This window comes from Cryptomeria japonica, chromosome 11 (assembly GCF_030272615.1).
Source record: "Cryptomeria japonica chromosome 11, Sugi_1.0, whole genome shotgun sequence".
Lineage (NCBI taxonomy): Eukaryota > Viridiplantae > Streptophyta > Pinopsida > Cupressales > Cupressaceae > Cryptomeria > Cryptomeria japonica.
The window spans coordinates 192289339-192361427 of record NC_081415.1 but is presented as its reverse complement, the minus strand read 5'-3'; the positions used below and the strand labels follow the sequence as shown (position 1 = coordinate 192361427).

At 34.2% G+C, this 72089-nt stretch overlaps 4 protein-coding genes and 1 long non-coding RNA gene across 5 annotated transcripts; 2 read left to right on the top strand and 3 right to left on the bottom strand.

Moving 5' to 3' along the window:
* Positions 1-7678: 7678 nt before the first annotated feature.
* On the bottom strand, positions 7679-8428 carry LOC131859890 (uncharacterized). The gene is made up of 2 exons (XR_009359471.1): positions 8143-8428; positions 7679-7961 (listed from the first exon to the last, which is right to left on the bottom strand). It is a non-coding gene; the product is annotated as an uncharacterized LOC131859890 (long non-coding RNA).
* A 5749-nt stretch (positions 8429-14177) lies between these two features.
* Positions 14178-14718, bottom strand: LOC131859735 (aspartyl protease family protein 2-like). The gene has a single exon (XM_059213745.1). It carries the CDS (start codon positions 14560-14562, stop codon positions 14242-14244), a length of 321 nt encoding a protein of 106 aa, XP_059069728.1. The 5' UTR covers positions 14563-14718; the 3' UTR covers positions 14178-14241.
* Positions 14719-20396: 5678 nt separating this feature from the next.
* On the top strand, positions 20397-21720 carry LOC131071107 (wall-associated receptor kinase 2-like). The gene is made up of 2 exons (XM_058006815.2): positions 20397-21204; positions 21315-21720. The coding sequence occupies exons 1-2, from the start codon at positions 20517-20519 to the stop codon at positions 21536-21538; spliced, it is 912 nt and encodes a 303-aa protein (XP_057862798.2). The 5' UTR covers positions 20397-20516; the 3' UTR covers positions 21539-21720.
* A 34323-nt stretch (positions 21721-56043) lies between these two features.
* LOC131071077 (wall-associated receptor kinase-like 1) lies at positions 56044-59311 on the top strand. Its single transcript, XM_058006777.2, has 2 exons — positions 56044-56248; positions 58176-59311. Exons 1-2 carry the CDS (start codon positions 56044-56046, stop codon positions 59303-59305), a joined length of 1335 nt encoding a protein of 444 aa, XP_057862760.2. The 3' UTR covers positions 59306-59311.
* A 7585-nt stretch (positions 59312-66896) lies between these two features.
* LOC131071106 (putative pentatricopeptide repeat-containing protein At3g23330) lies at positions 66897-70132 on the bottom strand. The gene has a single exon (XM_058006814.2). It carries the CDS (start codon positions 69712-69714, stop codon positions 67075-67077), a length of 2640 nt encoding a protein of 879 aa, XP_057862797.2. The 5' UTR covers positions 69715-70132; the 3' UTR covers positions 66897-67074.
* Between the last annotated feature and the right edge of the window lie 1957 nt (positions 70133-72089).

The following is a 72089-nucleotide window of genomic DNA, read 5'->3' as shown; positions in this document are numbered from 1 at the left end:
AGTGAGTTCGCTTTAACAAAAGACTAGTGACTATCTTAATGGCTCAAAAGCATGTAATAATGATCATTTTGTAACTACAGTCATATAGACATAACATAAGAAAACAAGTAGTTTGAAATCCAATATACCTTTGCTTCGACTTCAAATAGCACATCTAATAGGTCCATTTAGAATGTTGATGTTCAGTAATAGAAGAGACAGAACTTCTGACACTAATTGAGCCTTTTTTCATTTATGTGTTAATAACTCTGTCAAAATAAGAAGGTAATGTTTTGAAGAGTTAAGACAATCCAAAACTTTGGACAAGCTGAAGTTAGCTTTACTGCTAAAATCCATTTGGGACTTGCAGATGGCCTTTGAATGTAGGGCAATTTTCTTAATGGCTCTAAACTAGCAAGTTTCATTAAGGTTGCATTGTACCCTAGTACTGATTTACCTCGTTCCTTAAGCAGGCTACTTTCTTCTGTTGAATTTTTTCTTATATTTCTTGTTTCTGTCAAATGGTCTAATACATTTTTTAGATTTAGCATTGGTTTTCAGATCAGTCCTCTTTGTTTAAGTTTCACAAACTGATTGATTATGAGACCTTTCAAAGGCTTCAACAACAGTTGTCAACAATTTCCACTTCCAAGCAACATTAAATTTATACAACTTCATAATGCAACAATGCTAGAAATGTTAATTGCAAAATCATACTTAATAGGACAGAGAATGACTGGAAATGAATAGTTTGTTGATAATAAATCTAATAATGTTTTTTATTGGATAGGTAATATTAAGTAAAATGCTTTCTTGATACAATGGGAAAATGTTACAAATTAGTGCCTTACCCCAACAACAAAAAAGATATTTGGAAGACCAATAGTTGTTGTTTAAGACACAACCATTCATATAACTGTTTGTAACTATCATTTGAGTTAAACTACATAACCCAAAAATTAAGCAACAACATAACAAAACCAGCTAAAAATATTTAGTTATCATACTCTTACAGCGACACTTGACATGATTAGTCATAGCTTCTATCACTCACAATATTCAGAATAGTAAATCAATAATTAAAGGAATGTTGTTGTTGGCGATGGCCTTTGACTAAGATGAAATGTCTGATAATTCAATAAATGAGCTACAAAAAGTTGTGCTCCCTACCTTAAAAAAGATTCCTAAGCTGATACACCTGAAAAGATATTAATTTTATCCTTATGATGTTCCAATACATATGAAGTGACAATGAAAGCAACATTATCACACTCAAATCTCAGCTTGACTTTGACAAGACTGGTAAACCTAGACAATTATGACTCACCGAAACATGGCAACGTCTTTGCTACTCTAAATTAGGGGTTTTTCTTGCATATGAAGGATTTTCTCTGTATTTCCTATTCTCATGCTTGAACTATCCAATTCTGGTCATGACACATCACTTAAAAACTGGGAGATGGACCAAAAATTTGAGACTCAATCCATTACTCTAGAGGGAAATCAGTCCATTGTTCAGGAAAAGGCTTAGAAAGGTAGTAAATGCACCCTCAGAAACCCTTACAAGACTGGCCAACAAAGTGGAGACTAAAACATAAGGTAGAGATTGGAAACTATGTAATTTTTTACCTCAACAGCTAAATTTAAAATCTCAAGAACGTATACATCATGTTATAAAAGTATGAGACAAAACCCACAGAGTCCATTTGTAAGGCCAAATTCCACCCTCTATGCATCTGTGAAATATGAAAGCATTGACAGTGCACATAAAATATGTGATAGAATGTCTTAAAGAAACTATTGTTTCTTGGAATGGATAAGGCACTGTTCATGTGATCACATTTTAAATCTTGAAAATCTTTGTTTGTTTGATAAGCTATTATTGGATAAGTTATTCTCGATTGTTTCTAATTGTTTCTAGGAGATTCTAATTATATACATCTTAAGAGAAATTCACTCCAGATTCTTATCGATGGTCAAACCTTGTTAAACTTGGTCTCTAATATATTGTTTTTGAGATCCTAATCTGTAGTCTTTCTAAGCTAGATGGAAAGATAGCTTGATACAAATCTTTGTGTTGTCTTCACACAAAACGTTATAGCTTATCTTGCAGCCTTTGTTTCTCTTTAATTTTCCTACACAATTTCGGGGAAACCCTCTTGGACTTGAAGAGATTAAAGTGCAGAAGTGAAACCTACTCCTAATGGTCATGCCAAGCTTACTTGTGATTGATCATAAGTTTTACTATAGTGTCTAATTTGACATTCTCTAAGGTCAATCAAATCACATAGTGCAGTTTGGAGCACTCACGAATACATACTATGATGAAACTGATACTAATATTTAAATTCTGAGGATGAACTATGAGCATCACGTAAAAGGACACTAAAAATTGAAACAGTCCCTAATGCACTGGAGGGATTTCTTCCTTTTTCCAGCAGGAATAGCCATCCAAAGCATAAGGATTGTTCGTTCAACCAGGCACAGTTGACAAGGAAGATTTATATATGGAATTTCTTTTATCTAACCCTTCTGCTATTCTCAACAAGAGTTGCAATGCAGCTGGAGTCCCCGCCATTTGCAGATATTTGTAGCAGGTGTAGGAGTACAAAAGCAAATACATAGCATGGTGTTGATTAAGTGTATTGCATCGCTGTTGTAAATAGAGTCATTATTTACTAGGATGCTAAAGTTTATAATGTTGTAATGACTTCATTATTGATTATAATTTATGTCTAATATCATAATCAAGTAACTTATACAATGTAAGTCACAACTGATGTAACTTGCTCACTCATTAATAGAGAAATATGCACCAACATTCCAGTGTGTGCCCGTTTCTCTCGTTACCTTTTATAACAAATTGTATTAGAGTCAATCTTATGCTTGGTTCATAAATGCACAGTTTGTTGATAATTGAAATACATATAAATATAATTTCAAATTTGTAACTCAAAGCAATTTTGGGAAGGGACAGAGAGAGATGTTGCATGAAATGAGTCAATCATTGAAGGCATAGTAGGTTGGCTTATGTGGACGGGGTCAACTATGAGAATCAGGGTACAACAAAAGGGGACAAAAATGCCAAAATTCATGACTTAGAAATCTGCATCCAGGAGCAGTGGCTAGGGAAAAAAAAAGTACAATAGGTGCAGCAACAGAGACTAGGGTAGAGAATAAAGATTTCGAACAGTTGGCTGTGGAGCTTGTGGAGAAGGTTGCTATTTTTTTTCCAAACCTAATTTTCTCATAATTATTGTATTCATTTTTTGCTAATCCTTGTGCTTACTGCTACATTGGGAAAATATCAATGCAAAAGTTTTGGTATGCAAATTCTTGTAGTCTCTAACATCAGTATCCTTATATAATTTCTAGATACAAATTCTTAATACTACCTTATTGCTAAAAACTAAGAAGAAGTAGACTTCAAGTGGGGGAAAAATAAATAAAAGAACAATAGGTGCAGCAACAGAGACTAGGGTAGAGAATAAAAAGTTCGAACAGTTAGCTGTGGTGCTTGGGGACAAGGTTGCTATTTTTTTTCCAAACCTAATTTTTCTAATAGTTATTGTATTCAATATTTGCTAATTCTTATGCTTACTGCTACATTGGGAAAATATCAATGCAAATTCTTGTATTCTCTAACATCGGTATCATTGTACAATTTCTAGAGACAAATTCTTAATACTACCTTATTGCTAAAAACTAAGAAGAAGTAGATTTCAAGTTGGGGAGAAATAAATAAAGAAATAAAAGAATTGTGAAGTAAATTCTATAATCTTATCTTGTTGAACCGATTCACTTTCTTGTCCTGAGGATTCGTTGTTGTAGGATCTGATTGCAGTTGATTGCAGACCTATCATAGGCCCTAGAAAACTGAGTTAATTAGATGTACTACCATTTTCTTAAAAAACTCCTTAACTGTAGTGTTTCAAGTCAAATTACATGAGGAGAAAATTATATATTTCATACTCTAATCCATAGAACAATGTTGGAAAATGATTGCATAAAACAACTTGCAACCAAAACAAAAACATTCCTTACATTTTACCCATGAAACCTCCCATCCTGGCCTCCATTTAGTCAACAACGCTAATGTGAGAAAATGTACAGTTTGCAAAGAAAATATCATACCCATATCTATCCATAGGTATATTTCATTGTGCTCACAATAAACGAAAGGAAAGTTTTCCAACTACTAGATTTGATGTGTAGTGTCAAGGCCCACCTGTATTTGTAGATGCATTAAACTATATTTTCAAGCAATGCAATAGGATGCGGTAAGAAACCATGGGGAGAAAATAGCAATAGATATGTGAAATTTAAATTTATTACAGATATTTGTAATGACCATAGGGTAAATGAAACCTGTGTGATTCCAAAAGAGTTGGATTAATTTCTACAAACGCAATGGAAATATTAAACTCTACCTATAAATATGCATGGACTAATAATAGACAAATCTTATTTCACGTAAAGATGATTCACCAAGTTTTAGCTAGATTCCTTGCAAATTATTTTATTTTTCTTGCCCTTGGCAAATTTTTTTGGACAGACCTTCAATACCCTGTTATACAACTTCTATTTAGGCGTAGGTCATGAGGGTAATGGGAAACATGGTCGAATCCATTTTACACCTACTAATTGTATTTACTTGGCAAATTATTTTATTTTTCTTGCCCTTGGCAAATTTTTTTGGACAGACCTTCAATACCCTGCTATACAACTTCTATTTAGGCGTAGGTCATGAGGGTAATGGGAAACATAGTCAAATCCATTTTACACCTACCAATTGTATTTACTTGGCAACACAAAAGCTTTTCTTCAAATATGATAAATAATATTTTTGTATCTTCTTTCTGTTATCATGAACAAGAACATAAGGCCAATACAAGAAAAAGCTTTCAAGCAAATGCAACTAGGAGGTGTAAAGCCGAATTCCACAACTTTGCCAATGTCTTGTCTTTCGTGCCATAATGAGAGCTTTGGAACACGGTATGGACTTCCATCAGCAAAGGAAACAACTTAGGCAGAAATTTCAATTACAAGCATTCCTCTAGTTCCTCGTGGTTGTGAAAACAACTAGATAATAAAGTGCAGAGGCAAATGACAGTCAAATACTATTAGTTATATTTTTATATGTACAATCAAATTCTGATTCAGAACTTTATGGACTTTCATCAACGGGGCAAAACACTTGGGTAGAAATCTCATTTGCAACCTTTCCTCCATTCCTTGTGGTTGTGACAGTAACAAGATAAAGTGCAGAGGCAAATGACAGTCAAATACTAGTAGTTATATATTTATATCTACAATCACTTCTGATTCAGAACTGTGCAATAGAAATCAATGCCAGAACACAATTACAATCTGTTGTGGTAAACAACAGGATTAGTATGAAACCCTAACATCAATATTAATTAATCCAAAATGGTGTTAGATTGATGATAATAAACGACGAGACATTCAATCTTTCCTCTTATCGGGTTTTGGAAACAACTTCGGAATATGATAACCCATTGTACAAGTTAATAGACGAACCCTAACCCCAAATTGACTTCTTCAATATGTTGCTATAGCAACAAACTTACAGCCCATTAATGAAATATTATTATTTAATGAACCCTATCTCTACATTGCAAATCATAAATCTAAAAACAGCAAATGCATGAGATCTGGCACTTCTCTAGCTTCATGTACAAAGAAACCACCAAGCCCAGAAGTTTACTTTGTTAGGATAAAACTATTCTTGCTCATGTAATTCCATGACTCCAAGAAATGTAGGAAAATCTTTCAAAAAAATGCAACTGGGAGAAGTAAATCTAAACTCCACAAATTTTGCCAATGTTCTACCTTACCACTGTTGATTATAGGCAATCAGATGTTAATCTGGTTACTTAAATTATAAACAGATTGAAAATAAGCAGAAATAATAATAAAAGCACACAACACAAGACACAAGTACCCTGGGAAAACCTCCCTCTTGGAGGAAAAACCCAACATCAAAGATTCAGATCAGTTCCTTTATTCATAAGCAGATTACATGAATCAGATTACTTATCTGATTGAGTCCCAATCTAGGGCAGACTGAACCTAGTATATGCAATTGTAGTATGTCTTCAGATAGAGCAGAATATCGACACCACTTGAAGAAGGAGATCACTGAAGTACAGAGCACCACCTTGCCCAACAAGTTGTCCAATGGATTCACTCAAGGATCAGATAGACTTGCAACAGCATGAAGATATGGATCGTTCTCTACCTCCAAGTTCGCTGACTGAATTTGCATAAGGCTAACGACACTTGATAAAGATGTTTGTTGTGTAGAATGAATCTTGTTTATATACAAGATTCATGTTCAAGTTTTCAAGTCAGCTTTGACCAAATTCCCTTTATTTTACATATTATAATTTGCACTTTTGGTGCCCAAATTTGGGGCCTACATAACTTGCAAGTTGTGACACGTTTACTTTTGGGCCCAGCCCTATTTAGACATGAAATGCTTAACCACACGTTACATTTGGGCCTAGCCCTATTAGACATAAATCGCTTAACCTTATTACAATAAGATAATATTTTAATTGCCACAAGGCAACATTAAAAATACGATCCAAACTAGCTAACCATTTCAACAACCACGCCATAATGAGAGCTTTCAAACAACGTTTGGACTTTCCTCGGCGTGGGGAAACACCTACTTTTCAATCAAATAAAAATACAGAAACCCTAAAGACAAAATGCCCAATATCAGATGAGAAAATGTCTTGGAATGATGGTGAGTGACTCACCTCAATATCCTACACCCATTGTATCGTGTACTCAACAATGCCAATGTCAGATAGATGTACAATCAATTCTTATTCAAAACTGTGCAATAGAAACCAATTCCAAAATATAATGGGGAAAATTGAGTGCATATATTCAGAAAGCAAAATATACAAACTGAATTAACCAAAAACATTGCATAAATCCAAGAAATCTAGCAAAATATTTCAGGAAAATGGAACTGGAATTCAACCAATTGGCATGACTACAAAATGATCGAGTAGAATAGGATTAGAATAGGATTGTTGTATTTTATTCCCTGCAAAAAATTTACTTCCATATGCTATTAGGCATATTATTTTAGAGATAACCATCGGTTATTCCTGCTTATAGCGTGATTTAAACCAGATCATTAACTTTAGGCTAAAGTATCCTTCAAACCACATAATTTAACCAAGTTCTAGGTATCTAGACATTTCTCAGAAGTTGAATGGAATAAAAATTAAAACGAAGACTAGGCAACCATATGATAGGATTTGGCAGTAAAATAGACACGTCTCAAGCCTTAGACACTAACGAATCAGTTTTCTTCTAAGCTGAAAAGTAGGGCAAATACTTTCATGTGGTTTGGATGCTTACACAATACAATCAAAATAAGCTTTCTAAGGTCCTCTTTAAAATGCATCTTTGTATAAACAATTTTTGCATGGTTTTTCAACATCATCATTACAATCCAAAAATTGACGATTAGCCACATTTCCTTCAACATCATCATTACAATCCAAAAATTGACGATTAGCCACATTTCCTAAGCCCTATTATTGTATCATAAATTGGTTCGGTGATTTCACGAAAATCTTCCATCTGCGTGTGTAAATATGAGCGATGGAGCTAATTCGATATGGGCCCAACCTTCGCCCTTCCGGCTAGCCTATTTCATCATTTCGATACCCAGCAACAGAGCTGGGAACATATTCAATTCGAGATCGAGCAGTAGATCCTTCAGTTGGAGTTCGAGCAGTTAAAGATTGAAACCCAGAAGCAGAGTCATAGATGGGAATAGAAACAAGGGTAGGTGGAGCAGGGAAGGAAGCATAAACTCACACACTTGAAAAAGCTGCAACTAGCAAAGCCCCGCAATTAACCTAACCCCCCAGCCGATGTGTGCTCACCCCCACCCACAGAAAAGTAGGGGGGGGCAGCAACTTCCAAGAGTCCTGTGTTCAATACATTACAAACAAATCAAACGAAATCCTGTGTTCCATCTAGAATGCCCACTTCAAATTAGGGCAGATAATTCTTTCAATTTCACAAATTCAAATAATAGAGCAAGGGATACCCAGTACATTGCAAACAAAATGAAGGAGATCTACAGGCTCAAAAAGAAAAATTTATTACCCGCTTGCAGCATAACCTAGAGTTTTAAACTTGGACAGTTTGCAGCTCACTCTTAGAATGTTGAATCGACACAGTGCATGACACGGGTTGAAGAAGATACCCAGGCCATAGAAAACTTCCCGCCATACCATAAAAACTCTTCTCGCCGCTGTTAACAGCTGCATCCCGGTGATGTTGCCGCCCCTGCTGCCAGTTTCTAATGAATGGAGCTGTTGTTGCTACTATAGACAGTGAGTTGGGCTTGCTGTTGCAACCAAATGAAGCAGGAGACGCTGTGTTGAGCGCGAACTAATATCAAGTCCATATAATAGTTTATTATTAATTAGAAAAAGTGGTTTGTTATTTAAGACAATTAAAATATAAAAAAGTAATTTAAATATAAAACAAAAACATGTATTACTTTTGTCTTAAATTAATGTCTTAAATCCAATGTAGTAGTGACCTACCTAATTTGTGGGCTGTTGTCTATCCAAAAGTCAAGTCAAGTTTTAAAACACGAAATACTCTGTAGCCATTCCTTGGGGGCTGGCTTAAACAGCACATGCTCCCTCAAATTTCCTCTCTCGTCATGCGTGTTGCAGAAAACCTGTCAGATGTGGGCCATATTTAACGCATCCCGTTCGCCGTTACCAAGCTTATTCCCGTTTGCTTTAATCCCGCGCAAACTATATTTTCAAACTGTTTTCTCCCGCCGGTAGGATTTCCAACCACAACAAATACTTTTCCCACCAAGCAGTTCTCATTTGCACACAACTTGGGCTGAAAATTTTTCCTTTAAATTTTCTATCTCAAATCTAAATATTGAATTAAGAAGCAATGCCCAAAACAAAATATTTGTAAGATTTGTAAACTAGCTTACATATATTTGATTTTAATCAAATATATATATAATACGCCGAGGTGTCTATTAGAGTTCGCGTAAATGATAAAAATAGGTGCCTCGATAAGGATATCTCTCGGTGTATTATATATATATTTGATTAAAATCAAATATATGTAAGCTAGTAGCAGTCGCGGGCAACATGGGAAACAATAAAAAATTCAAAATAGAACTATATAATATTATATTATTATTGTTTGTTGCAATAATATGTAATATTATTATTACAATTATTATTATTATTTTCTATTTGTTTGTGTAACATTATTATAATATATTATTATTATTAATTTATATTGTTTTGATTATTATGATATTATTTTATAATTTATTGAAAATAATATTCATAATATAAATTTAAAATATTTTAAATGTATTATATTATTATTTTAAATTATTTTTAGTTATAATATTATTAAATGCATTATTAAATAACTAATTAGATATAAAGTTAGGTTTTGGGTCATTATCAAGTTAGGGTTAGGGTCTAGATTAGAGGGAGTTATAGTATTATAGATAAAATAATAGTTATATTTGGTTTTAGTTAACGATTAGAGAAATTATTGTAGGATAATACTTGGGGTAAGGGTTGAGGTTCAATTAGAATCAGTATTAGGGTTAGGGATAAGGTTTAATTAGGATTAGGGTTAGCATTACAACTAAATTAAGGTTAGAGTTAGTGTTATGACTCCGAAAGGGTTAGGATTTAAGGATAAAGCATGTTGTTAGGTTTTTGACTATATAATAGAGCTTTGTTTGAAGGTTAGGGTTAGAATTTAATTAGGGTTATGGGTTATGTTAACATATAGATTGGGTATAACATCAAGCATAGGTTGGATTTACAATCAAGGTCACTTTGGGGTTATGGTTGTGGTAAAAAAAATAGGGTTTAAATAGTAATTGCAGTTAAGGTTAATTTTAAGGTTACGTTATTATAAGGGTTCAGTTACAGTTAATCCTAGAGTTTAATTATGGTTAGAATTAGGGTTGTTATTCAACTACATTATGGTTAGGGTTATATTAGTATTACACTTCAATTAGGATTAGGGTTTGCGTTGGATCGGGGTTAGGATTAGAGTTCAATTAGGGTTAGGGTTAAGTTTAGGGCTAGGATTCAATTATGGTTACAATTGAGGAAAATGGTTAAGTTTAAGAATAGGGTTCAATTAAATGCTTAGATTAGGGATCAAGTTGTATTTAGGGTTCAAATATATGGCTAGAGTTGAGTTTAGGGTTATCATTCAGTTAGAGGGATTAGGGTTAAGGATTAAGGGTTAGGTTTTGGGTTAGATATATAGTTAGTTTTAGGCTTAGAATCCGTGAAAAATAGGTCGTGTTAGTTATAATCGTCGTTTCACGGGTTAACAGATTGGGCTTAATATGCGAAGTAGCGAAATGATGAAAGTCACAATCGGCTATGTATGTTCATGTGAAACTATGGAAGCGCTTAAAACTCTGTGTTAGTCACAATCATCATCCAGTGGGTGAATAGATGGTTTGACCTATGAAGTCGGGAAATTGCGAAAGTGCATAACAACCCATGTTAGTCGCAATCGTTGTTTCGTGATGGTAGAGAATGCATTTATTAGGTCTGGTGCAAAAATCTGAAAGCACCTAACATGTTGTGTTAGTCGATATTGTCATCTCGCGGGTCAACAGATGGTATAGACCCATGAAGTCTCAAAATTGCGAAAGCTCCTGACACATTGTGTTAGTTGCAATCATCGTTTGTGAAGGTTTCGTGTTATGGTTATGGTTAGGGATAGGATTATCATTAGGGTTAGGTTGTGGATAGGTTTGGATTATAGTTACATCACGATTGAGGTTAGGGTTAGTGTTATGTTTAGACTTAGGGTTTAGGTTTATTGTTATGGTTAGGATTATGGCTAGGGTTAGGGTTTACATCATGGTTAGGGTTAGGGTTGACATCATGGTTAGGGTTATGGTTCTAGTTAGTGTAAGGTTTAGGGTTAGGATTATGATTAGGGTATACATCATGGTTAGGGTGATATCTAGGGTTACAGTTGGGATTATGATTTGGATTAAGGATTAGGATTATAGTTAGGGTTAGGCTTAGGCTTAGGATAATGGTTAGGCTTAGGATTATGGTTAGGATTAGGGTTTAGGGTTAGGGTTATGGCTAGGGTTCAAATTTACATCATGGTTAGGGTTAGTGTTAGGATTATTATTAAGATTTATATAATGGGTAGGGTTAGGTTTAGGGTTAGGGCTAGGGTTAGGATTAGGATTATGGTCAAGGTTAGGGATTACAATTTTGGTTAGGGTTAGGGTAAGGGTTTGGGTTATGGTTTAGGGTTAGGATTATGATTATGGTTAGGTTTTATATCATGGTTAGGGTTAGGCTTAGGCTTAGGGTTTATGTTAAAGTTAAGTTTAGGATTAGAATTATGGTTGAGGTTTGAGTTTAGGGTAAAGTTTAGGATTAAGTTTAGTGTTAAAAGTTTTAGTGTTATGGTTATGGTTAGTGATATGATTATCATTAGGCTTAGTATTATAATTAATTTAGGCTTAATTAAGGTTAGAGTTAATGTTTCGATTCAAATAGGGTTAGGGTTTAAGGATAAAGCATGATATGAGGGTTAGGATTATATGATAAAGAATGATTTTAAGGTTAGCATTTTAATGTTTACTTAGGGTTATGATTATGTTAGCATAAAGGTTTAATTATGATTAGGGTTATGTTAGCATAAAGGTTTAATTAAGGTTATGGCAATATTTTAATTATAGTTAGGGGTAGTATTGGAGTTCAATTAGGCTTAGAATTAGGGTTTGTGATTTAATTGAATTATGGTTAGGGTTAAATTAGGGTTGAATCTCAATTAAGGTTAGGCTATGGGCTAGAATTCAATTATTATTAAGGTTTAATTAGTGTTAGGGTTCATATTAGAGTTATGGTTCAATTATAGGTTTAGATTAAGGTTCAATTTTTAGGTAGGGTTTAATTGTATGGTTAGAGTTAAGTTCAGAGTTGAAATTATCATTCAATTAGATGGATTAGGGTTTAGGGTTAAGGTTATAGTTAATTAGAGTTAGGGTTTAACTATTGAAAGGGTTTAATTATAGTTGGTGTTATGATTAGATGTCAATTAAACTCTAATCATTATTAAACTCTAATTAAACTATATTCCTAATCCTAACCCTAATTGAACCCTAATACTAATAAATATATCACTAAGATAACCCTAATACTAAACCAAAATTCCCAATCCTAACCCTAATTGAACCCTAATAATAGTAAATGTATGTCTAACATAACCCTAATACTAAACCTAAGGGTTAAAATTACTATTACTATTAAATTAGGGTTGGATTATAATTATAACCATAATCCCAACTCTCTTACTATATCTAATATCGAATATAACCCTAATCTAAGTATGATTAAACCCTAAACCTTAACCCTAATCGTATCTTAACCTTAAGTTAACACTAACACTCTTTGAAAACTTTATTCTAACCCTAACCTTACTAAAAATTAAATTGTAGCCCTAATTGGAATTAAACCAAAATATTAATTGAGAGCTTGTCAAACCCTAACTCTAATCCTATACGTCATAATAATTTTACAAAAAAAGAAATTGAGGGTTTAAGATTTATGAAATAATTTGAAACATTTAATAATTTTTTAAAAAAATATTTAAATAATAAGTAAAATATATATTAAAAATTTATTTTATATATTACCATTCTTTAAACTTTTTTTTTTTTTTTTTTAAAACTGCATAAAAATTTATAGAAAACTATTTTATAAAAAAATTTAAATTTTATTACAAATAAATTTTATGATCTATTAACATATGATAAAAGAATAAAAACTCAACTAAGAGAAAATAAAATATAAATAGAAAAATCATATTATATGATAAATTATAAATTGCATTTTAATAATAAATATTTTATCTAAAATATTAATGTGTATGTAACATTGTTTCTTTCAATTTAGAAACATCCATTAAAATTTAGAAACATAATTTTAAGTTTTGATATTTCTAAAATGAAAATTAAATATTATTTGTGAAATATTTTGCTAAACATGTAATTTAGATTTTTTGAATTTAGAAACATTATATTTTTATGTTTAATATTTAGAAACATAGAAAATCTTATGAATGCTTCTAAATTCAAAATTATGATTATTTCCTTATCTTTTCTATCACTATGACTACTCTTAATTTTTTTAAAGAAAAATAATTAACAATAATAATATTTTATTTAGGCAACAATAACTTGCCAAATATAAAAGTTATTTGTTTTATCGTTCTATGAAAATCTTAGCAAACTGATTTTTCTATTTTATTTGCTTCGAATGTTTACCATTTGCATATCCTATTTCTATTGGTACAGACTAATCTCCACACAAAACAACACTTTAAAAAATCTCAGATTTGCAAAACGTGTTTTTTCATAGAACTTTTTATGATTTAACAGCAATGGAGATATAGAGCATGAAAATTTAACTCTTGAAAATTCTTGTTGAAATCTATTGAGTTTGGAGATTTGTAAAAACTGTAAGACATACCATTTAATGTGAAGATAGTCCTTCATTGATAATCAGAAAAAGAAAGTACATCACAAAACATCATCGACAAATCTAATACATCCAACAAAAGATCTCCATAAGCCCTTCACTCAGCATATTGGCTGCTCTATTGGCTACTCAGTCAAAGATTGAGAAAATAACAAATTTCCAGCTTCCAGCTTTTTTATGTAGAACTTTAAATAAAGGTTCAATAACTTTAAATAGTGGGCACGGAACTTTTGAGCAATCTAGATAGGACTGGTGATCAGTGCATGCTGAGTGTGCCATCTTTTATTCGTGCTCTAGGAAACAAATTCAGCAAATCACTACTCAAATTGAAAACACTCAGAACAGATATAATTTGTTTTAACACAACTCAATCCCAACGAAATTGCCCTAGGGTTAAATTTTAAAAAAAACATCCATTTTGATTTATAATACCATTTGACGTCAGGTTGTAAGAAATCTAAAAATCAGAGGCCAATAACATTGAATATGTTTGGAATACTGAAAAGCACTTTCAGTATGCTTGATTTTTAATATTCATATATTAATACTGAAAAATAGAATTAAAAAAAATGGGCATGGAGAAGAGATACATAAAAAAATGTATGTAGATCCCCAAAAACACATTCTTCATTAGGTCTACTAATAAAAGATAGATAAGAGTTGAAATTGTTCAGGAGGATGAGCCGGCAGCAAACCCAACACGGTTGAATTGCATGTCAAAAGCCACTCGGAATCCCTGCTGCTGAATATTTCCAATAATGGAGAGGCTGCCCATGGTACCTGCAAATGCAAAGCAAAAAACCCCCGAACTATCAACAGGAATGAGATAGTTGTTTGCAGGCACAGACAAATGGGCCCCCCTGTCGAAATGGAAGACCAGCGTCGGCACCTTGACTGTGGTGAGGCCTGACAAATCATAGCAGGTATCAAACAGAGAAAACCCAGCGGCGCTCTTAAGGCTTTTTGTCCCTGCTCTGAAAGCATCCCGCATGCTCTCATACGCAGACTGGAGCAACCAAACGACTCTTCCATTTCCCGTATATCTTTTTTATTGAAGCGCCTCACCTTCCATTACAGATCATTCCATTTTTTATTTGTAACCGTTACAATGCATGGCCGCCATTGGGTTTCCGTTTTCTTTAGTGTATACACGGATGCCTTCACTCTCCCCCTGCTGCGACTGTAGGAACGCCTCTCGGCGTAAATATAATTTTATCTTTTGGATTGACACATATTAAATTCTATTGTTTTAAAAACCTTTGATAACACATAACTAAAACAATAAAATTCTAATATTAGATCATGATTAAAAAAAAAATCTAGAAAAAATAATATAAAAGAACAATAGTTATAAACAACAATTAGAAATAATCATATAAAATAAATTATATTATCATTATTTAACTATTACATATGTACTATGAAACCCCATTTATTAATCACACCATTGATCATCTATTAACCATTCTTATCTTCTTTTTTGGTCTACTTACTCTTCTATCTTTTAGGCAAAAATGACTCTCTTTTATCTTTCTTACAATCTCCCTTATAATCAACCATTATTATAAATTTAGAACTAAAACTAAATAAAATGTAGCAATACGACACCAAAAAGTACAAGGAAAATAGTTTTATTTTCTAGATTTTTTTCTTTGATTAATTTTGTTATTTATTTTTGCAAATAAATTTAATCAAACATAAAAAAAATTGTGGTTTAAATTGAAGGACTTTTAAATAAATGCAAATATTTTTAAAATATAAAACAAATCAATTTTTTTTATCTAATCTTTTTTGTTGGGAATTTAAAATTTAATTTTACCCATGACCATAAAATTGTTCAAAATTTCAATCGATTTAATATTTTTCTGTTTTTTTGCATAACAAAATGAATATTACATATTCCTAGTTAATCATATATTAACCATCTCTTATGAATATAATGGTAAATTATGCATTTGATTAGTTAATTACAAGGTTTTCAATTGAAATTTCATATTTCTCTATTTCTTTTTCTTTTATATGTACATACTCAATGTGGTCAAAAGTACCCACCTTTAATATTAGTTCTTTTTGATAATTAATATAGTCAAAATAAGAATATGGCCATTCCTATGGAAAAACAAGAATTTCATATAGGAATTTTAGTAGCATCTATAGACAAAAGCCAATTTAGATGTACTCCTACAATTTAGTCCAAAAATTACTTATTTGTAGATTTAGTTGTGCTCTACTAATATTAGACAACAAAACTATAGTCTATCAAATTCAACTTAATCTTTGTATTTTATTTTATTTTATTTTCATTGAAATCAATACTGCAAATATGGAACTATATCTAATGAATAAGTAATTCACACGCTTTCTTTGACTTTGAATACCATATAAACTCAAAATCTATGTAACACAAATACAATAATTTACCAATAGAGTAAATATAAATGAATAAGAAGGGATTTCTTTCAGCCCATAGGAGGTATTCCTAGTAAAGCAAGAAGGTTATAATTCAAGAGATATTGAGAAAATAAGAGAAAGAATAAGGTATAGAAGAATACCAAAAGTTATTAAAACCTCCTAAACAAATTTGACAAAGAAATATTTAATTCTCTTTAAATATTTCTCAAAGAGAAGAAAATATGTAAATACTACAAGCAAGAATTGGACCAAATGAACACATAAGGATGTTCTTATAATTCTAATAGACTCTTAATTAATTTTTTCATATTTTTATCATACTTTATTGTGATTAGGATGTGGTACTTAAACATATTTGAGATAATTAAATTGAATTTATGACTTGATTTCTTTTTTGCACCATCAATTGGCATCCAATGTTGCAAGAGTGTCTCATATTTTGGATCTTAAGAATATTTTCTAAGAAATTAAATATTCACTTTACAATTTAGAAAAGTATGTTTGGATAGTAAGTTTGACAAATTAGCATTTTAGATCATCACTTGTCATTTCGTTTATAATTAATCATTTATATTTGATTAATTATATTATTATTTGATCCTATTTATAGAATTTAATCCAACTAATCATTCTTTTTCTATAGTCTACCTTAGGTAAATTAATCTAAATTCTTATTTACATAAGTCCATCTCAACCCATCTAAAAATTGAATAAACAGTAATGTTTATTTAATTTTCCCATTTTATGCATTTTTTATTAACCATATAAGATAAATTAATCAAGTTGCCTAATCATTTACACATGCATAACAATCATTCTTCAAATATTTATGTGCTCAATTCCTCAAGTGGGTACATATGTCAAAAGGCATGAGAGAGATTTTCATAGCCCTCCAAAAAGTTGCTTCTTAGATTCTTACCATCTACTGTATCCAAGACACATGTTGCTCCCCCTTGATTCCCCTCCAATATTGGATACTCCCATAGTTCCTCCATTCCAAGCATGAAACTTGTTCTCTTCTTATACTCCTTATCTTCTATAGCCATGATAGCCTTTGATCTCTCCACTCATTTTGCACCTTTATTTTCTCATCCAAAAATCAATGTTTGATTCAAACTAAGACATTTGAACATAACTCTTGGGTGTATTATTTTGTTGTCATTGTGAGCACTAAATATTGAGGTACATATCTATTTTAAATTATTTGACATGGCTATCAAAACTTGGTGTATAAGAAGACGAGTGAAAATGTTTTGTATGCTTTCATTATATTACTTTCTTTTTGTTGTAATGAAGTTTTGTATATCCATGTGAGTTAATTTTGTTAACTATAGGAACTTTTAAATATCATCATATTTCAAAATTAAAATTGAGATATTCCATAAGTAAATTTTCAAGGATGCATATGTCCATGGTATGCTATTATTCATAATGTCATAATATTTTTGGAACTAAGAGCGTATGCATGTTTAAATTTATGAAATTCCAACATTTGTGTCAAGTACTATTGGATTTTCTAACTATTGATGCTCCAATTGAATCTATATCCATTGATGTGCCAAAGTGAATCTCCACATACATGTGTTTATGTATCAATGAGGGTTAGAAGCTAATTTTTATCAATTTTAAACTTGAGTACATACATTAGTGAAAGTCAGTAAGCTTCTTAGGTATGTGGAACTCTGAAGATAAATCCTTTAAATTATAAAGCCAACCTTTCAAATAAGTTAGGATTGATAATGTGTTTGTAACAAGGATGAAGAAACCTACCAATTAGTGTAGGCCAATTTTTTGTATTAAAATTAACCCTAAGAAAACATATGTCAAATATTAAAATTAAAAATTGTGTATGTCAAATTTGCTTGAGATTTCGTGAATGTGAGAATGTACCAATGAGATTTGGCCATGTATTCCCATACCAAATTTGATGGATCAACCCATATTAAATATTTTTTTAAGGCCCAACTCTCACATGTCACCCTATGTAAAGATAAAACAAGGAAATTTTTAGACCTAGGTCAATGCATTCCTCAAGTTAATGGTATTAACAAACATAAGAATACATTTATGCAAACCCAAGATGATTTATGGATGACTTTAAATAGGGATTTATTGATCTTATAAGAATATATTTCTTTATATATAGTGTGGGAAAAAACTCAACAAGTTAAATTAACTAAACACTACAATTTTCCAACTACATTGGGCTATCCTATATGGTATCAAAATATGGTTGAAAACTAATGACCGGACGTTCCATTAAAGATAAAAATTTTGGTTTAATATTGAGACCGATTAGGGATTGCTCATGTAATTACTATATTCATGCAATTATTATGAAATCTAATGTTTGAAAGTTAGTAGATTTTGTAGTGTATCAAAATAGGCAATACTTGTTTATCATTATGGTTTAATTGGTTTAACTTCAACTACAAGGAATAAAAAGAGAGAAGAAGGTAGAAGAAGGATAAATGCAGTTCATAGATGAGTTACTAAGCTCTAAGATGGATGGAAAATAGAAAGGATGTTGGGAGTAGAGAGAACCCAACAAAATCGAAAAAGAATACCCATGAGTCGGTATGAAATAAGAGATTGAGTATTTCCAAGGAAACTAATAAATTTTATAGTTGGATAGCTTGGGAATGAGAAAAAATGGAACCTAAAAGTGTGATGGGATCTAACAAATTTTAAGGAAGCAATAATCTAAATAAATTGTCAAGAACAACTCCATCTCTTAAAGATCATTATTCTAGATTCTTTCCAAAAATCTATTTCCTTATCTAATTTGAATAGAAAGACATATGCTTATGATAACATTCCAAATTAGAAAGATGTATGCTTATGATAATAGGCCTTGGAACCAACTGTTGGACTTTGAGGCCCCCCCCCTTTCATTCTCAAAGATGCTTCGCTACGGATCATCTTGTTTCATATTGTCTACTACCTCGACACAAAGGTGTTTCTACCCAGTGGAAAGATGCTACTATTGAATAGATGACAAATAATGCTTCAAACTCTGACTCTATGGGCTCGTCTCAAAAGGATGTTGCCCCCTCTCAGGATGATTTTGTTGCTGATGTGTTAGACCCTCTCACTTCTTTGATAGTTGCATCCTCCAGCCTTGTGACTTCTCCAAATTTGTAGTGTTGTTCTCCTCTAGTTGTTTCTACTCATGATGTTTTGCAACATCCTAATGTTGTTTCATCCCCTACTATTGTATCCAAGCAACTGTATCCAACTTTAAACTAAGATAGAATCATCTTAAGAATGCCTTGATAAACAATGCAACACTAGATTGTGGCAAGAAAATATGATATTGTAGCAATCATCATAAGAATATACTTTGATAATCATCTTAAAAAGATGTTGTTGAGGACATAAGTATTTGGTAATGATGCAACTTAACAATAACCCTTGACACAATGTTAAAATAAATAGAAAAAATTAATTTTAAATTTAAAAAGAGGTTCTTAAGTTTTTTATTAAGAAGGAAAGCATTGTAACCCAATCATAACGTTTGCCAACACTTTGAATAATAAGGCTAAAATTCCACTCTTTTAAATAGATTTCTTTGGGCCCTCCAAGAATTTCAAGGGTCTTATGAAGGAAATATTAAAATTAGTAAGTAGACACATTCTTCAGTCCCTTTTACTAATGCTTTGCCTTTTATAATGTAAATATATTTTCAAAGAAACGTGGTTTATCTTGATTCTTCTTATATGGATGGGTTTTAGTTGAAGGAGAATGATAGTAATGGAGGATCTATTGACATGGTTTATGTGACATAACAAAGTTGAAGTATAGCTTCCAACTAAAAGAGATTTTACTATCTAAGGTTTTGATTATTAGCTAAATATTTGGATTGGGTTGACTATAAAAGTGGTGAATGGGAGGCGGTAATATTATTTTAAGGCCTTGTAGTAATCTTAAAATATTTAAGGGCTTGTAGTATCGCTCATCTTGTACCGGATGTCCATACCCCATTCCAAGTTTTCCATTTTCGCACAGGCAAGGCAGGGACGATGCTGGCAAAGATTTGGAAGCTGGCTCTACACCTGCTACGTGCAAATGAAAACTTCTCGGTGGGAGACTTCTGTGTTATAGTTGGAAATCTTAAACAGTTTGAAAATATACTTTGCGCGGGATTAAGCAAACGGAAAGAAGCTTGGTAACGGCGAACGGGATGCATGAAATGGGGCCCACATCTGACAGTTTTCTACAGCACGCATGACAAAATGAGAACAGAGAGAGGAAATTTTTGGGCCCACACTAAGCGTCAACGCTTAGTGTGTGCTGTTTAAGGCTGGCCATTACTTGGTTCTCTTGTGTTGCGGTAATTTAGTCGCCATTTGATTTTTGTGTAGAGAGTACACAATGCATTGGGAGGTTACCGGTGTGCTTCTGATTTGGTGGTGTTTAGCCGCCTCTGCCACTGCAAAATGCGATCTTCAGTTGTGTGGATCGATTAATGTAAGCTACCCATTTTGGATAGACGATCCAAGTTGTGGGTACCCTGGTTTTCAGATCAAATGCATGGGGAAGGAGAATGAGAATGGGAATTCTAGCAAGGGGTTCGCTCCATTTCTTGGTGCTCTTGTGAATGGTGCGGATACGGACTTAGACATCCTGCACATCAATTACACGGGCTCTCTGATCATAAATTCCACTTCTCTAAAAGCCATGTCGTGTAATGGAACAGATGATGCCTTTGTGCAGTTCAAGTTACCTGCAGATGGGCCCTTCACCATTTCCTCCATCAATAAATTCGTGGTCGTTGGTTGCAACTCAATCGGCTCTTTCACTCTTTATGGTGGGGAGGGGAAATGTAAAGCTGCCTGTCTAAATCAATATGACCCCAAATACTGCAACAGCTATGGGTGTTGTGAAGTTGGTATTCCAGGAAATAAGAGGACCATAAATTTCACCGGTGGGGGAATTAGCTATAACGACTTTGCAGGAGTGTGCGGTTTCTCTACTCTTCTCGATCCACTTACTTGGGAGTTACAGGAACACGAATTTAATCAGTTGGGTAGGGGACATTACGGCCTCCTCCTCGATTGGGGCATCGATCATGGAAATTGCTCAATTGTCAAAGGAACAGCCAATTACTCTTGTGCCAATAAAGCCGAGTGCATCGACTCTCTAACAGGGGATGCCCACTCATGCAGATGTGTTCCAGGCTATGAAGGGACCGGTTACTCTAACGGCACCGGTTGCACATGTATGATCTCAACCCTTGTCTGGTATAATGTGTTTTCTTGTATTAGAGACTATTGTCATATGTTTTCTTGTAAATTAAAAGAGATTATCTTTACTCTTTCGAACGCACAGATGTGCCCAAGTGCAGTCGCAGAGATTTGAATCAGTGCGTTGAATCATCAGCTACTGGAGTATGTATTGATTTGCCTGGTTCTTACAATTGTTCATGTGAAATGGGTTATGGCGGAGACGGATTTCAAAACGGGACAAGATGTTATCTCCGTTATGGGTTTGCAGGCGGAAGTTTCAAACCTTCGGGTATAGGTAAGCATGACGTACGTTATAATTATAATTAAAGATGAGGCTACACGCGTACGTTTGAAAGCTTCGGCTATAGGTAAGCATGACGTACGTTATAATTATAATTAAAGATTACATGGATATTAGTTTTGGTATTTCTGATATTTGTATTTGATTATTTATTTGCATTGCTTTCCTTTGGAGTTATATTCATGGGTAGTTTGTAATTATCATTTAATTGTGGTAGGTATTGTTAAATGTATTAATGACTATTTTATGTTGTTTATAAGAATTGTTGAATTAAAAAAAAATGGAAAACGGGAGTTAAGTTTAGATTTGTATGTGCGTGTTACAAAAAGATAAATAAGATCAAGTGGAAAGCTCTAGTTGAAAGAGGAAGTTTTTAATTCACTCTTTAGTTAGCTCTTCTTAATTGGGGTGTTGGGTTTTGCATGGAGATTTGGTGCTCCTTTTAGCCCATGTTGTTCTCTCACAACTTTAGAAGCTATTGGTGATTTCCTTTCTCATCTTACTTATATATAATTTGGTGTATAGCTTAAAGATATATAATGGTATGATTTGTTAGAGTTAAGCTATTTTTTTTTTTTTTCCTCTTATGAAGGCTTGAGCTATACATGTTTCAATTTTTGGAGGTTAGGCTTTCTTGAAAGGATTTTTTCAAGGTAAACATTGTACAATGGTGGTGAATGCTTTTATGTGCGTATTTTTTGTTTTTGAAATTGTTAGATTTTGCATGCATCTCTCTTTTCATTAATTAGTGGAGAAAGGTCTTCCACTATTATCTTCCTAAAATGGATGTTTAATCCAACAAAATTTGAGCTTGAAAAATTTAAAACGGGGTATTTTTTGATTCACATATATCTGTGACTAGCAATCTCTAGAGGTAAATCATTGGGTGTGAAGGATAAAGATTTGATTGTGTGAATAAAAAGGTAGAAGCATCATTTGACACTATTTGGTAAATTTAATGATGCTTAATGTTGTAGAAGAATATGCTACCAAATACCTCTACCAAAGTTAGGAATGCTATATTGGGCCAAATTATTGGAACAATTTTTTTCAACAAAAAGATATTTTGTGAGGATAGGTGATGGGAATTAATATTCATACACCTAAATACGTTTGCCACTATTGTAAAGATAGTCACAATATGTTGGATTAAGGATGAAGGAAGAAGGATAATGCATGGTCCTATTATGTTCCTTGTTAAACTCATGGGACAATATAACTGTAATGACCATTAGAATCAATTTTTCAAATTTGTACTTGATGAGACATTGGTTTCTCTTCCCTTTAAGGAGACATGATGTAGAAATAAATTTCAAATATATTATGGAAGCAATCATTTCTCAGAAATGATCTTAAAAAAATAGAAGAAGAAGGGCAAAAGATTTATGAATTGGGAGAGATTGCCATCTAATTCTCCTAGAAAATATAAGGTATATGTTGTAGGTGTGATGAGAAAGGTGGCATCAAGAAGGAATGCAACGATTAGAAACAAAAAGAATGAGCCAATGATGATTCAAATTATAAATGTTTTCAAGATGAATCAAACATATTCATTATATCCCTTAGCATGTACACATATCAAGATGTGTTAATGATCAGTTTTTACACCTTTATCTATATGACTCCTGAGAAAAGGAGTAGATATGTAACTAGAAGTCTAATGGTAGAAAATTCTAACTTTTCAAATTAAAAAAGCTTGATGAGGATACACATGAATCACCTGGGAGTTCATGATCATGATAGGTTGTTGAAATATTTGATTTGCAAAAAATAATAATTTAACTACTTTTTCTAATATCAAAATTACACTCAACCTATCACGGAGATATAGAAAAAAGTAAAAATAATCTACAAGTAACTATCATAGATAGTTCTAAGAACATGAAAATAGAAGCTACTATTAGATGCAGTCATTTTGCCACCCATAAATTAGTAGCTAGAATAGAAAACATGGAGCTTGTCTCTAGAAAACTTGCCAACCTCAATCTAGGATGGACAACTAAAGACAATAGAAGAAGAACTGGTGCAACATGAGATAAAATAAAATTCTAATAAATTCATACAAAGCAAGATATACTTTTAATTCTTATGTTGAGTCATCTAACTAACTTAGTTATTCTACTAGTTACACATGACAAGCCTATATTATGTGAATACCGAGGGCTAAAAGAGATGAGAAGAGTAGCACCTACAATCATAAGAGAATCACTAAATAATCTCAATCACCTATAAGGGAAAATAGGGAACAAGAGAACCATATTTCCTAAGGAGCTCCTAATCCTCCATGGAAAACATGTGACAAGAGGTGGATATCCATCTAGCAATCACTTACAACTAATTATTTCTATTCTAATCCCATACATTGTGTTCATGGATTTGAAGCTTTGGAAGCTCAAACTTCTCCTTCTACAAGTGTTATGCATTTGAAAACTAAACTAGTATGAAAAATTCTTAACAACCATAACTACTTCCTTGAGTGATTTAAAATTATTATGATTCTAACTAGTATTAGATTAACAAGAACAAGTAACCAAATGTAACCATAATTGCTATTTTTTTTAGGCCTTTTGTTATAACAAAATTTATAATAATTATTTCCTTAACCAATATTTTCATGCAAATAACATTTCCTTATCATTCATGGCCATATGACTAGCCACCTCTACAAAAAATCCATGAGCTAAATATTAACATTCTTTAATGGATTTTAAGAACTTGGATAAAACCCATGGTTAAGGTTGAGGGAACCTTGTTCCCTATGTTCATGTTTATCAAAGATCTTTGTTGGTTGCCTTAGGCCTTTTCTTTTACAACCAACACTTCAATGTTCAATCTTCAATGTTTGGTTGTGGTTGGGCTATTGAATGGCTATGTTGTATCTTAATGCAGTGTTCTTTTGTGGGTTTCAGATCCATGAAAAAATATGAGGGTTTCAGGTCCCTACAAAACTTGTTGTAAGGGGTTTCAGCTCCCCTCAAAACCTGTTTATTCCTTAATCATAACATGTGCCTTAAGAGACACTAAAATATTAGATCATTCAAGCTTCATTAAAAAATAATCCAAAGATAAAAAAAATCCTTATCAAATGGCCAATTGTGATTAAGGAATTTAGCCAACTTATTTTGGTGTCCCTAATCTCTTACATTAAATAACACTTTAACTTGTTTAAGAACTCTTTAGCACTAATTATAGTTTTAGTAAATTATATATCTTTCTATTATATGAGGTTAAATCAATTTTTTCAAATTGAATGAGTGATGTAACCAAATTTGGGGTGATGTTAGAATTTTTCCTTCCAATCTTCTAATGATTTAATTGTTTCACACATATAAAGTATCAAAGACATCTAACACTCTTATAAAGCATTAAAATGATTTTATCTTTCCTTTTAGTGTCAAATCAAATCTTCTTTGGAAAGTAAAAACATCATTTAGAAGCCCAATCACTTCATGTATGCTTGATATTTCTTTGGGAGTGTGATAGGTATACCTTGTGTATCATTGAATGGGATTCATCATAACTACCCTTGTGATCTATTTACTCACTTCAAAATTTCTTCCTACTTAATTTAGTAATCGTTGGTTTTTGTTTTTCAAATTACTATAGTATGCCCAAGCATCATAAATCTTGTTATAATTTGAGAAAGTTGATGATTAAAAAAGGATACAATCCAACTCATAAATGTCTTTTATCCCTTTTACCTTTGCTTAAACTCTATATCTTGGCTCTTCTTCAGTTACTCATTTAAACCTTTATCTACAACACGAGTGTATTGCCATCACATTGAGATGTGATATTTAAGGAAGTAGGAAGTGTTCTAAGTTATGTCACAAATAGATTAGAATATGTTGCCATAGACTTAATCTTCTTGGGTGAATTCACAAAGCTGGTTCCAACTTTTGCCAACGAAGGAATTTGGTGAAAGTGGGAATTTCGGATTTGCCCGTGTTCGAGTGAAATGGAAATGTTCGCTCGGACTACCCCTGGGAGTCCGAGCGAACCAAAATTTTCACTTGGGTTCACTCGAACATCGGGCGAGTTTTGGGTTCGAGCGAACCTATTAAATATTAATATTTAATAGGTTCGCTTGAACCCCCCCATTCGCTCGAACCCTTTGTGGTTAGGGTTTTTTTTTTAAATTTATAAATATCGAAAATGACAGTTAAAAGGTCATTATCAAATTTGACTTTTTCTGTCTGGTGGGGGTTGGATCGAACCAGTCGTCAGCATCACGTCATCGAGCTTTGTTTGCAGCAGTTAGCATCTTTCCTATTTCAGTTTTCGACCTTTGTTATATCAGGTGCACAAAATAACCCTTTGTTTGGTTTAATAATGTCTTTTTTTATTAAATTTGTAAATAATTTGTTTGTTAATTAATTTTTTTAATTAAATAATTGTATATAGTTATTGTTTTTCAACATTTTAGAAAAATGTTTGATAATTTATTGTTTTTCATTATTTTAGAAAAATGTTTGATAATTTAATGTTTTGATTGAAATGTGTCAATTTGTTTTTAAAATTACATTATTGTATAGATGTATATTTTTTTCAACATTTTAAAAAATTGTTATGAAAAACATAGAAAACTAACCTGTAGTAAATCAGAACTTAGAAAAACATTAGCAAAAAAAGAAAAACGTTAGAAAAATTAATTTAAATAAACATTAGAAAATTTAGATAACAAATTTAAACAAATTAGACAAAATAAATTTCCTCTACAATGTGACCCATTTTCACATCCTATTACACGCACAACATGACCCCTTAAGACCACATATGACACTATATGTTCCCTTAGGAGGTCATAGAGGATCACATATAACATAGTAGTGTACATGTATGACATTCCCTTTAGGATCACATCTAGTGTCCTAAGGGGTCATACGTGGTTCTAAGGGGTCACACATGTGTTATAACACATGCGTGACCCCTTAGAACCGCATATGACCCCTTATAAAATTGTAGCGTAACGACATACCCCTTAGTCCATCAAATAGTGTCTTAACACATGCGTGACCCATTACAACCGCATATGACCCTTTATAAAATCCTAGTGTGAACGACATACCCCTTAGTCCATCACATAGCGTCTTAAGGGGTCGTATGTGGTCCTAAGGGGTCACGCATGCATTAACACATGCGTGACCCCTTAGTAGGTCACATAGGACCCCTTATAACATCCTACTATACATATGACATTCCCCTTAGGATCACATAGTGTCATAAGGGGTCATATGTGGTCTTGAGGGGTCATGCATGTGTTATAACATATGCATGACCCCTTAGAACCGCATATGACCCCTTATAAAATCCTAGTGTGAACGACATACCCCTTAGTCCATCACATAGTGTCTTAAGGGGTCGTATGTTGTCCTAAGGGGTCACGCATGCATTAACACATGTGTGACCCCTTAGTAGGTCACATATGACCCCTTATAACATCCTACTGTACATATGACATTCCCCTTAGGATCATATAGTGTCCTAAGGGGTCATATGTGGTTAGAACCACATATGACCCCTTATAAAATCCTAGTGTGAACGACATACCCCTTAGTTCATCACATAGTGTCTTAAGGGGTCGTATGTGGTCCTAAGGGGTCACGCATGCATTGACACGTGTGACCCCTTAGTAGGTCACATATGACCCCTTATAACATCCTACTGTACATATGACATTTCCTATGTGTCCTAAGGGGTTGAATATGTGGTCCTAAGGGGTCATGCATGCATTAACACATGCGTGACCCCTTAGTAGGTCACATATGACCCCTTATAACATCCTACTGTACATATGACATTCCCCTTAGGATCACATAGTGTCATAAGGGGTCATATGTGGTCCTGAGGGGTCATGCATGTGTTATAACATATGCATGACCCCTTAGAACCGCATATGACCCCTTATAGAATCCTAGTGTGAATGACATACCCCTTAGTCCATCACATAGTGTCTTAAGGGGTCGTATGTTGTCCTAAGGGGTCACACATGCATTAACACATGTGTGACCCCTTAGTAGGTCACATATGACCCCTTATAACATCCTACTGTACATATGACATTCCCCTTAGGATCATATAGTGTCCTAAGGGGTCATATGTGGTTAGAACCACATATGACCCTTATAAAATCCTAGTGTGAACGACATACCCCTTAGTCCATCACATAGTATCTTAAGGGGTCGTATGTTGTCCTAAGGGGTCATGCATGCATTAACACATGCGTGACCCCTTAGTAGGTCACATATGACCCCTTATAACATCCTACTGTACATATGACATTCCCCTTAGGATCATATAGTGTCCTAAGGGGTCATATGTGGTTAGAACCACATATGACCCCTTATAAAATCCTAGTGTGAACGACATAACCCTTAGTCCATCACATAGTATCTTAAGGGGTCGTATGTGGTCCTAAGGGGTCAACATGCATTAACACATGCGTGACCCCTTAGTACCTAGTCACATATGACCCCTTATAACATCCTACTGTACATATGACATTCCCCTTAGGATCATATAGTGTCCTAAGGGGTCATATGTGGTTAGACCCACATATGACCCCTTATAAAATCCTAGTGTGAACGACATACCCCTTAGTTCATCACATAGTGTCTTAAGGGGTCGTATGTGGTCCTAAGGGGTCATGCATGCATTGACACATACGTGACCTCATAGTAGGTCACATATGACCCCTTATAACATCCTACTGTACATATGACATTTCCTATGTGTCTTAAGGGGTTGAATATGTGGTCCTAAGGGCTCACGCATGCATTAACACATGCGTGACACCCTATAAAATCCTAGTGTGAACGACATACCCCTTAGTCCATCACATAGTATCTTAAGGGGTCGTATGTGGTCCTAAGGGGTCAACATGCATTAACACATGTGTGACCCCTTATAACATCTTACTGTACATATGGCATTCCCCTTAGGATCATATAGTGTCCTAAGGGGTCATATGTGGTTAGAACCACATATGACCCCTTATAAAATCCTAGTGTGAACGACATACCCCTTAGTTCATCACATAGTGTCTTAAGGGGTCGTATGTGGTCCTAAGGGGTCATGCATGCATTGACACATACGTGACCCCTTAGTAGGTCACATATGACCCCTTATAACATCCTACTGTACATATGACATTCCCCTTAGGATAATATAGTGTCCTAACATATGACGTGTTAGATCTCTCTATTCTTGAATTTTTTATGTATGTCAAAGATTTAAATATGTACATGTGTTAGATCTCTCTATCTCTCTGAAATATATGTTATCTCTAGATCTGAAATATATGTTCTCTCTCTCTCTCACTGAAATATTTGAAATTTTTACATGTATTTTTTGAAAATGAAAATGATCTCTCTCTCTCTCTCTCATGAAGATTTAAATGTATATAATCTCTCTCTCTCTCTCTCATGAAAATGATCTCTCTCTCTCTGCTTACGTATTTATTTTAATTTTATGACATGTACCTAGATAGATGGCATCCCAGGATATACCTTCGCAGGCTCCTAATCAGGATCCACCTTCACAGGCTCCTGATCAGGATCCACCTTCGCAAGCTCCTAATCAGGATCCACCTGCACAAGCTCCACATCAGGAGCATCCTCCACAACAAGATCCCCCCTTGCCCGACATTGCTACTATTTTTCATTATAGTGATCGAGAGTTGCATAGGTTGAGGGCCATACTAGATGACCCTCGTACTGATGGCGTGTACAAGAGTACGTGCACATCCATTTTTGATAGTTTGCGGACATTGAGGGACCGCTTAGTATCTCATACCTCATTCTCACCTGAGGTTATAGAGGATATATATAGACAGTTGAGGAGTGAGGTGAGGGGTCCTCATTCTTTTGCTGATGTGGTGGGGGTGGTCTCGAAGGAGACCATCAAGGAGAGATGCTTCCCACAATATCAGGAGAAGAGTAAGGTGAGGGGATATCAGGTTACCAGATGTATCGACCCACAGGTTGCATCACTGATTTACCCACGATTCTTAGCAGCCCATGGTCGTTATCCTAATAACGACCAGATTCCATTATACTTTGCACAACAGGTATTTGCTGAGGTTCATTGTCAGATGAAACCAAACTACCTTGATATTTCGGGATATTATGGACAGGGGAGGGGCAGGATTGCTGATAGAGATGCATATCATAGGCGTGATAGAGCTCCGCCTAGACACAAGGACCTTGTTGGCCAGAGATTTCCTGCGGTAGTCCCAGCCATGGCACCCATAGCAGATCACGTTGTGATTGCTTCTCAGAGAGAAGCAATTGATAGGATTGGACAGATTGCATCAGCAGCAGCCACCATATCTTTTGATAGGGTGGGCAGATATATGATGAGTCGACCACATTCGCGATCATCCATAGATCATGCATCTTCTAGTCATGGGGGGGCTTCAGATTCAGATGATCAGTATATTTCTGCTGGCATCCCCTCCCCAGATGAGGTAGCAGCTATAGTCGAAGGTAGTAGACATGTACAGATGTCGCAGTATTTAGCCGAGGACCTACTACATGCTTATAGTTTTATTTCATCTCGACTTGGGATACCATTGGGTGATGTTAGAGAGGAGATGCTCAGAGATGGTCAGGCTACAGCGGCATCGATGCATACCCCGAGGCAGTCACAACATTCTCATCACTCTACGCATGCTCCAGGCACTGACCCACCTACAAATCACTCTGTTGCTACAGAGGAGGAGCTACGAGCTGATCAGCTCCATATCACGGATGAGGGCCGGTTGGATTCATTTGAGGAGGAGATACAAGTTGATCAGGTACATATCACAGATGAGGGTTTGGACTCATTTGAGGATCAGCTGAGAGATTTGAGCCATACTGGATTTATGGACATGCTACTATAGTCAGACACTTCATCCACGATGCCCACTCATCTAGTTAGCCCCTTGCACTCCTCAGTGATACGTACAAGTGGTATTTTGTCATTTCGATGATATCTACATAGTGCATAAAATGGCCTCGAAGATTTGAATTGTGTCGCACATCCATTAGACCAAACAAAATGTTTAACTATTGTTATGCCTCTATCTTTCAAATATTCAAAAAACTTCTTAAATCAATGTTGTACAAAAAGTGTGTCATGCTCCTTATCATCACTGATATAGAAGTGGTACTCTTTCTTAATGACACGATTTTCAAATGTACTATCAACACCATCCAAATTCATCTGTGCATGTCGATAACACACATGCATGAAAATAATGATTTGCTTTGAAAAGTAATACTCTGATTGAATCTCTTTTTTATGTGCAAAAGAGTAATTCTCTGCGAAGTCAACTACAGATAAAATAGTTCCAAGTGGGAAAGTGTCTCTTAATCTTTTAAATTGTTTTGCTTGCCACTTGGCAAAAAAACCATGGCATATGTATGGTTTTATCAACTTACGAAAATTTTCCATAAATGTTCCAATAGGTATTTCCTCTTCTACATAATCTAGTCTTGTAGATTCCTTTCCAAATTTTGTTTCAAATTTTTTGTACTTGTAACTCTTGCAATTTACCATCTTCCTCATGTCAGTATCTTCATCTCTCAAAGGCAATTTAGCCAAGTCCCCGCATGTTCCACAAATTCCTCTTATGCAATTTATTTGACCGGTTGCATTATCATCTGATTTATCACATAAGATGGATGCTATGAATTGACTTGTTCGTTTAGGAGGAGCATTTTCATAACCATCATTATCTTTTCTAATCTTTTGAAACACCTGATAGTACAAGTCAAATTCGATGTGATAACGACAACAACAAGTTTTGAAAACTTTGTTTAACTTCACATAATATGGCCTTAACCATTCAAACATGGTTTGTCCAATCTTTATATGAGGGTTTGTTTTAGCAAACAATACATACAATTCATGTTTTGTTGTGTCTATCCAATGTTTTACATGGAGATCATAACGATCAGGACCAATCCTTTGCTTGATAACATCTCTACTATTTGATGAAGGGCGAGTATTATCATTCCAAAAACTTGTCACAAAGTTCCTAACAACATCTTCAATTCTATCAGAACGAGGAGCTCTACACATAATTGCCCAATTCCCTTCTGAGGTAGTATCATCCAAAATCTTTCTCCTTTTAACATATTTAGATATTGTCCTTCTACTAAAACCAAACTCAGATGACAGTGAAGAGATTTATCTTTTTTGAGGCAATCTTTCATTTACTAAAGATGTCAACATCACTCTTCTTGAAATGGTCTTATCTAGTTTTCGAGATTTTTTACCAATGTTCACCAAACCTTTCTTAACATTATCAACAATAGATTTTTGTAGCTGAGAAGATTTCCTCTTTTGACTTGTTGTATCTATACCCAACAATTTCATTGGATCTATTAAGTCTTTATGAGTAAGTACAATTGATAACAATTGAGCTTTTTCTAGTGTAGTATCAAGATTGTTGAAATGCAACATTATTTCTTTTCCACTTTTATTCATTGACCTCCTTTTAGTATGTCTAGGTTCTTCACTGAGACATTTCAACTCATCCACATCCATTTCAAGTAAATGATCTAAATTTTTATAAGAAATATTTCTCTTCACCTGTTTAGCTAGATCCACAATATGCTCATCCATATCAGTGGTAGGAGGTAAGGAGCCTGACCCCTCTCCTTCAAAGGTCTCCATTGGTTCAACTTGGACAATCTCCTCCCTATGTTCATCAACTATATTGTGTTCTTCAACAGGTTCGTTTGCCCATTCTGCACATAATTTAAAAGTTTGTGTAAGGTTCTTGAATTAATCAGAGACTATTCAATTAGGATTAAGAATAGGGGTGAATTTGGCTTAAAGCTTTACATGTTAAAATTAGCCCATTCAATTTGGTTTATTAAATTTAATTACTTTTAGGACCTTATTGTTATAACTCTAATTAAATTACCTGTTTAGGTTTAAAGTTCAACTTGTTCTCAGGTTAGGATTAAAGTTCAATCTCTAATTTTGAGCACTAATTTAACACATAGAATAAAATTTTGATAAATTAGAAATTCCAATTTTGAAAATTAAAAGTACAAATATTTTGATGCATGCATACGATAACTTAGGTGACCTCATATTAATTTGTTATGGACCATAATGTAAGTGGACTATAATTTGTCACATGTGTGTATATTTAAGACCTATTATTGCATAATAGACCTCCTAGTCTGAAATGTTTTTGCATGTACGTGAAGTTGAATATAAATAGTTCACCTAAATTATTCAACATGTTTAATAGGTTATAAATTTATGTCACATTTAAGACCTATAATCAATGTAATAGTCCTAATAGGCCTTATTATTAAAATCAATATGACCACATTTGAAAAAACATTTCACAATTAATATACTTAACTACCCTTAAGACAGATATATTATGTGATATTAAAGGACCTATCACATGAAATTACTTGTACATGTAGATTAAATATTCAATATATATAATTTAGAACCTAGAAATTATGACATAATAGGTCTTATTAATTTTATGACTTAATAGGTCTTATCTATTATAAATGAACTTAATTATATAGGAGAAAAATGCAATTACACAACAAGCAAGTTGATGGAATTTGAAATTTGCAAATACACATGTATTATCTCAAATTAATTATGTTTTCCAATTAAAACAAAATTATTTTTAATCCTATTAAAAATATTAGATAAAAAATATTGAATTCTAATTAATTGATACGTAATACATATTAAATTAAATAGAAATAAAATTAAAAATACATACTTGCATCATGATATCTTTGTCTTCTTTGTTCTCGATATCTTTCTTCCGTTTCGGGAGAATAATTCCTTGAAGTCTTATTTTGCCTTCTCTTCTTGTTCCCCATGCTTTTACAAAAAACCTTCAAATTATTGCCTTCAAAATAATTTTCAAATGTCTTCTCTCATCCAAAAATGCGAATTATTTTAATCATTTGGGTGATAAAAAGCGAAAAAAAATTATGGACATTTATACGATTCCACAAATGAAAAAAAAAATAAAAATGCGTCGGCCAGAGTTCGAACGAAAACCGATAGTTAAAAATTGTTGGGTTCGCTCGAACATGACAGTTACAAAAATGTGCGTGCCAAAATCGAGCTCATTGGTTCGAGTGAATGGGGATTCGATCGAAACCTTTTTGGTTCGAGCAAACCCAATCCGCTCAAACTCGTGTTCGTTCGAACCCGCAAATTAAGGGTTTCTCCTAAAAAATTTCAGAGTTCTGAAGAATTAATGACTTCGGAGCTCTGGTTCAATGCACGAATGAAATAATCTTGATAACCCAAAAATATTAGATGGTAGTACTCGAAGCAAGCTTTCCAACGATTATAATTTTGTTATATTTTGAATTTATTATGTTCTTGTTTTTTTAATTTTATGGAAAATTGGTTTTTCACCGAACATGAACTTCTCTGTTCAACGCATTGGGAAAAATAAGAAACTAATTCAAAAAAATTCTGAACAATATCTATGCCCTTGGTATTGATGTCTTCTTTCTAACAAAAAAAATAAAATTGAATTTCGATTTATATAGAACAAGTTATGTGTTCAAACGTAAACCTATGTTTGAATTATGACTAGTCGGACTTCAAAACTTTATAAAATGAAAAATATTGAACATATCACTATAAAACCAAATGCAAGCCCTCGATATTGATGTTACAAACCAAAATTCGAAAGAATTGAGTTTTTATGATTTATAGAAAAAAAGATATGCATTTCGGGAGGCACATCACTCTTAAAAAATGTAGTTTGTTGTAAAAAACTACTTTTCGAGGGAGATGGAAATTTTTTTTAAAAATCCTTCAAAAAAATTTGAAAAAAATGTATATAGAATCTACAAACAAAATGCTAGAAATCACTAATTTACATCATCTTCAAATTTTTAATAGTTTAAAAGTTATAGTTCTCGGAAGTTGAAGATTATTTTAAAAATGTACATCTCAGTGTCAAAAGTGGCAAAAAAGTGGGAACCATTATTGTGAGTTCACCCTCTTATAGACACGTGACAATTCATTATGCTCTACTTATAACCTATCAAAATATTCCTATAAATTTTGGATTTAATTTTGCTTGTGATGTAGATGTATCCTCTAATATTCTTAAAATTATCATTCCTCTTATATTTTTATATCGTGGGCCACTTGAGGCTTGCCATGTTTTGGAGCCACAACCCACACAACTACTATCTTAAAATATTGAATCCAAATCCAAAGTGGAGATTTTTGGCTTGCTCCTTACTTCCCCAAATATCCTCATTAGCATCCCACCATTTTATGGTATGCATGGCTACAACAAAAGATATATCAAAACTTTCTAACAACAAACATTTCCTTAATTCTTTGACTACTTTTGTCTTCTCATATCATTATAGATATATAAAATTAATTTTCTTTCGAAGGAATTAAGTAGCAATTTTATTACAATACTCTTCTGTCTATAATTTCTTGTCTTTAAACCTAAAAAATATATTTTTGTTGGTCTTCCTTTTAACTATCATAATTTTAAACTCATCACACTTAAAGAATTCATCATTTGAGAAACATCTCTCTCTCTCTCTCTCTCTCTCTCTCTCTCGGCTCAACAATGTTCTTCTACGAATGATGTCACTAATATTAGGATTCCATAGTGATGTAACAATATGTATAGTGGGTAAGTGCACAAAGCTGGGGGACCAAAAAGGGGTCTTATGATGCCATTTTTTTCCTAAAATCAGCAAGGTTTGAACTCTAACAACAAAATGAAGATAGTTACACTCAAAATATGAAAATGTAGCAAGAACAAGAGTTGTAGTGCTCCAAGTCTACTTTCTAAAATACTAATTATTTTTTAAAATTGTGGAGAATAAGGGTTTCAAAAAGGGGGAGCACACAAAGTGGCCCTGTTCTTCTCAAAAAAACATAACATAGCACCTAGTGTGCTCCTTTTTTTTGGAATTTTTAAAATATCTCCAATGAGAAATTATCTAACACCATGTAGTTTATGCCAGATTTTTCTGCTAATTTTTTATTGAATATGTGATTTTTTACTAATTTTTGAAGTGGACACATCTTGAAAAACAAAATTTTAAGCTTTCTCCCTCTAAAAAATTGTGAAAACTAGTTAAAAATCAAAGTTTCTTTTTTAAAAAAAAAATTTGTAGAATGAAAGGGTAAGTGCAAGGTAATGGGTCTCAAATTGGCAGAAGTCTGCGCGTTGGAAAACGCACTCTTAGAAACAGGGGCTCATTTTTTGCTTCAGGCCCCTGAGGCAAAAATAACTAGGGTCCAAGGCGAAACTAAACGGGCCACCATTTTGTTCTCAAACGGGGGCCTGCTTGAAAACAAAACGGGGTCTCGTTTTTAAATATGATTTTACCCTCTCTTTTTTAGCGCATTTTATCAGTTTTACCTGCAACTCTAGTGAGAAAAGGAGATAAAAAACAGGCCCCCGTGTTGTGGACTCCATTTCAATCCTCCACCACTATCCTAGGTACACATTCGATCATCCATTTTCACATTTTTTAATTTTCTTGTAAATTTTTCCTGTTTTTTAAGTATTATTTAAGTTTTTTTTGTATTATTTAATTTATTTTTTAAAGTAGTCTATAAGTAAATTTGTTTTTACATTTGTAAATTCTTAATTTTGATCTTAAATATTCTTCAACAATTAACCCTAAACCCTAAACCAAAATCAACAAATTTACAAATCAAAACCAAATCTAGATAGTTAACAAAACAAAATATCAAATTTACAACATACAAGATATCTCACAAACATCAAAACCAAAACCAAATTGAAACAAAACCAAAACTAAATGGAAATCAAAACCAAAACCAAATCGAAACCAAACTGAAACTAAATGGATGTATCAAAACCAAAACTAAAACGAAATATCATGCAATGTGTCATGGCATAATAGGTCCTAGTATAATAGGACCAATTATGGACCTATTATGACATATCATGACATAATAGGGCATATCATGTCATCACGACATAATATGTCCTATTATACCATGATATGGCATAATAAAGTCAAACTATGACCTCTCAAATGTGTCGAATAAAGAAAATGAACTATACGCTATTGAGCATAGATAATGTTAACTAGCGTATGCGTAATCATGTCTATTAAATATTATGAAAGAGACGCTAGTGTATGAGTTATCATAAAGTTTATGTCTCAATCTCAATAGTTTTTTTCCTTTTTTTCTTTCACTTTATAATGATTATCAACTTGTTTGACCAAGTGCTCCTCCTCTATGTTAAAAGTCCTAACATTACATAACTTCATTCACCCTAATGGTGTGAACTCAACATTAACACATATATTCTTACACATGGAAGTGGTGGGCTACCAAGGTCAAGGTCATCCATAGCTCTAAATGTAAACCTCAAGGGTCCTCATTCATGATGACCCTAATTAGATATTTCATTTGGTAAATCAAAGGCTTCGTAGTTTATACACCAATATTAGAGGGATTTAATTCTCTCCTCTTGTATAATATCTCTAATTTCTTAATGAGACCTTCAAAACATGAATATTCATTAAGAATTAGCCATTGACATAGTCAAATTATTATAGATTTGATAACTATTTTCCTATTATTCCATGACATGACATAATAGGACCAATTATGGACCTATTATGGCATGTCATGGCATAGTAGGACATATTATGCCATCATGTCATATTAAGGCATGCCATGGCATAATAGGAATATAGTAGGTCCTATTATGCCATGGCATGGCATAATAGGACAAATTATGCCATGATGGCAAATTATGTTCCTATTATGCCATGTCATGGTATGACAAGACCAACTATGGACCTATTATGCAATGTCATGGCATAATACCATGACATGGCATAATAGGACCTATTATGCCATGACATACCATAATAGGTCCTATTATGCCATGAAATGGCACAATAGGACCATTTATGCCATGTCATGACATAAAAGGTCCTATTATGGTCCTATTACGCCATGTCATGGTATGATAGGACCAATTATGGACCTATTATGCCATTATAAAAAATGTTGCATGTTGCACCATGTTGTCTCAAAAATGTAATCTTGACATCAAAAACCATATTAAAACTATCAAGATCTTTCCATTAAGATATGTTAGTTTTCTCACCAATAACATCACCATCTACATGTGCAAGATAGTCAATGAATTCATGAAATCCATAGTGAAAACTACTTAGACATCAAGAGACTTTACTTGTAGTAAGATTTGATCCACTATAGTAAATTTCAAATTGACTTTGAATCTTTCAATATTGAATTTGTGAGACTTGGGTTAAATGTTTCTAGGAATTATTTTTTTAGGTATTGGGCCTTTCAACCAATAAAAGAGAAAATTTAACCACTTCTAGCAAGCCACCATTCCAATTCCTTAAATCACATATGTACTAAAATTGTTCTTAATCCTCATTAGGCAATACAAAAGTTACCACTATTTGTTAAATTGGTACCTTTCTAGTGCCTTGGATCATTTTTAGGTGACCATGTGGCCTTTTGGAATATTCTAGTAGGTTATGGGAAGTCAAAAAAATAGGCGAGATGTTTTAAATTTTATGGATTAGACAAAATCCATAATTAAAACCACAATTTGAGCTACTGGACATTGGGGTAACTAAAAATTCATTTTAGAAGAGGGAAATCCAAATGTATAACCTTAAGTAATTAACATTACTCTTTAAATTTTAGATATCAAAGTTTAGGCTTGATTCAGATCTAGTCCCATTTTGGAGGAAATTCTAATTCTCAAAATTTGATGGGAAATATTTAGCAAGTTATCAAATGAAAATATTTAGAAGGAATCAAGGAAAGAGAAATAAGGTGGGATGATGGATGAAAGTTTGACTTAAAAAAATAATGAAAGAATCAATAGAGCTAGAGAATTAAGCATAACTTGAATAAGTGTTAGATGAAGAGAAGTTCGACAACTCAAAAAAGAAGCAAGGATGGCAATTTTTAGAAGGTGGGTTATTGAAATGACAAGGATGATAAGGAATAAGTAGCTAGGTTAAGGGATGATTATGGCATAATAGGTTCTATTATGCCATGACATGCCATAATAGGTCCTATTATGCCATGAAATGGCACAATAGGACCGTTTATGCCATGTCAAAGCATAAAGGTCCTAGTATGCCATGTCATGGTATGATAGGACCAATTATGGACCTGTTATGTCATGTCATGGCATAATAGGACACATTATGCCATGATGGCATAATATGTCCTATTATGCCATGACATTGCATAATAGGTCCATAGTTGGTCCTATTATATCATGTCATATCATATGTTGTTTCATGTCAATTTCTCTTTCCTTAAGATTATCATGAAATACCTCGAAGCAATGCTGAACAAACTTTGACTAGTGTAATTGATTATCACTAACATAGAAATGATACTCCCTCAAAAAAATTATGTTATCTTCTGTACTATCATGGTCATGTCTATGTATAATGTGCACAAATATGGCAAGTTGCACTGAGTTGTAGTATTGTAATTGAGTTTCCTCTTGTAGTTTTAGAGTATAGTTTTCTGCAAAATCCACAACTGATAATATTGTTCCAACTAGAAATATGTTCTTGCATATGTGAAACTGTCCATCAAGCCATCGGGCATGCTGGGAATTTGTTTCACGTATTTTGGAACAATATAACTTTTAAACTCACTGATAAATGCATTCACACTATTCTATTATGTAATCAATTCTAAACGTTTCCCAATCTTTCCACCCTTTAGAGGGTATTCTATATTTTTAAATCTCCTAACATCAACCATTTTTTGTCCAAACTCAGATGAAACATGTTCATGCAAACATTCACCTATCAAAGAATAGTTCCCACATAAATTGGAAAGGCCATAAATGCATGAACTGAAAAGAAATAATTGCTCATTAGGTGGTTTACATAATAAACTTGCAATAAAATCTTTTATAGTTTCAGGTGGAACATAAACACCATAATCCTGCACAAGATCATTACCATGCAACATACAACGTATATATCAAAAAACATCATAATAGTAACAAAATTGAACTTGAGTTTTACAACAAGAAGATATTCTTTGTTTATTGATTTTAACATACCAGGGTTTGCATTTTTCAAATGATCATTGACTAATTCGTAAATTCATTAACACAGATTCATCACTAAATTTTTTAAAGAATTCAATTTGAGTCATGTCAAGAAGATGTTTTGTATGAGGATCACGAATTTTTGATCCCACCCTTAACTTTAAAACATCTCTAGCATTCGATGAAACTCTAGTGTTATCATGCTAAAATTTTGCAATTAATAGTTTAGTTTCATCATTTAATTTCATGTCCGACCTTTGAAGTCCACCACTAAAACTCCAACAATGGTTTAGTGGATCAATTTCAATTGTGTCTCTTCTTTTGGCCGCTCTTGACAAGGTTCTACGATGTAAGTTTAAATAGCCACTGATATCACTTAACATTCTTTTACTAACAATTGTTTTGTCAATTATAGCAGTTGTTATAACTCTACATGCCACATTCTTATCTTTAGATCAACTTGTTTTTCCAATAGAATCAATGGCATTGGCAACAGTAGATACAACTTGCTTATATGATTCATCTTTTCTTTTTGGTTTTGCATAAATACCTATTTTTTTCACGACTTTACACATTTTTAACACTTTTATTAATTGTAGCATTAATTGACATTTTTTGATTAGATATCAAAAAAACTTTACATAGCATCAACAAAAAGAAACTAAGTTCGGCATAATCAGGGGCACCAAGAGAAGGTGCATATACAAAATATATAGTTATCGGGCACCTCCACTATATCAGGGATGATTACATTATATATACATATTTGTAGACAAAAGTATCAGTAAGGAGATTTAAGCATCAGTTTAAGAAATTGAGATTTCAGCATCTGGTGAATTGTTATTGCCCAGTGGGGGGAGCCATGCCACCCACCCCATATTTCCATCCTGCCACACTTCCACCCGACCAGATCAAGTATATCCTTTTTATGAGGATGGGAGGTGCGCTCAAATATCAGGTCAGCCTCCTCCTGAATACTCTCCATGTGCATCTGTCTACGATCCAATTGCCTCATGAAGGCCATCAATGCTTGTTCAAAAGTTGCTTTGCCTGGTTCATCCCTCTCCCAAGTGAATCCGTGTGATAGTTCACGGATGTGTACAGTAGTATCCCCCTCCTTGATCCACCTGTCAAACTTGTCCGAGTCAAGCTTAAGTACATCAGTGACCTGCATGGAGATAGAATGAACAGTGAGTCTCCTAAGAGACTCAATGAGGTACCTGGTATTGCTATTAAAGATGTCATCACTACGATACTTCCATATGAGCCAAAGAACTTCCAAAAAAAAACAAGACCAAAAGATATTTGCAATTCTCCTACAACCCTTGATATAGCCTAGAATAATATCTATGTATTCAAAAGAAATGGATTCTAAGTTAAAACCAAACAGTATCCATATTTCTTTTGCAAAATGACATTCAAAAAAGATATGTTTCATAGTTTCAGGCACTCTGCATATGTTACAACTTAATAAAGTACCTTATTTTTTATGGGGAGTTTATTTAACAGCAAGCGCCAGCCAAAGAATTATTTTTTTGGTTCATTATGGGCCATCCAAAACCTACTCAGTCTATCTTTCCAGGTCTTTGGCTCCCAATTTAGGTCCTAGCATTTGTTAAGGTGCAGAAAAATGGTATCAGCCTCAGTGAGTGTAGAATAGATGCATTTGGCTTTAAGGGAAGGGAGAGGTGTGCCATCAGTCTAGCAAAGTGTAGTCATGGGGGGGCGAGGGAGAGGGGGGTGGGAGGGGGGAGAGCAGAGGATAATGCCATTTTAAGTATGTTAAACATCCTGCTCTGGGATGTCGGGATAGAAAAGGTAAGTTTTAGCTCCTCCCACGATTTGAATTGGTCATTTGCAAATAGCTGCTCAAAGTGTTTGATACCCATATTATGCCATTTCAATGCAGAACAACCTTGGAGAGTGGCTAACGGTTTCCCATTATGAAATAGATTCCACCATATTGATATGTCATTAGCAATATTTCCCTGTTTAGTGCCATTAACTTTGATATGTACCAAGTGTTTAACATGTTCCCAGGCCTTCCATAAGGACTTGAAGATATCATAACCAACCAGAGCTACCTCAAACTGTCCCATAAGACTATCAAGTATTGGGAGGTCTTTCCATTTCTTGGCTTTCTTAGGGACTGAGCATATAGCATTAATTGACATTGGAATCCTAACTTCTTATTATAGAAAAATTGTTTATATAATTTGTTTGCATGTGTTCTGATTTGTCTCCAAGAAACTAACCCATTAAGATTATCTAGCACATTGCTATCACTAGTAAACAAATTACATTCATTTTCTTTTAGAGAGGGTGGTGTAATATTTTTAATTTTTATTTCTTTTCGTATTGGTGTATTAAATTTATATCCAACTTCATTTAAATCAGCAATTTGATTGGCATCATAGTCTTGGGGATTTAAAAACATACCAGGATTCACATCCACATGAACATTTGCATCAGCAGTCATACCCGTGTTTGGTTCTACATTGCTTGTGTCCATCATGATCTCTTCAATGGTCTCATCTACAATGGGCACTGAACTAGATGCTTCAATGTTCTTCAATTGTAGTTGTTGTGATCTTCGATCTCTATGGTGTTTTGCCTCCTTCTCTCTTTGTGTTTGAATTTTGTCCGTTGTGATTGTCTTCTTTTGTTTCTTTTGACGTTGCTTTGAACCCATCTTTACAAAGTCCTCTTCAAAAAATAATATTTCTTTTTACTGAGTTCTTCTAAAATTTGTGTAAAAAAGATAAAAGTAGCATCAAATGCTATAAAAAATGTTTGTCAATACGGATTCCAATGATAATTTGGTAAATTGATGCAATCTGTCCTTTTTTTGGACAGTAATGGTAATTTTAGGAATGAGCCCCCGTTTCAAAACGAGGGCCGGCTATTTAAATAACGAGCCCATGTTTTTAAAACAGGGGCCCGTTTCAAAAACCAATGGTTAAAAAAGGAACGGGCCCCCGTTTCAAAACGGGGGCCCGTTCTGTGGAAGTTGATTCCACAACCCGCCACTTGCCTCGGGATTAGGTCTGGGATAGGCCTAGGATGGCCACACCTTAGACATGGACCTACAAATTCAAATCTCCATGAACAAAAGCACAAATATGAACTTCTGAAATAGTTTACGTGCCTCTAATTAGAGAATTTTTATACGAAATTAAAACCCATTTCAGATTATACTATCTAGATTCTAAATATGTAAAAAAAATTAAAAATTGATTATTTTAACTATTTTTCATTTAATTTATACTAAATTGGGTGCATAAACTTGAAATATTAACTAATTTTGTTAATTTAATAACTTTTTATTTTAATGAATTTTGAATAAAAAATTATGTCATCAATCTACACAAAATTATTTTCTATTTAAAAAAAATAAAAAAAATTGTTAAGTACACATCAAATTATGTGGGTCGTACATGTCAAATTTTTAAAAAGATAATTACGATCATTAAAAAATTAATTAAAAAAAATATATTTAAAAAAGAAATACAGAAAAATATGCTCATCAATCTTCAGTGTGTTACAAACCATTTCCTAAAATGGTTTGAAAAAGTAATTCTCATTGTGTGAAAAAGTGTGGGTCGTACACATGTATGGTATGGTCCTGAAACAAGCATTTTTAAAACATAGTTTTTTAGAATTCCATTAAAAAAGTTATTTTTTATTATGTGGGTATTAAAATAAATTACATATGTGGAAAGTAGACTCAGAGGGCTATCTTTTATAGTATTAATTTTTTCCAAGATTCAATCTCCAAGTGTTTCAAAATTTAAGCTCAAATGAGACAAAACCTGAAAATCAAGGAAAACACTTCCACTTTTTGGCCAAAAAGTGGACCCAGCTTCTTGCACTCACCCAAAATCTATAACTTTCTAAAAATGTAATTTGTTTCCAAATTTGATGAAAAAATTAAAATATATGCCAAAAATACAACATGTTGGTTTTTGACAAATAACGAACACACTAACAAAAGAAATTAGAGATGGAGACCTTAACATAATGAAAATGAGAAAAGAATTATATGGTTGGATAGCTAAGAGAGAGATTGACAATTTCATGGTGTTTATTTTTGTTTGTATCGAAACACATGCAAAACTGATGAGAGCACAAACAAAAATTTGAGAAAACTTCGTATGTTTGTTGGAAAAACACGTCTCAGGCCTGAGAAGGACATCCAAGATGCCCAAGGCAAACCCAAGCCTAAGCCTTGGGTTTTCCCAACGCAGTTAGTTTGGTGCACACCAAATATGTCGTGGACCAAAAAAATGCATTCAGTGTGCACCTTATTTGGCGCAAGCCAAAAGTTCCATTAGGAAATTTTCAATCCACCATTCTCCCTCTCTTTATTTGATAATGCAATATATACATAATATATAACATTTAAGTATAGGAAATTAAAATATGACTTATACTTTAAGTTATATTTAGAGTATTCATATTAATTTTGGACTTAGTCAAATTTTACTAATCAACATGCTCGTATCAACATTCTCTCTCTAGTCTCTTCCCTATGTTAGAGTAATCGGGTCTTTACTTGATTAATTAAACAATATTTGTTTAATTCTTTAAGTTCCCTATTATCTCTTTTTACACTTAAGGCTAACATTAGGTGCATAATAATTAATTCTTTTATTAATTATTATGTGCAAGCCTAGGTTTTCCCTTTTAGGGTTTCTTGACTTATTAGAGGTTATTTTTATTTTCTTTGTATGATTATCACATTACACATTTTTTGTGAATATTGAGCTCTCATCTTTTTCAGCATATTTTCTGTGTTTTTGTTTTTTCAATTATTTGCTTCCTTGCTTCTCCTTGTAATAGATTATTCAGCTTGCAGAAGATCTTTAGGCTCTTGTGGGGTTGTATTTCTCAACTCTCACATGGTATCAGAGCGTCAGATCTGCAGCTATCTGTTCTTGTTTTGAGAATTTTTTGCATTGGAAGCAGATTTGGGGTTTCAGGAAGTTTTTTGTACTTAGGGATAGGCCTTTTTCTGAGCACTTTAGGCCTAAACGGACCTCACCATCATTCTCAGAAGGCCCAAAAACCCCTATAGTCATAAAAAACTTGCCTAGTTGTGACTCCTGAGCATCTGAAAGTAATTTTTCTCCAAAACTAGGGCATATGACCCTGACACACAAATCGAGAAAAAAAATTTTAAAAATATTTTTTTGCCTTTTTATGGCATGCACACTGATTTTTTTATTTAAAAAAAAAATCAACAAAAAAAAATCAAAAAAATCAAAAAGTCAATCACAAAAATAGGGTTTACAAAATTTTTGGAGATTGGTGGATTTCACAGGGTACCGTACCTTGATAGTCCGGCCCCCGCCGACCCGACCCCCGGCTACCGCCGGCCTCGGCCCCCGCCGACATCGGCCCGTCAGCAATCCAGCTCCCACCGCCGCCACCTGGCCCTTGCCGCTGACGCCGCTGCAACCACTGTTGCGCTTCTCCCTGTGCTCGACCACCTCCTCCGCAACCTCGCCACTCCGTTGCTCCTCCTCGGAGTGCTGCTGAAGCGTCACCCATGCGCCACCACCACCTGGCCTCTCCACCGAACCACCACCCTCTTGCGTTTTTTAGGGAGGGTTCATTTTTTGGCCATATCTTGAGTATCCGGTGTCGTTTTATGGAAAACGAATAGGCATCGAAAAGTTGGTTCTGAGCTGGACCTCATGGTGTTGGACTTTTTTTTCGAATTTATTGTTTGACTGTACTTTTTTCAATTCAAAGTCGGGACTCATTTATGCACTTTCGGGGTCATAGAATGGGCAAACAGACTCTATTTTTCAAAAAAAAAAAAAGGCATTGGAAAGCTCTCAACATGCTCTATTCAAATATGTGATCTTTATTCTCAGAATTTTTATCAGGTACATGAGATATCAGTTTGAAGTTTTTTTGCTTAAGCACTACTTCCTTCTCATCAGTATGTACTAGGGTTTGGGTTTATCTATTGTGGGGGGTGTTTTTTTCTCACATTATGTCATTTATATCAGAAATCAAGAACACCAAAACTCTCAAAACAAACAAACCCTTCTGCATCTTCTGTCTATTCCGAAAGATCACATAATAAAATAAACCAACAAGAAGGTGCAGGTGCAGAGTTTTGTTTTCATGGTAGATCCTTCAGTTGAGTTGTTGACTTCACACAACTATCACATCTGGAAGCCTCGCATCATGAGGCTTCTCTGGGCAAGAGGGTTGTGGTCTTGTTTGGATGAGGTTCAGCTTCTATTGCAACGTCCTTATGAGCTTCTTCAGCACAAAAGAAGATGGATAAGGTCATGGGTTTTCTCTCTTTGCATGTCTCCGACAGTCTTCTGTTTCACCTTGATGAGTTACTCACTCCTCGGGCTATGTGGTTGAAGTTTGAGTCTCTCTTTGGGAGGGTTAATGAGATTTAGGCATTACAGATTGAGGGAGAATTGGTTTCTTTGTCACTTGATTCCTTTCCCACCATTGAGGATTTTTTGAACAAGTTCAAAACTACCAGATCTGTTCTTCAGGGATGTGGCAAGATCAAGACAGACATAGAGTGCATTCACTTGATTCTTTCGAAGCTTCGGGGTCACTTTCAATTTTTTGCCTTTTCTTTCTACTCCACCATGGATGGCTTGGGTGCTCATTTCACCATGCCTACCTTTGATGTCTTTTGTGAGTGTTTGTCTCGTGAGCAGTCTCATCTTTCTCAGCTCGATATGCTTTCAGGATCCAAGAACAAAGCATTGGTTGCTCAGTCCTCTAAGGAGAAACAAAAGCAGAAAATGAAGGCAAAGAAGCCTTTTGCAGGCAGTCAACATTCCTCCAAGCCTACTCCTTCGTCTGATTCTAAACCACCATTTCCTCCGAAACATGGGAAATCTTCATAGTCTGGTGAGTCTTCCTCCAAGACTAAGAAGAAATCAGGAGATACTTGCAGTTTTTGTGGCAAGGAAGGACATCCAGTTTCGAGGTGTTGGAAATGCTTAGAGGCTTTAGAGGAAGCCATGTAGCAGCATAATATCTCCTCACCTCAGGCGTCCTCTCCTTCCATAGGGAAAGGTCATGCTCTCACTACTCGAGCTTCAACCTATGGGTCCACATGGATACTAGATTCTGGTGCATCTCACCATATGACTCACACTCGGTAGTTGGTTACTTCTCTTGCCTCTTGTGGTACTTCACAGATTGCAGTGGGTGACTCAGCTCAGCTTTCAGTCTTGGGGTCAAGTTCTGTCTCTTTGGATGGGGGTACTCTACAGGATGTTCTGGTTGTTCCTGACATCTCGACGAACCTCTTGTTCATTTATCAGATTTTCCACTTTGGCTCTGGTAAGACAATGGAGTTCTCACCATATGATGTGGTTATTCGGGACCTCAATGACTCTTATTTGGTTGTGGTTACTAGGAGTGTTGATACTGCATCTTGTCTGTACATATTTGATGGATTTGAGCCCTCTACGGGTGCAGGTTCATCTCTTATAGCACATACAGATTCAGTGTGAGCGCTTTGGCATGAGCGCTTGGGCCATGTCAATTACAGATATCTTCAATAGATGAGTACACAGGCACTTGTTCTTGGGCTCCCACAGATTTCCTGCATTGATGGTGTTTGTCATGGTTGTGTTCTTGGCAAGTATCACCGAGATCCCTTTTCGAAGGAAAGAGCCCCTCATGCTTTGGCACCCTTGGAGTTAATTCACAATGGTCTCATGTCATTTCCCACTCCTTTTTCTAGGGCCAAGTATGTACTCACTTTTATTGATAACTTCTCCAGACGCACATAGGTGTACTTTCTTAAGTACAAGTCTGATGTCTTTGATTCATTTCGAATCTTCAAGAAATTTGTATAGAAGCAGTCAGGTTGTTCTTTTCAGCAGATACGTACAGATAATGGGGGGGAGTATGTGAATCAGGATTTTAGAGATTTTTGCACTGAGCATGGTTTGCAGCATCAATTTACTATTCCCTACACCCCTCAGTAGAATGGTGTCGCTAAATGCAAGAACAAAACTTTACGGGAGATGGCGAATTGTATGATTCAGTCCAGGTCCATGGATTTGTCTTTTTGGGCTGAGGCAGTCAATTGTGCCAACTATATTCAGAATCAGATGCCTCAAAAGGCTATTCAACATATGACTCCTGAGGAGGCTTGGCCTCATGACAAGCTTGATGTTTCTTTTTTCTGAGTATTTGGCAGTGAGGCATGGGATTTTATCCCTGATGCTCAGAGGAAAGCCATGGAGCGGAAGAGTCGACCCCTCATTTTTGTTGGCTACTGTGAGGATGTTAAGGCATACAGGTTGTTTGATCCTGATTTCAGAGAGGTCCTATTTCGATTGGATGTTCAGTTTGATGAGCGCCTTCCCACAGTGGATACCCTGACTCCAGTGTCTACTCCTCTACCTACTCCTCCCACTACATCTCTTCCAGTTTATTTTGATGATGATTCTGATGATGGTGCTGATGATCCACCTCCACCTGCTCCACCTCAGATGCCCAAGTGGGCTCGCCTTACTATTGAGGCGATAGGTTCTCTGACCGGTGATCCTTCAGATACTCGTCGCACCCGTTCTCATACCGTGGGTTCTAGTCTTTTGATTTATGCCATTTTAGATGATCCTTAGAAGTTTATAGAGGCTACATGACACCTTGAGTGGGATTTTGCTATGGAGGAGGAGTATTCTTCTTTGATGAGGAATCATACTTGGGATCTCTATCCTCTTCCTAAGGGCAGAAAGATGGTTTGGTGCCGCTGGTTATATTGCACTAAGTATGTTGTTGATGGTTCCATTGATAAGTACAAAGCACGTCTTGTTGCGAAGGGTTTCTCACAGGTTGAGGGTATTGATTACTCTGAGACATTTGCCCCTGTCGCCAAGATGAAATCCATTCGCTTTGTACTATCTATTGCAACTTCTCGGGGATGGCTTGTTTTTCAGATGGATGTGAAGAGTTTCTTCTTGCATGGGGACCTACAGGAGGAAATCTACATGGAGTAGCCTCAGGGATTTGTGCAGGACAATTCTTTGGTTTACAAACTTCGGCGTTCATTGTATGGTCTCAAACAGGCCCCTCGGGCATGGTATGAGAAGATGGATTCTTTCTTGCTCTCCACTGGGTTCACCCGCAGTCATTCTAATCACACAATGTACATTCAGCTTCTTGAGGGTGAGATCCTGATTCTTGTGCTATATGTTGATGATCTCCTCATCACAGGTAGCTCATCCTCTATGATTCAACATATCCAACGAGCCTTGATGGACCAGTTTGAGATGATAGATCTCAGTCTTCTGCATTATTTCCTTGGTCTTCGGGTGATTCAATCTTCTGATGAGATCTCCATTTACTAGCGGAAGTATGCTCTTGACATGCTTCGACACTTCGTCATGCTTGATTGCAAGGTTGTTCCCACTCTGTTTCAATTAGGGGTTGTTTTGATCACTACTTGTCCCACTCCTTTAGTAGATTCTACACTTTACAGGCAGTTGGTTGGCAGTTTGTTGTACCTAACTCACACCCATCCTGATATTTCCTTTGCGGTTGGCCTTGTCTCTCAATTCTCCCATGATCCTCATGAGAGTCATTGGCAAGATACCAAACGTATTTTGTGGTACATTCAGGGCTCTAGTTCTCATGGCATTCACTACACATTAGGGGAACCTCACATTGTTGGATACACTGACTCAGATTGGGCTGGTGATGTCACTGATTGGAAGTCTACTTGTGGCTTTGTTTTCTGTCTTGGCTCTGGTCCTATCACATGGTCTTGCAAGAAGAAGATTGCTCATGCATTATCATCTCTAGAGGCTGAGCATCGAGCTGTTGTGCTCGCTAGTCAGGAGATCTTATGGCTTCGACAGTTGATGGTTGAGTTTGGTTTTCCTCCTGATAGTTCCAATCTTCTTTGGTTTGACAATCAGAGTGCTATTCATATTTCCCGCAACCCAATAGAGCATCAGCAGATGAAGCACATTGAGCTTCACATGCATTTTATTCGCTAGTTGATTCAGGATGGTTCTCTCATTCTGGAGTACATTCCCACTACCAAGCAGGTTGCAGACATCTTCACGAAACCTTTTGCATCGCCGTGCTATCTTTAGTTGCACTCTATGCTTGGGGTGAAGGAAGTTGTCCTTGGGGGGCCTTTACGAGGCCTTCCTTCTTCATCTTTCAACATGTTCTTTTATCTCTTTTTGGAGAGGAGTTTTTTCCCACTGGGTTTTCTCCTTTTTTCTCCGTTTCATAGAGATTTCATTGTATTTGGGTACCTGATCAGGCCTTGTTGCCAGGACCCATCTTTCCTGCTTTCAGTAGTTGTTCTAGGTTTTAGCTTCTCCCTAAGTCTAGCTTAGGGGGGGTGTTAGAGTAATCAGGTCTTTACTTGATTAATTAAACAATATTTATTTAATTCTTTTAGTTCCCTATTATCTCTTTTTACACTTAAGCTAACATTAGGTGCATAATAATTAATTCTTTTATTAATTATTATGTGCAAGCCTAGGTTTTCCCTTTTAGGGTTTCTTGACCTATTAGAAGTTATTTTTCTTTTCTTTGTATGATTATCACATTACACATTTTTGGTGAATATTGAGCTCTTATCTTTTTCAGCATATTTTCTGTGTTTTTTGTTTTTTTAGTTATTTGCTTCCTTTCTTCTCCTTGTAACAGATTATTCATTTTCCAGAAGATCTTTAGGCTCCTGTTGGGTTGTATTTCTTAACTCTCACACCCTATATTTCCCTTCTCTATCTTCCTCAAACCCTACCTCTCTCTCCCTCCTCTCTTATACTTATACTTTCCCTCTAGTCTCTCCCTCAACCTCCACCTTCCTCCCTCTCTCTCTTTCTCACACTCTCCATCTCCCTCTCTTCTCCTCTCTCTCTATTCATTTACTCTTTTCCCATCCCTTCCCCCCTCTCACTTAGGCTCTCTCTATCTCTCACTCTCTCTTTCCCTCTTTACCTCCATCATCTCTCTATCTTGGGCACTTTATCTCTCTCTCAAGTCCCTCTCTCTCTTGCACTTGGGCTCTCTCTGTCTAGTCTCTCCGTCAACCCCACTTCTCTCTCTCTCTCTCAACCCCTCCCTTCCTCCCTCCCTCTCTCAAGTATCTCTTCCCCTCTTTCCCCGTATGTGTCTGCCTCTCTCTCTCTCTCTCTCTCTCTCCTTACCTTCCCCCCTCTCTCTCAAGTATCTCTCTCACTTTCTCCTCAGGTGTCTACCTCTCTTTTCCTCCCTCTCTCAGATATTTATCCCTCTTTGCCTCTTTCACTTGGTCTCTCTCTCTCTCTCTCTCTCTCTCTCTCTCTCTCTCTCTCTCTCAAGTATTTCTCTCTCACTCTTTCCTCCTTTCTTAGGTGTCTCTCTCTCATCCTCTCTCCCACCCCCTCCCTTTCTCTCTCTCTCTCTCTCTCTCTCTCTCTCTCTCTCTCTCTCTCTCTCACTCCCTTTCTCTTTCTTTCTCAAGTCTCTCTTTCCCTGTTTCCCTCGCTTTCTCCCTCTCCCAGTCTTTCTCTCTTAAGTCTCTCGCCCTCTCACCCTCTATCTCTCTATTTCTCTCTCCTACTCTCTTAGGTGTCTCTCCCATTCCCTTCCTCTTTCCCTCCCCCACCCTTTCATTTTTTCTCAGTTGTCTCTCTCTCTTTCCCTCTCTCCCTCCCAGTCACTCTTTCTTTCTCTAAAGTATCTCTCACTATCACCCTCTATCTAGATCTCTTTCTCTTCTCCTCTCTCATGTGTATCTCTCTCCCATTCTCTCCCTCCCTCTCCCTTTCTCTTTTTCTCTCAAGTCTCTCTTTTGCCCTTTCTCCCTCCCACTCCCTTTCTCTTTCTCTCTTGAGGCTCTCTCCCTCTATCTCTCTTTCCCCCTCTCTCAAGTGTCTCTATCTCCCATTCTCTCCCCCCTTCCTCAATCGTCCCTCTCCCTCTCGCCCTTCCATTATTTCCACCTCTCTCTCTCTCTCTCTCTCTCTCTCTCTCTCTCTCTCTCTCTCTCTCTCTCTCTCTCTCTCTCTCTCTCTCTCTCCTTGGTATTCCTTTATTTCCATCAGCCACTCCCTTCCTCCCTCCATCTCTCTCAATGTCTCTCTTTGGTCTCTCTATCTTTATCTCCCTATTATTTTCCTTTCTTTCCATCAACCATAGAGAGGGGGAGAGAGAGAGAGGTGATAAGAGGGAGGGAGGGATGGAGAGAGTGAGAAATAGAGAGGAGGAAGGTGGGGGTTGAGGGAGAGACTAGAGGAAGACAAAGCCCGAGTACAAGAGAGGGAGGGGGGGAAAGAGAGAGAGATACTTGAGAGAGATAGAGGTAGGGCTCAAGGAAGAGAGGGAGAGACCATATAGAGAGAATGATGATACAATCATGTTGATTACTAAAATTTGACTAAGTCTGAAATTTATATGAATACTCTAAAAACTAGAATGTGTATTATAACTCCTAGATATTTGAAAACACTCTCAAACATCCTACTAATATATACATAGAATATAACTTAAAGTGACTTATACATAAATGTTATATTTTATGTATATATTTGGAGAGAGAGAGAGAGAGAGAGAGAGAGAGAGAGAGAGAGAGAGAGAGAGAGAGAGAGAGAGAGAGAGAGAGAGAGAGAAAGATAAATCGTGCTTTTCAAAATGAAAATGCAATTGTCAAAATGGAAGTCTATTTGGCATGACCAAACCTTAGGTTCAAGATGCCAAGCCTATTTGGCACGTGCCAAATAGGACGCACACCTTATTTGGCGTGCACCAAAGGGCCTAATGGGGGCCAAAAAAGTTTTTGGCATAATTTTGGTCCCCCATCTTGGTCACTCGCCCTAACCTTTTGATATTCAAAATTATTCTCCTCACTACCTTGGTTGATATCATTGTTAACTAATTGTTGAACTTTCTCTTATGGTGTAGTCTTTATGGGGTCTCATTCTTTTGTAATGAATATAACACTCACTCCTATAATTTTTTTACCTATTTGTCTAAATTCTATAATACTTTCTTTAGGAATAGATTAAGGAGCAAACATTGAAGTCACAATTCCTAAAGTGCATACATTTTCTACCATTAATCCAATTTTTTTGATAGGATCCTTGATATTAATACATGCACCTTTATAATTTTAATCAACAATCATTCTCTTCTTACCATTTTGAATATGAATTCAATCTTCTCTTCCTTTCATAATTTCTTCCATGGTCAAGCAATTTTTGACTAGATCTCTTTACTCATAATTGACTCTCATATCCTAACCCTCCTACTTATTTCCTAATTTGATCAATAAAATTCTCTAGATCAAATCTTCTTTCCTCCTCTAATTTTATTTTTTGTTTAATCAATTTTGATTCAAAGAGGTCAAGAACTTTGCTAGTAATTGTTATAAAATTATACAACCTAGGTGTAGAAATAAAGAAGGAACCCTTTTTCAATTTCCTTGGGTGTATCTTGTTTGCTTCATTGAGTTGTCATATACTTTCAAGGAAGGCCACTCTATTAGGCACCCAAAAAGGAAGAAAACATAGCTCTACCTCAACTCCATAAACCCTACTAATTCTAGTTATGATTGAACCAATCACCTAAGCTATGTTCACAACCAATATTTGGATAAAAAAAAATTGACCTTATGAATTTTATGAGAGCATGCAATAGTCTACTTATATAAAAAAATTCAAAACTACATGCACAAAATATTATTCAAAAGAACCATAATCTAAATTTTGGTAATGTTCATCTCATATATGTGAGTGAACTCACAAAGTTGGTTCCCACTTTTTGGTACATCCTGATTTTTGCTGAAATCATACATTTTTTAGAAAATATAATTATTTAAGCTTTAAGAGGTCCCATTTGAAGTAATTAATTGAAGAGAGTTAGATCAAAGGCTCTTAGATCAATATTTCTTGGATAGAACCTCTCTACTTATAAAACATACTTGCAATGGAGTCTCCTTTGCATCTATCAAATGCTGATAAAAAACCAATTTTACATTAGCTTTTGATGGGTCAAATGAATTCATTTAGAAGTTTTGTTTTCTTAAGGATTTAGTCCTAATTATAAGCTTTCCAAATAGTATAATTTTTAATATATTTAATTTGATTAATATATTTTTATTTTATTTTTTATGAATGTAGGTTTTTCACCGAGCATGAACTTCTTTTTTCAATGCATTGGGAAAAATGATAAACTAATTAAAAAAAATTTAGAAAAATATCTATGCACTAGGTATTGATGTCTTCTTTCTAACAAAAAAAAAAAAACTGAATTTTGATATGTATAGAACAATTTATGTGTTCAAACATACACCTATATCTAAATTATAATTAGTCGGACTTCAAAATTTAATAAAATAAAAAATATTCAATATATCACTATCAAACCAACTGCATGCCTTGGGTATTGATGTTACAAACCAAAATTTAAAAGAGACAAGTTTTTATCATTTATAGAAAAAAAGTTATACGTTTCGGGATGCACATCACTCTTAAAAAATGTTGTTTGTTGTAAAAAACTACTTTTCAGGGAGATGGAAAAATCAATAAATTTTTATTCAATTTTTTTTGAAAAAACTATAGTTAGAATCTGCAAAAAAGATGTTACAAATGACTAGTTTACATCATCTTCAAATTCTTAACGGTTTAAAAGTTATAGGTGTTGGAAAGTGAAGTTTTTTTGCAAAATGTTCATCTAAGTGTCAAAGTTGGTCAAAAAGTGGGAACCAGTATTGTGAGTTCATCATGTTCTTATGTATATTGTTAAAGGCTTATTATTGTTTGATAATATAGTTGTAAATTTTAGAGAAAAGTCATACATGTCTTTCTCTAGAAAAAATAAGATAGTCATATAAGAATACCATTTAAAAGATGGATTATTTATGAACCCTGAGGGATAAAAGCCCCCGTGAATTCCCTCTATTAGAAAAGATGAAAACTAAATAACCTTTCCACATAATGGAGTTGAATATATACAATAATTATCATCATGTAGATGTGTAATATGACCCCAAAAATTTTCATACAATGGTAATGTAGGCAATCTTTCAAAGTATTCTTCAAATATATCAACACCAAAAAGTTTAATTTCATTTAAAAGGGGATTGGCTTCACTTTGTTGTATCTTTTGGATAATGATTACATAGTCATTTTAAACTATGACTACTTTTATCTCTTGCACACTCTTGGCAAAACCCATTAAAATTCATTATGTTATTGGTAGGTATGGATTAAGGTAAAAAAAAAACCTTTTTGGTTATCTCTCTATTTAATGTGAACAATACTTCGCCACTTTTGATCTTCAATTACCTCGATTTCGAATCATATTATCTAAATATTATATATATATAAGTCAGTGGTGATAAACAACTTTGGCAAAACCAACCTTATGAAGTCAAGATAATATATATAAGATATAGGAATAGGCACCTTAACATGATTTTGACAAAACAAAAATAATTCTTGATAAATTATAGGAGTGATGAAATCTCTAATTAATTTAACTGTCCTTTATTTTATAAACAAAAAATATGTTGATACCCTAGGCTTGCTTAGTTCTTTTTATAAAGCTAGACAGTTGGGCAATATGGTTTTGGTCCAAGCTTCTCTTTACACTACCAATCTAAGATAAGGAATGTTTATTTTGAAAATTTTATGGACTTCATAAAGTTAATATGCTTGAAGCATGGATTACTTCGTAACTTTAGTTGATTGAACAAGCATTGCGATATTGTAATAGATGTAATTAAACAAACCTTAGATTTCTAGATAGTAATAACTTCAGTTATTTTAAGAACACTATTCAATTTTCACTACCGGATATATATAGAACCCGCTTCCGAGATAAATGAGACTATTGGACAACTCGATGCAGAAGTTACCAGAACACAAAGTTGGCGAGTTGGCCAGGCTACATCACGACCTCCTCCTCGATTGGAAATCGCTCAACTATCAAAGGAACAGCCAATTATTCGCGCGCCATGGAAGCCGAATGCATCGACTCTCCAACAGGGGACGCCCAAACATGCAAATGTTTTGCGGGCTACCAAGGGACTGGTTACTCTAACGCACCGGTTGCATGGGTATGATCTCCACATTTTGGAAATCTCTTGGTAGCCCGCAAAACATTTGCATGTTTGGGCGTCCCCTGTTGGAGAGTCGATACATTCGGCTTCCATGGCGCACGAATAATTGGCTGTTCCTTTGATATTGGAGCAATTTCCAATCGAGGAGGAGGCCGTAATGTCCCCTGGCCAACACGCCAACTTCGTGTTCCGGTAACTCCCAAGATTCCGTAATGCTACAATTGATAATACAAGATTCCGAATACGGATTATTGAGCAGCTTGAGAGTGCCATTTTATTAGGTCAGACTCTGGGACATACTGCAGCAACAAGACCAACAAACCCGCAACTTGACATTTTCTTTCAAGTTCTGGAAAAACGTTGACATGACCTCTATGGGGGATAAACTTCAACCAGAAGTAAGGGAGCAAATTCATCGTCGCCTTATGACGACATTGGAAGAAACCCACTACTTGGAGAACACTAATCCCCATGCTCTGGTTCCCCCCGGTCGCCCTGGGTTGGCATCCCTCCTAGAAGAAGTGGGGGACCCCGAATCATGGCCCAACAGTCCTCCTGGGACTTCAAATTGTAGCATTATGATGCAAAAATAAATGGTTCTACATGGCATTGATCCTCAATAATATCACCGATCCTTTCTCTAGTTGCGACCCTTAGATTTTTTTGCTCTGTGACAAAAAATAAATTATGAATATTTTAAAACTATGGCTAAAGGTTTTCGCCTATTTCACTACCTTTTGCATAAAATGCATGTAGAATCTCAAAAGCAGAATGATGGATTTTTTATTCATTTTACTATAAATTTAAATTTAATCATTTTATTTCTTGAGGTAAATTGAATTGATGGTCATCATGCGTCATACTTTGGATTTGCGAAGAGGAAAACTTGATAGGTGTTAATTTACATTCATATTGTAACCTCTAGGAATACCTCAGAATATGTCATCAATCTAGCTTCGCAACTATTATGTGGTATAATGAGATATCTATATTTGAATGACAATAGAAATAAGCATGTCATATATTCACTAACATGGCCTTATCACTTCAGACCCTATATCCCAACCAACTTAATCAAAATATGACCTTTATCTCCCATCAAACAATTGAAAATAGTCTTCTTCTCCAAACATAGCAATGTAATATGAATCATCTAGTTGATAAATAAAAAAAGGTATCCCATTACCACTATATGATGCATAAAAGAAATCATTTCTGACCAATTGCAAGGTGACAACAATACCTAAAGATGCATTTTTCTGAGGTGTTTTACCTACATAGGTCATCATAATTAATGTAAAATGTGATATAATTGACCATACATAATGCATCAAAATTAGACAAAAAAAATTGAGAGTCCCCTTAATAGTAAATAAAAACCATGAGATTGAAATAATTGATGAGGTACACCAAGTTACTTTAAGGTAGTGCTAGTAAATCAATGAGAATTGAAGGGATAAATTGCACGACTTAAAAGACTCCCAATGAGATACCAAGTCATTTTCAAATTAAAAAAATTGATTTAACATGGTCATGGAGCATGATGATAGAAAGGGTTTTAAACATGGGCGCACAAAGATAAACCCTAAAGATAATAGTCCAAAATCTCTAAAGATTAAATTCACAAAACTAGAACATTTTTTACATGTCCCACTTCGAGTGACACTAATTGTCACTTATAATTTGTAATTTATCAATTTATAATTATCATTTAGTTGTCATGGTAGTTACTAAATAAAACTATGAAAAATGCTAAAATGTATAAGAAATGTCATATTAGAAAGATCATACAAAAGGGAGCTAATTCAAGACTTAGAGATAATTAAGAAAGATAAGTAGTTTTCATGTGTGTCTTAACAAAAAGAATAAATAATATCAAGTGAAGTGACTTAGTTGAAAGAGGAAGTTTCTGATCTATATTTTAGTTAACCTTTTCTAATTTAGGTATATATTTTAGTCCATGCTTTTCTTTGGTAGCTTTAAAAATCGTTGATGATTTCCAATTTTAGGTCCTACTAATATATGTTACTGCATAACTTGAAGATGTATGATGATGCATAGTTTGAAGATGTATATTGGTATAATTTTGTGAGAGGTAATATGTTATAATTTTTCTAAACTTTTTTGATGCATAGTTTGAAGATGTATATTGGTATAATTTTGTAAGAGGTAATGTGTTATAATTTTTCTAAACATTTCTTTTTTCTTTTTTCTTGTAAAAACTTGAGCATACTAATTTATTGTAACAATATTTAATACTATGAATACATTGATTTAAATTTTGAAGAATGAATTTAATAATAGAAATTTTTTCTCAAAATAAACATTATATCATTTTGATGAATACTTTGCATGTGTATTTTTTTAGATCTTTCATGCATCTTTTTCCATCACTTAAAAGTGTTAATGTCTTTTTATATTGAATAAATTATATTATGTTTCATTATATCATAAAAATGGTTTGGTCAATAATAAATTCCTTTCTGTTGGCTGGCAGTCTATATTCTCGGATGCATCGGAGCTCTTGCATTGGGTGGATTCTTTTGGTGGCTGAGGAGGCGTCGATTGAAACATGCCGCAGACAAGAATTTCATAAAGAATGGGGGAGTTGAGCTACAGGAACGCATTGCTTTAATGGGAGGAAGAAAGAGCCTACGAATGTTTTCTGAAACAGAGTTAAAAATAGCTTCCAATAATTACTCAACAGAGTTAGGAAGAGGCGGATTTGCAACCGTGTACAAGGGAGTTCTCTCGGACGGCAATTCAGTCGCAATCAAAAAGCCCAAAACATTTTCCCCGGAGTTCACCAATGAAATTGTGATTTTATCCCACACCAATCACAGAAACGTAGTGAAATTGATCGGTTGTTGCCTTCGTACTGAACTTCCATTGCTTGTATATGAATTTGTGCCAAATGGAACACTCTTTCAACGCTTACAGTCTCCAGAGAAGAACTTTCCTTGGGAAAGAAGGCGACAGATTGCCATAGAGACTGCAGAGGGTATAGCATACATGCATCGTGGATCCTCTCAGCCCATTTTCCATCGTGACATAAAATCCTCAAACATTTTGCTAGATGACACATTCACACCAAAAGTAGCCGACTTTGGTATTTCTCGTCTGCGCCCTTCTGATGAAACACATCTGAGTACCATGTTTCCATCTGGCACTCCAGGTTATGTCGACCCAGAGTTTGTGAGGAGCAACCAGTATACAGACAAGAGTGATGTTTACAGCTTCGGTGTAGTTTTGATAGAGCTTCTCACTGGTCTACGGCCTGTGTTGTCTGTACAAGGATCTATGTGCGCTTTGTATGACCATTTCCTCTCCACAATTAATGACAAATGCCTCTCAGAAATTTTAGATACTAATGCAGTGAAGGAGGAAAATCGAGGGCAGATGGAGAAAATGGCGATGTTAGCAAAAGCATGTTTGCAAGTGAAAGCAAAAGAAAGGCCATCAATGAGAGAGGTGGTGGAGGAACTTGCCTGGATTAGAGCTAGTACAAAACAATCGGGACTTTGCAGGGATGCAAGTTTTGTGGAGCACACGAGACTTAATCATGCTTTGGAAACCACTGAAAATTACACTTGTCCACCTATTACAGTAATTTCTTCAGGACGTTGAATCAGATTGAGATGTCAGATATGTATGAACAATGATCTAAAGGAAAAACATTTTTAAATTTTGTAAAGAAAAATAACATTAAGAATTTCCACAAATATTTTATGGAAGAAAATCAGTAGTATTTTAAGTTTTTTACTATATCAAAGTGAAGTTATAGATTTACGTATATACATTTAAATATAAATATATATATATATCAATCAGTTTTCATCAAAATCCCAAAACAAGTCTAGTAGAAGACTATCTTCGTTATGTGGAAGAAGTGTCAAAATGTGACAATGTTTGGTATGCATATAAATATAGCAATCTTCATCAAAATCCAAAAACAAGTTTAGTAGAAGACTATCTTCATTATGTGGGAGAAGTGTTGAATCTCTAGATTTTATATTGATGTTTACCATTATTTTCAAATTCTAATAGTTTTCTTAGTATTCATTTCCAATGGCTAAGATGCATTCATATTATTTTCTAATTATGTTTTTGGCTAAAGTCTATTGTTTAATCGCATAACTTTCTCAAGATAATTTATACCTATTTTATCCTTATTCTTGGAAACATGTAGGCATGCAAAGTTCAAATGCATGCAAGAGTGATGAATAGGGATGTATGAGGTGATTTAGTATGTGATTTTGAAAGAATTTTTAATTTGTGATGGTTATTTTGTATTTAAATAAATTTTAGAATTTCTTGGATTTAAATACTAGTAGAACTTCAGGTTTTTATTTTTGAATTCTTTATTTTAATTTTTTTTTATTTTATAATTTTATGATTTCTAAGTATGTGAAGGATATTGAGATAAAAGAGATCTCAACATACATGCAAGAAAAAAATACTATTTTAAATAATAATTGATTTTGAATTATTTTTTTTATTAAATACAATTTAGAATAAAATCTATGAAAATGTGACTACTATATATACAATAAAAAGTTAATATGATCTTTTTTGTTCCTTTTAAATTTAGTATGAATGCATGTACAAGAAAATGAACCTCTTACCTTTCCTAATTTAAACTAAAAGTGATGAAGAAACTAAAAATCAAGGCATAAACATGCAAGAAATTCTATTTCTAAGTTAAATGAAAATTGTTTCTTTGAGTTTTGATTGGCTCCTCGTGTTTGTTTGACAGACAATTATTTTGGTTTAAAAGTCATTCATTTGTTTAAGCTAGATAATTTTTTGATTGATTTGTGTTTAATGTAGAAGGTTTTGTTTAATGATTCAAGAATTCTTTTTGGAATAATTTTAATGTTATTTTGAAAGATATTTTATTGTACAAATTAAAATTTTAAACTATTATATGAAAAAAAAATTATTGGTCATGTCTAAATCTAAGCAATGAAACAAATTACATTACAAACTTGAAAAAAATACCTTTTTTATATCTAAAATATCTTGATATAAACTAACCATCCAAGCAACTTTTATATCTAAAATATCTTGATATAAACTAACCATCCAAGCAACTTCCACATTTTGATATTTGAAGATCTCAAGTGTACAATATATCTATAGTATGATGATTTTTTTCGTAAAGGCCCATCTTTGCATCCCTTCTTCTTTCTTTTCTTCCCATTGATTCTCTTGTGATAGATTTGTGACATATGAGTTGAAGAAAAAGATAAGAGAAAGAGAACAACAAATTTTATTTGAGTAGTGAAATTTGTGGAAAATATCATGCAAAGGAGCCAAAAGGTTATGTAAGTTATATGGAGGTAATGTAAACTTTTATGGACATAGTTCCTAAGCCTACAATAAGATAAAGATATATATATATATATATATATATATATAATTCAAATATTTATTAGTTCGCGATCTATTAAAGTTGTTCCTTGGATGATAATCAATAAATTGGATCTCAAGGTTTTCTCGCTTCAAATAATTATTGTTATACTTCTAATAACTATTACAATTATTATTTCTATTGGGATATTATTTGTCATTCCATCTCTTATGGTGTTTTTATTACTTTTTAGGATTTTTGGAGTGGAAGAGATGTTATTGTTCTTTCACATGACCAATCGGCCATCAATTCCATGTCACTTTCTCCCACTATCAATCATGCCTTGGTCAATATTGATAGCACATTTTAATGCTTCCTCATAGAAACCATATCATATATTTCAATATATTGCATCATCTCCCTATTTAGAGAATGTAGTAAGAAATTATAAATTATATAATGATCCATGTAGGAAAACTAGAAAATGAGAATGCATGTCTGCATTGAATGAGAAATTAAGCTATAGATTCATTGTTATATTCCTTCATATTAAGGATTTGTTTATCTCTACTAGTAATAAGTTTATTGGTGTCAAAGGGGGTGATTAAATCCCTAAATGGTTTTATAAGGGAAGGTATTGAAAATTTAAGAAATTAATAATACAAATCGAATGCAATCCCTTCTAATATTTTCATAAATATTTTATTAATTATGGCATTCGAAGAGAGTTCTTAGATGGTTGTTGTATAAGATTTACTGTGGTTATTCACATATCCTTTCCCTTTGAATGCAAGTAAATTTGGAAGTTGTCCAAGTAGCATGAATTTTTTAATGACATGATATGGGGTCTCTTTGAGATATTAGAGGTAGTTCCCTACTTCAAGGGGGTTATGTATAAAAATGATGATCCCTCAAGGACAGATCCTATAGGAGAAAAAGTATTTTTTTCGGACTTGAAGTGGTTAGGTTAGTTGTTTTTATCCAAAGAATTCTATGTAGTTTAAAGACACATTATTAGTCTAATAAAAACTAGGTGGTACAAGTTAGTTACATTGTTAGTTTTGAAATGTAACACCTAGTTGATGCACAACCATGGAGTTAAATGCTCCCCTAATTTAATTCATTGAGATACCAAATTTTAGAGAAAAATAAAATAAAAATAAAAAGATGGGGGAATGAGGGATTTGTCAAGGAATTTTTAGATTGATTTGGTTTCCAAATACTCATTCATTGAACTAGTGAAAAATGAAAACAAAGATGAACCTTGCATAGAATGTAGGTGTAAGAATTATAGTTGGAAATATGGTAGGGGAAAGGAGCTACAACTAAAAGATGATTTTATAAGAAACATGTTGGTAAATTTTCTGAAAATAAAATCATGGATGGAAAGAAAAAAACATTTATAAGATGCAAAATATTTAAGAGAAAAGGCTTCAGGTTAAGCATGCCTTGAAATTTGACGATTATATTAAAAAAGGTGAAGGTTTCTTTTTATAGAGGTACAATTCAATATTAATTTGGAAAGATGATGAAAGCACAAAAATGGTAAAAATGTTTAGTTGAGTATTATTTTTCATATTTTGACTAGAGTGTGCCCTATGAAAAACTACCTAGAGTATAGTAGTTTATTGACTTCTATAGACATTTCTAAATTTATTGGAAAATATTATTTAGTTTAAAAACATATAGGAATGGGGAAGTTGTCCTATTGAGTTGGGAAAATAAGATGTACAAAAAAGGTCAACTTTATTACATTATAGTTATATGGTTACATCAATAAATAATATTTAATGGGAATGTGTGCATGCATATACTATAGAAAATAGCACTCACCAACCTTATTTACTTCATGTTTATGAAATGAACGAGAATACAACACCACATGATCTATGTTAACTAGTTAAGAAATATTTTGACGAAACTGGAGGCATCGACAACTACATAATTTCCAAAATATTGGTGTCTATAAGAGAAAATGGAGCTTGAATAATGAAACCAAATGGGAATGGTCATTGTGTAAACATATAGAAATATTGTTTAGCATACATGAATTTCATTCACTACATGCGCCACAAAATAAATTTAGCATTTAAAACTGTGAAAAAGTTTTGTACAATGTTAATAGTTGAAAATCTAGTTCACAGTCTCCAATCACTTTTGTCAAAGTCCCCAATGGTATATTGAATTTTAACATTTTATTAAGGTAATAACTATGGGAAACATGTTTCTTAAGGATGTTGGTACTAGATGGATCTCCTTGCACAAGCCAACATATATATATATATATATATATATATCAAATCCTTCAAATCGAAGTAATATATGAATGTGACTCATAGGAGAGAAAGCTCGTGAACTCTTATTTAGGTTAAGTAATTTCACTTTCTATTGATTTAATTTTAAAAAAATGAATCAGCATTGACCATTTCCTTTATAAAAGTGTGACACGGCTTTGTACTTTTACCCATGTGCATCTATTCTTATCACTATATAAGGATTTATGGGAAAATTTGCACCATCTCCTCTCATTAGATTGGTGTAGGAAGCATTTTCACATATCTTGCTTCCTTTTAGTATAAAGCTACCAAGTGCTCAAGATTATGTCACACTTGCCTAATAGAAATGTGAACATATCATATCGTATAGTGTAATCTCGCACTAAAATATTGATATTTTGACATTTTCCTTTATAATATTGGGTGTTTCTATTGGTGATCATCACCTCAAAATTGTAGTAAGGATAAGCATAAGATGCTACCTTCTTGGTAAATCAAGAATCAATGAAGTTATGAACTTGATGCTTGAATCAATAAGGATTGATAATTGATACCCTTTCAAGTAGTATTTTTATTGTTGATGTATGGTTATGCAAACTAAGTAATGCTCTAAAACTTCAAGGGGCAAATGATAACCCAAACCCATTTTTTCAAGTTGATGCTCAATTGGACTATCTTCAAAAGTATCCAACATGTCAAATGAAGCAAGTTAATTCACATCTAAGAGATAATTTGTATTCAATGCATTTATGCCCCAAAGTACACTTCTCTTCACAATTGTAGCTTAGAATTGTTGCTTGGTGAGAAGTTATTTCCTCATGTAATTAGGAACTTGATATGTGATGACCAAATGTCTATCAAGTGCCCCAATTTAATGTGTTTCAAGTGCCCTAGAATGTGGTGGATAATTTTTTTATCTATTGCTAGTCTATGGTGCTTTATAAGTATGGCAATCGACTATAGATTACTTAGCTAATTTGGCTAACTTATTCAAGATTATATAAATTTGGCAAGCTTAAACACTCTATTTTACATGTTGATGTATTCTTTCAAGGCATTAATAAAAATAACTTTTCAAAAACTTTTGAAAAAAGTTATCATTGAGCTTGCTAGTTTCATTTTCTAATGTATGAATTTTTATTTGCTATTCATGGTCTGAATGTATTTGTCATAACTTAGTTAACTAACATGTGAAGTCTTAATACTCTCTTGTACTAAATCAAGTGAGGAGCTCCTAACAAAATTCTTCCTATATAGGAAAACCATTTCATTTTTTGATTCATTGAAGTCATTAATAGCTTCATATTCCAATTGAAAGGATGTGTTGGAGAGTTTTTAATCTATGGAAATTTAATGAGCTACAAAGATTATTATGCTTTGTATAAACAACTTGTAGGCTCATCAAAGCCAAATTCACAAAAGTCTAGTTTAATAGTACATTAAGCCCTACGAATATTAGATTGGTATTGGAAATTATTCAATCTAGCATAAGATCCCTATCTAATATCTAAATGTCCACACTATTGGAACTATTGGATCATGGCGTCCTATTTGGCATTAGATTCAACCAAGCAATTTTCAAAATCATAATTGTGATTTAGATTATCCAACTTGGAAAATTGTTGATTTAGAGTAGACTATAGAAATTTTAGTTTTGTGTCCAACTTTACAAAGAAAGGTCATTCTGGTCCTAGAATGTTTGACCATCAACCATTTTGGGCAACCAGAATTTCCAAAGAGGTTACCAAAATGATCGACAAAAAATGATAAATCCAATCAATATAGTTTGTCAATAATCATAAAAAGTTTGTGTCAAACTCTTTTTGTTTTATATATAGCACCATATAGAAAACTTTTCAAATAGAATAGTCAAATTTCTTGAGGTTTGAGAGAAATTTTCATCAGAAGTTCAAACTAGCACATTGTATAGAATTCAACTAAGATATGATTGACACAATTTCTTCATTATGGACACTACAACCCATGAACCTACTCAAGGTTGTGGAAATCTATAAAACTTTGTGGAAATCTTATCAAATTTGTGCAACTCTATTTAGATCTACCAATCTATGACCAAACATGCCCAAGTGTTTTCACAACTAGGGTTTACAAGGGTAATCACTAAGTTAACATCTATCAAATTCGTAAAATCTTTGATGTATTTTTCTTTCTTCATAAATAGTGAACCAACCCAATATTTCAAAGCCTTAACTATGGAGGATTACACCTTCCCATAGCTACACGATCCCATCAATAGCATACACAAAAAATAACTTAATAGTGCCAACTACTAACTAGTTCATTGTGGAATGCAAACAATACACGATTTCCTATGGCAAAGTTTCTCTTAACCCTGAAAGGAATTTTCAAATATCCAAAGGTACACAAAAGATCATGATCAAATATAGAAGATGTTTGAGGATCAAGTATGGGCAAGTAAAATCCCACCTTAGTTCACATATTGATCCAATGTGCTTAACTAGAAACGATGTTTGTTTGGAGATACTTTAAAACCTAGAACATCTCTATAGAAAAATGGTTGGTACTCTACTATTTTCACCACTTTCTATTCTTCAAGGTCCCATAAGGCAAGGTGAGCATATGGTAGGTAGTTGTAGTAAGCCACTAAAACATTGTTCCTACTATAGAATGCAACCCTAGAAAGCAATTTGATAGGTCACTTGTTGGAATCTCACAATAAATATTATCAAATAGAACCATAATATGAAAATGAATACAATGCTTAAAAGAATAGTTGCAAGAATACTTTTATTCAAATATCAAAAATAAGTATTATTGACCTCCTCAAGGGTACAGCCTTCTTAAAATTAACTCTTTAATATAAAATTAGAAGATCTTCTCTTTCACTACAACCTCAATATAAAGATCTCCGAGAGTGAGATATGAAGTACAACCAATATGAAATACATCCACATGCCCGGTATGAACTTATTACTTTAAATAAATAAATAACTAATTGTGGCTACTACAATGCTCATTATAAAATGTTAGAACAAAAAGGAACCTAACCCCATCAGAAGGGACCTGACCCCATCATAACAAGAGGTTATAACATAAGGATCCTAAGGATACTAACAGTTTTGTAGTATTCTTTTTAACCACATCAACGTTTGTGTCAACAATTTCAAAACATTGGTTTCATAACTACATCCCCCTTTTGTTCAAGTTCCAGGTTATCCCTCACTACTATAGAAGCATCATCATCATTTACATTATTGGTTGTTTTCGAACTTTATCAAAAATCGTTAAATCAGATCATTAATCCAGACAAAATGGCCATTAAAAATGAGAAAAGGTTGGAATAAAGAATTATCAGGGATATTATCCTTATCATCTCCAAGTGTTAGATTGATTGTACGAAGTTATTGGAATTTCCTGGTGACCAAGCATATCTCTGTTTCATTCAAGAGTTCTTTCCTTTTTTGCTTTTTCCTAATTTCAGCTCCTCTATTTTTCGTTCCAGATGTGCATAGATTTCCTGAAAACAGTTCTATGTCATGAAACCTTCATCGTATCACAAAACGGGGCTTAAAAAAGTTCCCCATCAGTATATACAGGCTATGATTCATGATGCACAACATAAATCTCATTTTACGAAGTCAAAAGCATGGTCTAGATCTTCCCCAACACTTAGAAAAAAAAAACACCGTTTAGAAACTGGAAATTAAAACCTGGTCCTCTCTTTATCAATGCAGGTCTGATATGATGCATCTTGTTATAGTGCAAGCCTATGTTTACAGATTGCATCACCAATAATCTCCACAAGAACATTGCCCTTGTTTGAAATGATGGAACCGATTTGCATCTCTCACAATAATTTGTCTTGCCACAATCTTCGAGATAAACTTGGTTGCAGTGTGGCAGTCGACACATACTCGAAGGTTCTTGACAATTCTAATAGTTGTTCCAGGCGGTGTGTTCAACAATCCAAATGCAATTGCCATCTTCTCACTATGGTGACAGAGGAATAATTCTTTTTCCTCCTCCTCAACGTCATGTAGTACATGTTTTAAATTTGGAAAGTAACCTACTAATTTCATCTCCCAAGACAATCTTTCCAACTTTGCATAGATCTCGTGTGTCTGTGGGTGTGATCTGTCTCCTACACAAAAAACATGTACCATTTTATGGCCTTCAATCCAACTACACCCCGGTATCTTTTTAATTTCTCTATCTTTTATCAATCTCCTTACCATTTGAACCTCACCCCACATGCCCAATCCTGCATATATGTTTGACAGAAGAACATAAGTCGCAGAATTATAAGAATCCATCTCAGAAAGATGGGTTGCCGTAAATACTCCTAACCTTATATCTTTATGTGATCTGCAAGCACCAAGAAAACACGTCCACACAACCACAACAGGTTTATATGGCATTTTGATGATAAAGTTTAGAGTTTCCTCAAGATGACCACCACGGCCAAGAAGGTCAACCATACACACATAGTGATCAGTTCTAGGTGTAATGCAATAAGAGTGAGTCATATCATTGAAGTATTTGCAGCCCTCACTCAGTAAACCTGCATGGCTGCATGCAAATAGAACACAAGTGAAGCTTCCATGGTCAGGGTATGTTCCAGAATGTTTCATTAATTCAAATATTTTGAAAGCATCCTTCCACAAGCCATTTTGTGCATATCCTGCAACAATGGCATTCCATGAGATGACATCTCTTTTTGGCATTTTGTCAAACAGTTGACGTGCCTTGTGTATACTTCCACATTTTGAATACATATCTATCAGGGCATTTGCAATTACAAGATCTGACAAAAAGCTGCTTTCTATTATGCTTTGATGAATTTTCATACCTTGCTCCAAAGCCCCCAGTTTTGCACAGGCTGGGAGGATGCTGGCAAAGGTTGTGGAGTCTGGCTTTACACCTTTGGATTGCATTTGCTTGTAAGTTTCCAAGGCCTTTTCAACAAACCCATTTTGTGCATATCCTGCAATCATTGCAGTCCATGAGACAACATCTTTTTGAGGCATTTTGTTAAACAGTTCCCGTGCCTTGTATAGCCGTCCACATTTTGCATACATGTCTATCAGGGAATTCGTAACTGCAATATCTGGCACGTGTACACTTTCGATTATGATTTTATGGATGTCCATACCCTGTTCTAAACCCCCCATTTTTGCACAAGCCGGGAGGATGCTAGCGAAGGTTGTCGAGTTTGGTTTTACACCTGTCAATTGCATTTCACTAAATACCTCCAAGGCTTTTTCAACAAACCCATTTTGTACGTACCCTGTAAGCACCGTACTCCAAGAGATGATATCTGGTCGAGGCATTGCTTTGAAAAGCTTAACAACCTCGCCAAGAACACCATTTTGTGCATATCCTGCAATCATCGAATTCCATGAAACCACACTTCTCTGAGGCATTTTGTCAAACAGTTCACGTGCCTTGTGTATGCTTCCACATTTTGTGTACATATCTATCAGGGCATTTATGACTATGATGTCCGACAAAAATCCACTTTTAATTATACTCTTATGGATGTCCATACCCGTTTCTAAAGCTCCCATTTTGGCACAGGCTGAGAGAATACTGGCTAAGGTTGTCGAATTTGGTTTCAAACCTGCTAATTGCATTTGCTTAAATGCCTCCACAGCCTTTTCAAAGAACCCACTTTGTGTATATCCTCCAACCAAGGCACTCCATGAGACAACATCTGGACGAGGCATTTCTTTGAAAACTCTTAAAGCATCGTCAAGATTACCATTTTGTGCATATCCTGAAATCAATGTATTCCATGATATTGCAGTTTTGTTAGCCAATTTGTCAAACACTTCACATGCCTTGTCTAAGCTTCCACATTTTGCATACATGTCTATCAGGGCATTTGCAACCACAACATCTGGCAGATATCCTCGTTCGATTATAGTGTCATGGATACCCATACCTTGCTCCAAAGCTCCTATTTTGGCACAGGCTGGGAGTATAGCAGCAAAGGTGAAATGATCTGGTTGGATATCTGTTTGTTGCATTTGGCTAAACAGAATCAATGCTTCGTGAGGATACCCATGCCTTCTGTAAGCTGCAATTATGGTATTCCATGAGGAAACATCTTGCTCTGCCATTTCGTCAAACACTTTACGAGCATCCATCAAAGTACCGCACTTTTCATACATGTTTACAAGGTTATTTTGAAAGAATCTGCATCTAGAAAATTCAAATCCCCTGTCAGTAATAATAGAGTGGATTTGTTTACCTTGTGAAAGTGCATTCTTGGCAATACAGTTCTGCAGTAATTGAAGATATGTAGAAAAGTCCCCAGGGGGTTTGTATGTTGACAGCAGAATGTGTGTCGCCTCCTTCAACTGAACCTCTCTACATAATGCTGTGAGATTGAAATTGAGACGGGCAGTGGATGTCAATGACATTAGTATTGTTCAATCATACCTGAAGGTGGGCGATGTCCATTGTTATTCAATCTACTTCTTCCACAATGAAAATGAAACCCTATTCCTCCTCAAAAGTTCTGTTAAGGCCATCTGTATATTTCTATAAATGAGAGTTATATTTCCACTGGTACTGTCTTTGTATGCCAACATTTCACCTTCAAAGGTTGATTGTTGACTCCACATCCTCATTTTCTAAGCTGATTCAAAGCTCAAGCTACAATCCTTAGGATTACACTCCAAGAAAAACCAGTGGACAATAAAGATCAGCAAAGGCAAGAGGAAAATCTTATGTACAAGTTTCAGGCATTATTCAGGGTGCTATAGTTTATCAATTACTCCATGGAATACAACTTGGATGGATTATCTTAACCTTTGGATTGGAGAGCACATCTTAGGCTTTTTCGAAACATTTAGTGCTAAATAATTACTACAAAAGTGCATTAATATCATATAATTGATTGATACATACGCAAAATTAAAAACTCCTTGCAAAATTCCCTGTCATGATTACAATTAGTTTTACTATTACTTAAATAAAAATAATTTAAATAACTCAAATTAAAATAAATGCATGAAAAAATATAAAAAATATTTTATTTATTTTCTCCTAACAACTACCCCTCACTCTCATTTAACAATTAATCAATTCTATTTATCTCCATCATATTAATAGTTAACTTCATCAAAATAATATTATAATAATAATATAAAGATATGATAATATAATAATAATAATTAGTCTTAACAGATTTTTTTCTTTGGTGAAGAGTTTAATAAAAATACAAAAATATTAAAATATAGTTGTAGACACCTAAAATTGTCATGTCTAGTTAAATAAATATTTTATTTATTTAATTACTTTAGTCTAATTCTTCTATTAATTAAATAAATATTTATTTATTTAATTAATTCATTTATCCTCTTCTAACCTTATTTCTCATTTAAATAAATACATTTATTTATTTAAATTATCATTTTCCTAAATTAAATAAATATCTTATTTATTTAATTGATCCCACTTCCTCTATTAATTGAATAAATCTTTATTTATTTAATTAATTCATTAACCTTTTCTACCTATGACACATGTCATTCATTTCTTAATTCCTACACTACCTACCCTATTATTATTTTATTATTTCTTCTACCTACTCTCTAATCATAGCCGACCATTTATCTTTTACACCTCTCAATCTTATCCCTCCATTTCATATAGTGTCTTCTATATAAGGAGATGATTCCTTCATTATCAAACCCTCAACTATGCACCCCGATGATTACTCGACTACACTATGCTTTTGAACTTTCATATGCGATCCTACTTGCAACCACATTTTCGTTCTTTGTTGAGCTCTTGTGCACATACAAAATCTGAAAGCAAATGTATCAAGCAAGATCAATGGAGATAGGAAGAATGGAGATTCAAACCCTATTGGACATGTGATGGTATAATCTTTGTGATTTCATTTGATTTGCATTGTCTTAGGTAATCTTCATATGTTATGGTGGATCTTTGTTGTTGTTAGGCTAGGGTTTTGTGGTTGAATTCATTTAGTCTTTCAATATTGTTGTATCCATTTTCACCGTATATATTTTGGCACGCTCGGTGGGACTCTTGTCCCTTTTGTATTTAACATCTTTTGTTGCAAATTTTGTGTTTTTGAAGTTGCAGATCTGACATTTCCAACAATATTTTGATATTTTCGTGTCTGCGTACTTTCAGATCGCGTTTTTGATTTTTTGTCGCATTTGTGACATCTGGAATCGCGTCTGCGCCTTCGATAGTATTTTTTTTTTGCAGATTCCAGGAAACGCGTCTGTGTTCAGGAACTGTGTCTGTGTCAGATCTAACTGCGTCTATGTTCAAGAACCGCATCTGTGTCAAATCTAATCGCGTTTATGTTTCCGGTAACCACGTCTGCGTGCAGTTATTGCATTTTGATTTCTTTGATCTAGTTTTTTGTCATTCGGATTTCAAATCTGGTTTATTTTGAACTAACATCTTCAGATCTAGCTAACGAATTTGGTGCAGTTTGTTTTGAAAGCAAAATTGTTTTGTTGAAGGCCACTATTTCACAAAGTCTTTTGGATCTAAAAATTTTCCTAACTTGTGTGCTTGCAGGAAGGGGTGATCATTTGAAACAATCCAAACTACTAATAAATCTTTGTTGCAGGGCCTTGGCAAGAGTTTTTTATTTTTATTGTGTGCCTTGTTTTCATAGACTAGCAAACACTTCAATTGGTGCACTAAAATTGAACCATTGTCTTTTATGTCTTGGGCAATAGACTCTTTTTGTTTCATCTTTAGAGGGCCTATCTCCCCGTGTGGTCATTAGGACTACTAGTGAGGAGAG

What these genes read in the sequence shown, in the direction of transcription:
- LOC131859735 (XM_059213745.1), bottom strand. Translation starts at nt 14,562, where the DNA reads ATGCGGGATGCTTTCAGAGCAGGGACAAAAAGCCTTAAGAGCGCCGCT.
- LOC131071107 (XM_058006815.2), top strand. Translation starts at nt 20,517, where the DNA reads ATGGGGAAGGAGAATGAGAATGGGAATTCTAGCAAGGGGTTCGCTCCA. An exon ending in TAACGGCACCGGTTGCACAT is followed by an intron (nt 21,205 to 21,314) that starts GTATGATCTCAA and finishes TCGAACGCACAG; the next exon opens with ATGTGCCCAAGTGCAGTCGC.
- LOC131071077 (XM_058006777.2), top strand. Translation starts at nt 56,044, where the DNA reads ATGACCTCTATGGGGGATAAACTTCAACCAGAAGTAAGGGAGCAAATT. An exon ending in TCCTCCTGGGACTTCAAATT is followed by an intron (nt 56,249 to 58,175) that starts GTAGCATTATGA and finishes GTTGGCTGGCAG; the next exon opens with TCTATATTCTCGGATGCATC.
- LOC131071106 (XM_058006814.2), bottom strand. Translation starts at nt 69,714, where the DNA reads ATGTCATTGACATCCACTGCCCGTCTCAATTTCAATCTCACAGCATTA.